At 50.0% G+C, this 68281-nt stretch overlaps 3 protein-coding genes across 3 annotated transcripts; all 3 read right to left on the bottom strand.

Moving 5' to 3' along the window:
• Positions 3289–23449, bottom strand: ACADS (acyl-CoA dehydrogenase, C-2 to C-3 short chain). Its single transcript, XM_018061122.1, has 10 exons — positions 23309–23449; positions 21887–22050; positions 6260–6409; positions 5937–6048; positions 5430–5581; positions 4985–5155; positions 4766–4903; positions 4495–4590; positions 4240–4296; positions 3289–4063 (listed from the first exon to the last, which is right to left on the bottom strand). Exons 1-10 carry the CDS (start codon positions 23352–23354, stop codon positions 3911–3913), a joined length of 1239 nt encoding a protein of 412 aa, XP_017916611.1. The 5' UTR covers positions 23355–23449; the 3' UTR covers positions 3289–3910.
• UNC119B (unc-119 lipid binding chaperone B) lies at positions 25522–36782 on the bottom strand. Its single transcript, XM_018061123.1, has 5 exons — positions 36499–36782; positions 33791–33904; positions 30834–30954; positions 30528–30700; positions 25522–28938 (listed from the first exon to the last, which is right to left on the bottom strand). Exons 1-5 carry the CDS (start codon positions 36740–36742, stop codon positions 28826–28828), a joined length of 765 nt encoding a protein of 254 aa, XP_017916612.1. The 5' UTR covers positions 36743–36782; the 3' UTR covers positions 25522–28825.
• On the bottom strand, positions 43304–58497 carry MLEC (malectin). The gene is made up of 5 exons (XM_005691571.3): positions 58123–58497; positions 51740–51918; positions 50549–50725; positions 50374–50431; positions 43304–48902 (listed from the first exon to the last, which is right to left on the bottom strand). Exons 1-5 carry the CDS (start codon positions 58328–58330, stop codon positions 48673–48675), a joined length of 852 nt encoding a protein of 283 aa, XP_005691628.1. The 5' UTR covers positions 58331–58497; the 3' UTR covers positions 43304–48672.

Below are 68281 nucleotides of genomic sequence, written 5' to 3' on the forward strand. Positions count from 1 at the left end.
GCTTTCATAATTCAAAAAGAAAATAAAAATTAACCTGTCTGTACACTTCAAAAGTGCCAATATCACAAAAAACAGATTCAGTCTGAGAAACCATCCTAGAATGAGAGGCACACAGTGACATGTTTGCAACCCATCTGTGTAGTTCAGGTTCAAGGGGACCTCAGGTGGAGTTCAACATTCAGTTCTGAGCTGGAGAAGCTTCAGCTAAGGCAGGCCTGCTCCCTGCTCAAAACTGAGGGTTCATGGTTGATTCCCCCACAAGCTGAAATCAAGATTGCTGGGAGAAATATCAATAACCTCAGATATGCAGATGACACCACCCTTACGGCAGAAAGTGAAGAACTAAAGAGCCTCTTGATGAAAGTTCTTTAAGAGGAGAGTGAAAAAGTTGGCTTAAAATTCAACATTCAGAAAACTAAGATCATAGCATCGGGTCCCATTATTTCATGGCAAATAGATGGGGAAACAATGGAAATAGTGACAGCCTTTATTTTGGGGGGGCTCCAAAATCACTGCAAATGGTGACTGCAGCCATGAAATTAAAAGACGCTTACTCCTTGGAAGGAAAGTTATGACCAACCTAGACAGCATATTAAAAAGCAGAGATGTGACTTTGTCAACAAAGGTCTGTCTAGTCAAAGCCACGGTTTTTCCAGTAGTCATGTATGGGTGTGAGAGTTGGACTATAAAGAAAGCTGAGCACTGAAGAATTGATGCTTTTGAACTGTGGTGTTGGAGAAGACTCTTGAGGGTCCCTTGGACTGCAAGGAGATCCAACCAGTCCATTCTAAAGGAGATCAGTCCTGGGTATTCATTGGAAGGACTGATGTTCAAGCTGAAACTCCAGTACTTTGGCTACCTGATGCAAAGAGCTGACTCCTTGGAAAAGACCATGATGCTGGGAAAGATTGAAGGCGGGAAGAGAAGGGGACGACAGAGGATAAGATGGTTGGATGGCATCACCGACTCATGGACATGAGTTTGAGTAAATTCTGGGAGTTGGTGACGGACAGGGAAGCCTGGAGTGCTGCGTCCATGGGGTTGCAAAGAGTCAGATACAACTGAGTGACTGAACTGACTTCTGTGCCACACCCCCTCCCGCCCGCCCCCGCAACTGGAAAGGGAGACCCAAGACCTATGAGCTTTTGGAAGTCCAGGAGTGCATATACTGGACCTTGTTTCAGAGACCCGGGTTTTTCACCAGTGAACTGGAGGATATGGTATTGTTATGCCCAAGTTGCGAAATCTCCCAATGACCACCAGGGAGCCGGTATCCGATGCAAAAGCAAGAGAGTTTTTATTACCAAGCTTGAGCTGGGGCTCCCACCATTACCAATGCAGCAGCTAAGGAGAGGAGCCCCGAGTTTTGGGTTACACTGCTTATATAGGGAATATTCATGTGAAAAGGTAACAAAGAGGGTGTTCAGGCTGAAGGACTACTGATTGGTTATCCTCTTCTATAGGGTTGTGTGTGGATTTCTGATTGTTTTTTTTTACTTCCACGGTAGATCATTACTTCCAAGGTAAATCACAAATGTCACAATTGTAAACCATTACTTCCAAGGTAAATCACAAATTATTGAACTTAAAGTCAGGAGGTTTAACCTAAGGGCTGATTGGCTCTTGCACAGTGGGGCAAATTTAGGCAATATCCAAAGTCTAAGTCTGTTTGCCTGTTACCTTTGCAAAATGGAGTTCTTTTATAAGATGGAGTAGCTCAGGCTCTTCAGTATGGCTCTATCTGGCCCTGTCGCTGAGGTTCTTCCCAGCCGTATCTGAGAAGAACACTGTCAGCTGGGGCGGCCACTGGGCAAATCAGCGTATTTCCCGTGCGGGGCTGACTCCGCTGGCCCAGCCCTGTGCCCTGAAGGAGCTCTGTGGCTCTGGCTGCCTGGCCCTTCACGGCCTGGAGCCTTTGCAGCAGGGAGGCCAGGCAGGCTTGATGCCAGGCCAGGAGGGGCCAGAGTCCGGAGCAGGAGAAGCAGGTTCCCAGCCTGGCGCCCCGCCTGGGACCGGGGCTCAGGTTGGGCCCCCTCTGTTCCCCTGTGAACCTCAAAGCCCCTTCACCCTCCACCACTGCCTGGAGGAAAGGCCCAGAGACTGCCTCAACCTCGTGCCTGTCCCCACACCCTCACCCGGGCCAGGAGCCAGGGCTGCCTTGTTGGAGGCGTTGTGGTGCCATCTGGACGCCTGTGGTGCCCCAGTCACTGAGAGAGACCGTCCTTCCCCAGCCTCCCAGGTGGCTCAACCGTGGCTGCTCCGGGGCAGGAGCCCGGAATCCCAGGCTGCTCCCCGCACCTTCAGCTTGCACCCCAAACCAGGGTCCCGCAGAGGGGTGCGCTGGCCGCTTACCTGGAGTAGGAGGAGGCGGAGCTCCGCAGACGCCGAGGCAGCAGCGAAGCGGTCCGTGCGCTCCTGGCGGCCGCGTCCGTGCGCCTGGGCATCTCGGGATCCCGGGATCCCGCACCTGTTACCAGTCACGCCTCGCCCGCCTGCGCGGTGGGGGAAACACGCCGCCTCCGCTGCGCCTCCCGGCCCCGCACGGCCAGGCTCCTCCATCCCGCGCACTTGGACCAGGTGCCCCGCCACCAGGGAACGTGTGCCCAAAGAACCGCTCTCTCCCGCGGGAGCCTCGGCTCGGGCGCTGCCGGAGGGTCAAAAGCAAGGCCGGCCCTGGGCGCCCGGGGTCCGCGGGCTGGAGGCGGCCTCCCAAACCTGCACGGAATCCGCGCGCGGCGACGGCCCGCGTGGTTGGGCGCCCACTGCATGGTGGCTCCAAATGGATCATGTCCCCGTTCCCTCTGCCCTCCAGAGACCTCAAGTCTACGTCTCAGCCCTTCCCGCTCGGCGGCGGCGGGCTGTCCCCACCTCCTCTGAAGCTCTTTGCGGGCTCTTCTCACTCCCACCCCAACCCCCTTTTCCGTCTTCTCCAGCAGCTCCACTCTCTTCTCTGCCTTGGGCCACAGCGGTGATGGTCGCGTGCTCCCCTCGATCCCCGCAGAGGCTCTTCCCTTCCAACGCCAGCCCCGCAGCACCGGGACTGAAAACCCAACTCTCCTAAAACCCGTTTCCTTGCTGAGTTTATGATTAACCCCTCTCTCCAAAACTTTGCGCTTCCCTAGTGGCTCAGATGGTAATGAATCTGCCTGCAATGCAGGAGTCCCTGGTTCTGTTCAGCCGCGCCGCCCCCCACCTCACATACACACTCACACAGGGTGGGGGTTTGTAGAGAGCAGGCTAAAGGACCATCGTTCCCTCCCCAGCAGCACTCAGGCAAGGACACAAGGGTCAGGGGACAGGTATGCTTTATTATTCGGTTCCCACATATAATTGTCCCAAAGCACAAGTCAGATCCCTCACCTGTACTCATTTATACTTTACAAAGGTTATCGATGCGCAGGAAGGCTTCCATAACGACCCAGCCCCAAGGCGGTGGTGGCCTCAGAGAACGCAACTTCTGCGTCGAGATGTGGTCGTTCGGGCCTCCACCCCACTCCTCCAGACCCTGACCTCAGAGGAAATGGCAGACGCTGGGTCTCCTGCTCAGCGCCAGGACCCACAGGACAGAACCGGGGAGTCCCCGGGGGGATCATTTCTCCCCACGGGCCAGCCCCCAGATGAAGAAAATAAGGCACGGTCAACGGTGGAGAGGGAACAAAGTCAAGAAACGGAGCTGGAGATGGGCGTCCTCAGGCCAGGTCGCAGCCCCGCCTCCGCTTCCTCCTAGGAAGCCGACTCCAGGGTGGACAGAGGTGACAGCCGGCAGCAGGCCCACCCAGGAGGCTGGGCCTGGGGTGGGAGGGGTCCTGGCAAGAGGGGGCGTGGCCCCGCCCCTCCTTCCGCCCCCTTTTCCAGGGTCCTCGGGCCAGCCCAGCTCCCCGGCCAGCACGGTCGGCCCTCCACAGAGGGCTCAGCTCCGGTAGCTCTTGAGCAGGTGCCCGGCGACCACCAGCCTCTGGATCTCACTGGTGCCCTCATAAATCTCGGTGATGCGGGCGTCGCGGTAGTGCCGCTCAGCCGGCATCTCCGTCACGTAGCCCATGCCGCCCAGGATCTGCATGGCCTGAGGGGGAACGCAAGGGCTCAGGAAAGGAAGACCAGCCCCTGCCCTCCCCAACTCGTGGGGGAGAGACAGGGCAGGACCATCCCCGTGGAAGGACCAGCGGGGAGGAAGCAGCAGCCGGCACACTGCCGCTTAACCAACCCTGGGGAGCTCACCCAGGCAGTGGGGACGCTCACCTGGTGGGTGATGGCAGTTGCGGCCTCCGATGCAGCCAGCTTGGCCATTGCCGCCTCCTAACCACAGAGGACGGTGGCGTCAGAAATTCTTAGCACCTGGCCTGTTCAACAGGGCGGGCTTGGGGAAGCCGCCCCTTGGAGCGATAAACCCACAGGCTCAAGGAACTGGGACCCCGCCCAGACGGCTCCCTCAGTGCCTCTGCCGCCACGGAAGCTCTGGCCTGGGCCCGGGGAGACCCCCTGCCCCACTGGCACCTTGGTGAAAGGCTTCTTGTTGTCCTTCAGCATGGCAGCGCGCCAGGTCAGCAGCCGGGCACTCTCCAGGGCCAGGGCCATGTCCGCCAACTTGAACTGCAACAGCCCAGACCCGCCCCACCGTCAGTGCTGGCCCGCCCTCCCCTCTTCCTGAGGGGCGGGATGGAGGAGGGCGGAGGACAGGGCCGAGGCCGAAAGCCTTCCGGGAGCCAGACAGGACAGGCCGAAACCGCGTCCCTCTGGCGTCCAGGCAAGGCTGCGCCTCCGTTACCTGGATGCTCTGCAGCTTGGTGAGGGGCGCCCCGAAAGCACTGCGGTTCTCGGCGTAGCTCACAGCACAGTCCAGCGCGGCCTGGGCGATGCCCAGGGCCTGGGAGGCGATGCCGATGCGGCCCATGTCCAGGGTTTGCTGTGAGGACCCACCTGTCAGGAGCCGGCCGTTCCCCAGGGCCTCACCCTAGGGATCCCCGCCCCCCGCTGCCAGGCTCACCATGGCGACCTTGAAGCCCAGCCCCGGCTCCCCCAGCAGGCTGTCCTTGGGGATGCGACAGTCCTCGAAGATGAGGTTGGCCGTGGACGAGGCCCGGATGCCCAGCTTGTCTTCCTTCTTCCCCAGCGTGAGCCCGGGTGTGGGCATGGGGACCAGGAAGGCACTGATGCCCTGGAGGCCGGGACACGCCCCTGACTTGCTCACCGGCCCGAGGCCACGCCCCTCAGACGAACCACCCGAGACTCCCACTCGGCCCCCCCCCCCGCAATTTCCACCTCCCTCAGAACCTCGCTGTGATGCCCTCTGCCGGCTCCTCCGGGGACAGCGCCGCCCGGGGCCGGAAAGGGTCGGCTGGCAAGAGCCCCGGAGCCCAAGCGGCTGTCAGACCAGAGACGTAGCTGGAGAAACTGAACCGCTCGCCGCCCCTCCCTTGCGGGCCCCCCACCTTGTTATACAAGGATCTGTCGGTGCTGGCGAAGACCACGACGGCTGAGGCCTCCCAGGCGTTGGTGATCCAGGCCTTGGTGCCACTCAGGACCCACGAGTCACCGTCTGCCCGCGCGGTGGTGGCCGCGGCCCCTGCATCGCTGCCGTTCCCTGCCCCACACGCAGACTCAGAGTCCACCGCCGCCAGCTTGCCCAGGACCCAAGCTCACACCTCCCACACCAAGCACCCCGCAACCCCGCCAAGCAACACCCCCATTCCACGCCCCACCCCCACCCCAACCCCCCAACCCCCACAGCTGATGGACCAGACCCAGGCGCAGGGAATCAGGGTCTGGCTCCTGAGAGAAGGGGCTGGAGGGCCACACCAGCTCCCTCTCTAGAGGTGGGGGGACGTGGCACCTGGCTGTCTCCAAGCCAAAGGGACCGCGGGGTGCAGGTCCGTCCTTCCCAGCGCAGGCAGGGCGGGGCGGGGGCGGGGCGGGTGAGCACGGTCCCAGGGTGGTACCTGGTTCACTGAGGGCGAAGCAGCCGATCTTCTCGCCACTAGTGAAGGGAGTGACCCACCGCTGCTTCTGCTCCTTGGTGCCGAACTTCAGGATGGGCCCTAAGTAGAGGGACTGGGGGGACAGTGTGGGGAGGTCGTTGCAGGCCCCAGCACACCCGCAGACCCACCCCCAGGCCTCCTCTCTCCAGAGGCCCCATGCAAAGGACCAGGCCTAGTGGCGGTCAAGGGCGGGGAGCCAAGGGAGGGCTGTGCCCGGACGTGGGGCCGTCTGGAGCCTCCCTCCCCCGCTGCCTGTGTGTCCGAGGCCCAGGCGGGAGACTCACATTGTTGACACTCATGATGACTCCCGTGGAGGCGCAGCCCCGGCTGATCTCCTCCATGGCGATGGAGTAGGCCAGGTAATCGAGGCCGGCTCCGCCGAGCTCCTCGGGCACGTCCATGGCCATGAGCCCCAGCTCGCCCATCTTCTTCACCTGGCCCCAGGGAAGGATGTCAAGGGCAGCTCCCGGGGGACGGGGGTAGGGTGGGGCCACAGGGCCCACCCTCTCCAACCCCAACCCACCTGCCCCCAGGCTGGTGCCCACAGAAACTTAGGTCATGTGACCCTAACCACCCACCCCGGAACCCCCAAGGCTGGATCTGTATGACAGCCCTGTTGTCTCAGGCAGTCCTGTCCCCATACTCTGCCCTCACTCATCTCTGTGTCTACAGCCACAACCGGTGAGCACGCAGAAGGCACAAGAAGGCTTCGGGGGCTCTGAGGTGAAGGAGCAGGGCAGCACAGTGCCACACAGACCTTTCAGCCCCTCACGCTCACCACACAGCCTGTCCTCCCCACCACAGGGCCTTTGCACATGCTGTTCCTGTCAGTGATGCCCCGTATCAACGGGTTGTTAACTCCTCCCGCCTGGGGGTCTCAGCTCAGGCATCACTTCTGCTGGGTGGCCATCTCGGACCTCACTGAGTCAAATCCTTTAATCACACACTCCCGCAGGACCTGTAACTTCACACCTTTTCATGTGCTTGTTCTGATTACGGTCTCTCTCCCTGACCACAAGGGCAGAGATGGTGCAGTTTTGCCCACTGCTGTATTCTAGTGCCAGTGAAAGACTCGATTAAAGGGAAGAGCCTGGAATGTCTGACTTGGAATCCAGGAGTGGCTGGGGTTAATGATCAAGTGCCTTTTACATGCTCAGCGCTGGAAAGCGCTTCATGTGTATTCTCGGTCGAGTCTCTCCGAAGCTTGAAGCTTTGCTGAGTCAACCTCATGTCACAGGTGAGGAAGCCGGAGCTCAGGGAGGTGGAGCGATTTGCACAGGGTGGACCTTGTAAATGGTGGGGTGAGACTGAAACCCAGCACTGACTCCAGGACCACAACCAGCTCAGTCTGCACAAGGTGAGTGATCCGTGTACGGAGTTTAAAAAAGAAAGTCTTATTGACCGCTTGCCAGGAGCCAGCACAGGAGATCCCACCCATGGCAAAGGTCATGAGGAAGAGCCCTGATGAGCAAAGGCGGATCAGGACTCAAGGGACTCCCCGACCCCACCCATGACAAGGTCATGCAGGCAAGGTGGATCAAGAACTCAAGGGGTCCCTTAGATCTGCTCGAGCATCTATCCCCAAAACCAAAATCTGTCTGTTACACTACACTCTTCTGACATTAACAGGGGCTATCCCCGACCACCTTTCTCTGGAAAATTAACTTAGAGCTTCAGTTAATAGTCTCCTGCATATAAAAGGAATGTCTCAGGTCAAACCTCTCTGCTGGCAGACTAGCTTGTGTAACAGGATTATCCACACTCTTGCTACTACGTACATGATTGTTTCAGTTCAGTTCAGTCGCTCAGTCGTGTCCAACTCTTTGCGACCCCATGAATCGCAGCACGCCAGGCCTCCCTGTCCATCACCATCTCCCGGAGTTCACTCAGACTCACGTCCATCGAGTCAGTGATGCCATCCAGCCATCTCATCCTCAGTTGTCCCCTTCTCCTCCTGCCCTCAATCCCTCCCAGCATCAGGGTCTTTTCCAATGAGTCAACTCTTCACATGAGGTGGCCAAAGTACTGGAGCTTCAACTTTAGCATCATTCCTTCCAAAGAAATCCCAGGGCTGATCTCCTTCAGAATGGACTGGTTGGATCTCCTTGCAGTCCAAGGGACTCTCAGGAATCTTCTCCGACACCACAGTTCAAAAGCATCAATTCTTCGGTGCTCAGCCTTCTTCACAGTCCAACTCTCACATCCGTACATGACCACAGGAAAAACCATAGCCTTGACTAGACGGACCTTAGTCGGCAAAGTAATGTCTCTGCTTTTGAATATGCTATCTGGGTTGGTCATAACTTTTCTTCCAAGGAGTAAGCGTCTTTTAATTTCATGGCTGTAGTCACCATCTGCAGGGATTTTGGAGGCCCCAAAAATAAAGTCTGACACTGTTTCCACTGTTTCCCCATCTATTTCTCATGAGGTGATGGGACAGGATGCCAAGATCTTCGTTTTCTGAATGTTGAGCTTTAAGCCAACTTTTTCACTCTCCTCTTTCACTTTCATCAAGAGGCTTTTTAGTTCTTCACTTTCTGCCATAAGGGTGGTGTCATCTGCATATCTGAGGTTATTGATATTTCTCCCAGCAATCTTGATTCCAGCTTGTGTTTCTTCCAGTCCAGCATTTCTCATGATGTACTCTGCATATCAGTTAAATAAGCAGGATGACAATATACAGCCTTGACGTACTCCTTTTCCTATTTGGAACCAGTCTGTTGTTTCATGTCCAGTTCTAACTGTTGCTTCCTGACCTGCATACAGATTTCTCAAGAGGCAGGTCAAGTGGCCTGGTATTCCCATCTCTTTCTGAATTTTCCACAGTTTATTGTGATCCGCACAGTCAAAGGCTTTGGCATAGTCAATAAAGCAGAAATAGATGTTTTCCTGGAACTCTCTTGCTTTTTCCATGATCCAGCAGATGTTGGCAATTTGATCTCTGGTTCCTCTGCCTTTTCTAAAACCAGCTTGAACATCAGGGAGTTCACGGTTCACGTATTGCTGAAGCCTGGCTTGGAGAATTTTGAGATTGTTTACAGCCTCTCAACCATAAACAGCACAGAGAGTTTGGAGTATTTTGAAAGTCTTAGTTAGCATAGGGTTTTTCTAAAGATAAAAATCATGTTCGTGAAGGGTTTCATTGCTGAGTTAATGATTGCCAACAGGCCTCCATATCCTTAGGCATCTGGGAGTATGTTAATCAATGTAATTGGAATGTAGAAAAAGAAATACAGTAGTTTTGATGTTAGCAATACTAGACTTTTGAGTTAGTGAATTTTCTCTTTGTTATAAATCACTGTACTCCTCTTTCTTTGTTATAAATCATTGTGTCCTTGCTATGTAAGAATGTAACTTTATCACTATCTTAAGACTAAGTAGATCTTAAGGGAAAACAAGTTTTCTGATTGACTATCCTTTATCAATCCCTGGGATTTCTTTGGAAGGAATGATGCTAAAGCTGAAACTCCAGTACTTTGGCCACCTCATGCGAAGAGTTGACTCACTGGAAAAGACTCTGATGCTGGGAGGGATTGGGGGCAGGAGGAGAAGGGGACGACTGAGGATGAGATGGCTGGATGGCATCACTGACTCAATGGACGCGAGTCTGAATGAACTCCGGGATTTGGTGATGGACAGGGAGGCCTGGCATGCTGCGATTCATGGGGTCGCAAAGAGTCGGACACGACTGAGCAACTGAACTGAACTGAACTGAACATTTATCAATAGAAAGAAAGATGGGGCCATAAAATGTTAATCGGTCCCCAAACCAGAAGATATTGTAAACAAACATAAGACCCTTGTAAGAACAAAGATACGCAAAGAACACTGTCTTTAGATAAGGGTCAGAGCAGCTGACCCTGTGTGACTCTGTTTCTTACATTTATCTCTATGTACAACTAAAAGTATAAAAGCGGACCTGGAAAATAAAGAAACGGACCAGTTTGTGGAAAGACTGGTTTCCCCCGTGTCGTCTTTTCTCGCTCTTTTCTTTTCTGGCTGAATTTCCATCTGGAGTGCGGAGGCTCACCAGGCCTACTAGTTTTGCCGGGGCTTCTTAGATCAGAACGTCTCTGCTCCTTCGGGAGACCTGGAAGACACCTGTGGCCTACGTAGGTGGTGCAAACTCCTTGTGTCAGAGTTTTATTGGTTCTCCGCGTAAACCAAGTTATTCAGCCTCTTTTCTCCACTAATTTTCCTACTACACTGTTCTTTTCTAATCTCTCTCCATATCTTTAATTAATCAATTTTCCTCTAGACGCCTACTCCGTCCCTGCTTCAAATTACCCTGGATCCACCGGGGCTGGACCCCAGCAACCGCCAGTTGATCTACAATGCTGTGTGAATTTTCTGCTGTATAGCAAAGTAACTCTGCTATACAGATTCTTTTTCATATTCTTTTCCATATGGTTTACCGCGGGATATTGAATATAGTTCCATGTGCTGTACAGAAAAGGCCTTGCTGTTTATCCATCCTGTATACAAGAGTTTGCACCTGCTAACCCCAAACTCCCAATTCGTCCCTCCCTCACCCCCGTCTCCTTGGCAACTACGTGTCTGTTCTCCCTGTCTGTGAGTCTGTTTCTGTTCCGTATTAGTAGATAGGTTCAATCTGTGATGTGTTTTAGGTAACACAGGTAAGTGATATCACATGGTATTTGTCTTTCTCTTTGACTTACTTCACTTCGTATGATAACCTCTAGGGCCACCACGGTACTGCAAGTGACATTATGTCATCCTTGCTCGTGGCTGAGCAATATTCCACCCTATGTACGAGCCACATGTTCTTTATCCGCTTATCTGCCCATGGACAGGTTGTTTGCCTGTCTTGGCTACTGTGCACAGTGCTGCTAGGAACACAGGGGTCCATGTTATCTTTTCAAATTATAGCTTTGTCTGGATATATGCCCAGTACTGGGACTGCTGGACCACATGGCGACTCTATTTTCAGTTTTCTGAGGAGCCTCCCTACTGTTATCCACTGCATCAATTTACATTCCCACCAACAGCACAGGAGGGTTCCCTTTGTTCCACACCCTCTCCAGCATTTATTATTCAGAGACTTTTGAATGATGGCCATTCCGACCGGTGTGAGGTGGTACCCCTATAGTTTCCATTTGCATTTCTCTAAGAATTAGAGTGGCATTTCTTATCATTAAGTGACTGAGACGTTCTTGACTCGACAGCAATGTCCGGGAAGAGAGGCATCGGTGAATTTGCTGAACTTTCACAATGATTTGTGTCCCTCTATGAAACTGGGTGTTTGATTCCACCTTGAGTTGTTCCCATGCGAGACAATTTGCAAGGCTCTACGCTTGGGGTGGGCCTGACCCACCTCAGGGTCTCCCCTGTAATACGGGGGAGGAGATGGCCTGTGCCTAGGAGGCAGAATGACAGCCTCACAGAGACAAGCGCGCCCTAATCCCCAGGTTCAAAGAGACTGAGTATGCTCAAAGAGACTCTGCCGAGGAGATTAAGCAAAGGACCCTGAGGTGAGGACGGGCTTCCCTGGATCATCCAGGGGATCATCCAGGACATCCTGTGTCTTCACAGGGCCCTTGTAAGGGAAAGAGGAGAAACAGGAAAAGGCCAGGCAGTGACTCTCCCTGGGGCCTGCCCAAAGGCCTGCCCAAACCTTGATCAGAGCCCAGAGAGACCAGCTCTGGATTTCTGCCCTCCAGGAATGGTCAGGTACTAAGTGTACACTGCCTTACGCCACTGCTTCTGGGGCCTGGTGCTGCAACAGCAATCGGAAGCTAGTACACAGTGACAAATAGGATTCAGAGCCACCAGGGACGTGGCATTTCCAGAGTCACTTAAAAAAAAAATTCTGTGGTCACTGCACACCTGGGGACAGCAGCAGGTGACACTGCTCAGGGAGCTGGCGGGGACCGAGGAGTGGGTGAGGGTGGGAGGATCTGAGAGTCAACTTCTAGGTAAGTTGATAGGAAGTCAGGGGTCCCCAAGGAGGAAAGAGGGGTCTGGGGCTCTCAAAGAGGAGATAGGGGTCTGGAGTTCTCAAGGAGGAGAAAGGGACAAATTTTTCCCCCCTATATTCCTTAGTTTTAGTCACATCAGATGTTTTTTTCTTTAAGCCCAGAGCTGATAAAACAACTCAGCTTCAACTCTGTACTAAGGATTTTATATATAAAACAACAATGTATCCTGCTTGAGGACATGTTTCTCTTGGCCATGATCCTGTTCTCCTGAACATGATGTTCTCAGTCCTGTCTGACTCTTTGCGAACCCACGGACTGTAACATACACTATATTATAGACTATATTACAGTCTATGGAATTCTCCAGGCCAGAATACTCGAGTGGGTAGGCTTTCCCTTCTCCAGGGGATCTTCCCAACCCAGGGATGGAACCCAGCAGATTCTTTACCAGCTGAGCCACCAGGGAAACCCAAGAATACTGGAGTGGGTAGCCTATCCCTTCTCCAGTGGATCTTCCCAATCTAGGAATTGGACCGGGGTCTCCGGCAATGCAGGTGGATTCTTTACTAACAGAGCTATGAGGGAAGCCCAAGGATTACATATATAACAACAATGTATCCTGCTTGAGGACATGTTTCTCTTTCTTGAGAACCTTCTGACTAATCCTGTTATCTTAAAATGTATATTATGGGAGGGGGGTCTAGTAAAATCTTTCTATTGTTAGTTCTAATTCTGTCATCTTAAAATGTAAATTGTGGGAGTGGGTCTAGTAAGATCTCTACAACTGTGAGACATTCTTTTGATTTATTGTAATAACCAATTAAAAATATATATAGCTCCCTTGCTAAGACTAGCATTCTCCGCCCCCTTCTGATGTCTGTGTCAGAAGCTTCCTCTGTCCCTTTTCACTGTAATAAAACTTCTGCCACAAAAGAGCCCTGAGTGGTCAAGCCTGGTCTCTGGTCCTGAAGCTGAATCTTCTTGGGAGGTCACTGAATCCGACATGGTTCACTGCAAGCTACCAGATCAAGGAGTGGGTGAGGGTGGGAAGTAGAGTGCAGCTGAGGCGCTGTCTGTCTCTGAGCACAACCTGGGGACTCAGAGCCCAGGGCCAGCACCGGGATGGCCTCAGAACAGAGCCCCTTTTGAGCCCACACTTATGGCCTCCGGCAAACCTATTCCAGAGTGAGGTAGTGGTTTACTGGGGAAGCCTGTGCTGGCTTACCAGCTAGAGCTGCATTCTACCAGGAGCTAGAAATACGCAGCGTCCCCAAGATTCATGCTCAGGCCCAGACAGGAACCCCACTGGAGGGCTTTCTCTGGCCAAACAACAAAAGAAACTGAAGTAGAAAAAAAAAAAAAGCCCCATTTGTCTCACCCTACATGCACCATCCAGCTTCTCTAGGCATTAAGACACACACCCCCCTCTTTAGTCTCTCTCTCTCTCTCTCTCTGGTCCACGACCATGGGATAAGTGACACATTAGCCCACCACACCAAGAAGACTCCATTTCACCCCAGGAGACAGAAGGGGAACCGAAATTCCCAGGTGGAGTACAGGCAGGACAAGGACAACCCCGTTTTCCTGTGATGGGTCGGGGCTCTCGCGCAGATGGTGACGGTCCCGGGACACCCAGAGTCCGATGAGAAAGCCAGGGCCCCTGGCTCTCTGCCCCTCACCCCGCCCCCTAGTGCTCTCTGTACCAGAAGAGAAAGCTGCCGGAGTCCCCAGTGACTGCACCCACGTGGCGGCCTCACCAGCATGCTATTTCCCCCCCAAGCTTTCTCATTCTCAAGTGTATCTGGAGATTTCTGGCAATACGCCATGGCCAGCTGCAGGACCATTCCAGGGAAAATGTGGAGACGGAAAGGCAGTGGAGAGAAGAGATGGCGTGATCAAGAAGAAAGCGAAGACAAAATAAAAAGCAGTACACACACACACAAAAAGACCGTGTGTCCAGCTGCAGAAACCATTTCTGATCTCGGCATGTTTGATGTTAACTGGCTAACAGCAGCCAGCCTCCCTAATATTTTTGCCAATATTTTTGCCAATTTTGAGCGATCGCAAGGAGAGCCCCTCAGAGACACTACCCACAGTGGTTACTCTCCATGCCTGTGTCTGTGAACCAGGAGTGTGGACCTGCAACCCTGACCGGGCCAAGCCTGCTGCTGCTGCTAAGTCACTTCAGTCGTGTCCGACTCTGTGCAACCCCATAGACGGCACCCCACCAGGCTCCCCTGTCCCTGGGATTCTCCAGGCAAGAATACTGGAGTGGGTTGCCATTTCCTTCTCCAAAGCATGAAAGAGAAAAGTGAAAGTGAAGTCGCTCAGTCGTGTCCGACTGTTAGTGACCCCATGGACTGCAGCCCACCAGGCTCTTCCATCCATGGGATTTTCCAGGCAAGGGTACTGGAGTAGGGTGCCACTGCCTTCCAAACCCGCAAGAGAGGGACTTCCCTGGCAGTCTAGTGGTTAAGACGCCCCATTTTCAACGCAGGGGTTGCGGATTCAATTCCTGATTGAATTATGGGTTCTTGGCACACACCAGCACAGAGTAGAAGCTGGGGAGGCGGCTCCCGTGGCCCTTTCCCATGAATAAAGCAACGGATCTTCAACAAGTAAGGAGACGTGATTCTCTAAAGGGAGTTAGTTTGGACTCTCATGAGCATAAGGGTGTCGGAATTAAGGGTGCTCATGTGCTGCGTACATTCTCAGTCACTAAGTTGTTTCCAACTCTTTTGTGACCCCATGGACTGTAGCCTACCAGGCTTCTCTGTGCATGGGATTTTCCTGGCAAGAAGACTGGAGTGGGTTGCCATTCCCTCCTCCAGGGCATCTTCCTGACCCAGGGATAGAACCCACAACTCCTGCATTGCAGGCGGATTCTTTACCACTGAGTCACCTGGGGAGGCCCCAGTTGCATGGCCAAAAGTAAATAAATAAATAAATATTTTAAATGCATGAAGTTTATTTAAAAACAAAAAAACAAAACTCCCAAGAGAACATGTGAGAAAGAGAAAGACCCCTTTCTTAGCAAAGCAAGCCTTCAGCACCTCTGCCTTCATATGTGGGACCTGTTTCAGAGGATGCTTCGTATACAAATCAGTGCTTTTAAGTCACTTCTAAAGCTCACATTTCTAAAAAGTCAAGTTTGTCCTGAGTTTGCCGATGCTCATGAGAGTCCAAACTAACTCCCTTTAGAGAATCACGTCTCCTTACTTGTTGAAGATCCGTTGCTTTATTCATGGGAAAGGGCCATGGGAGCCACCTCCCCAGCTTCTACGCTGTGCTGCTGTGTGCCGAGTGCTGGGACAGTAAGAGCATTCAGGATGACTTGACCAAAAAGTTCAAGTCCATAAATTCAGCAAACATCTGCTGAATGCCAAGCACTCACTTGGCAAGGAGGTGTTTCGCTGGGCCAGGAGGTAGGGGTTTGAACAAGCCTGGCCTTCAGGAAGGCAACCTTAGAAAATAACTGGGTTACAGGACACACACAATAGCATGATAAGCACACCCAGAGAACCAGGGATTATGAACACAGAGTGACAAATTCTTGGTAGGAGAGGTGAAAGGTGATGCTATTCAGGGGACACCACCAGGGTGGCGGTAACAAGAGTCTGTGCATGTGAATAAGAGGAAAAATGGAGTATGGTTCGAGAGGCTTCTATGTGGTACACTATCATCTGAGATTAGGGCAAGAGGAGGAAAAGCAGATTTTGCACCCAATACATTAAACTTACTCAATAAACATTCACTGAATGAAGGAAAAGAAATTGGGTTCCGTTTTCTAGATATAAGCACGCACATACAGGGACGTCCCTGGCGGTTGCGGTGGTTAGGCCGCGGTGCTTGCACTGCAGGGGACTTGGGTTCAATCCCTAATTGGGGAACTAAAATCCTGCAAGCCATACAGTGCGGCCAAAAATAAATAAATAGATAAAAATTCACATATACATTCTCAGGTTCCGGAGTCCAAAGCTGGTTTGGAAACACCATTCTATTTCTAATTTCCCTTTATTATATAATAGCATTGTATATCCATAACTGTTCCTTTTTTTTCCCCCTGGGAGTTGTGGGGGGTAGGTTTGGACACAGAAAGACCAAAGTTCAAACCTAGATTACAAAACCAGCCAAGTGAGCAGAGACTGGCGCTAGCCTTCCACCTCCTTCATGGCCTGTCCACCTCTCAATTCTTCTCCCCTTGACTCTCCCTCAGGAAACCCACTTTTCCTGGGAGAAAAAATTCATCAGGAAAAAAAATATTAGAAAACACTGACTAAGCATTTCCTGCAGGTTGGGGGGAGCACAGAATCTACATCTGGCTCCTCCGATTCCAGCCCTGTGGCTTTATTGACAGGGAAATGAAATTCCTGGCTTCTGTTTCCTCATCTGAACACTGGAGATCAGTGAAGAAACTGCCTGAGTGGTTTGTTGATGATTTAAGGGTGAGTACATGAAAATCACCAGTTTATTGGACATGAGTTTGAGCAAACTCCAGGAGGTAGTGGAGGACACAGGACCCTGGCGGGCTACAGTCTGTGGGGTCGCAAAGAGTCAGACACGACTGAGCAACTGGACAACAACCTGGAATATGGTAACCCCCAAATGAGAGTTACTCCTGTTATTATTACTATCGTCATTTTAAAACACGACTGGTATTATTTTAAATTTTGCAGCCTATCCTATTACCCCTGTGTCTACCGTTTTGATCCTTCTGCTTGTTTAAGTCCTGGATTTCCTTCTGTAACTAGAGCTGAGCACCACCCATAGTAACAGAGACAGTGAGAAAAACTGTGAGCCAATACACTTTGATCCTCAGCGAAGGGACACCCTGGGCAACCGCTGCATCCCATCAGTGACCAAAATGAGAGCGTCCAATTCATGTGAGGCAGTGGCAAGATCAGAGATCAGAAGATTTAGCACCATTCCTCCCCAAGCCCTAGAACTTCAGGCAATTCTTACAACTGTTCCTTTATCCCCTGTTGCTGTTCAGTCACTAAGCCTGCAGCACGCCAGGCTTCCCTGTCCTTCACCATCTCCCAGAGCTTGCTCAAACTCATGTCCATTCACTCGGTGATGCTATCCAAACATATCCTCTGTTGTCCCCTTCTCATCCTGCCCTCAGTCTTTCCCAGCATCAGGGTCTTTTCCTTGGAGAAGGAAATGGCAACCCACTCCAGTGTTCTTGCCTGGGGAATCCCAGGGATGGCAGAGCCAGTTGAGCTGCCGCCTAGGGGGTCGCACAGAGTCAGACATGACTGAAGTGACTTAGCAGAAGCAGCAGGGTCTTTTCCAATGAGTCAGCTCTTTGCATCGGGTGGCCAAAGCATTGGAGTTTCAGCAACATTGAATATTCAGGGTTGATTTTCTTTAGGATTGACTGGTTTGATCTCCTTGCAGTCCAAGGTACTCTCAAGAGTCTTCTCCAGCACAACACTTTGAAAGCATCAATTACTGGGCAATCAGCCTTCTTTATGGTCTAACCCTCACATCTATACATGACTACTGGAAAAACCATAGCTTATATAAGGACTATACAGACCTTTGTAGGCAAAGTGATGTCTCTGCTTTTTAATATGCTGTCTAGGTTTATCATAGCTTTTCTTCCAAGGAGCAAGTGTCTTTTAATTTCATGGCTGCAGTCACTATCCGCAGTGATTTTGGAGCACAAAACAATAAAGTCTGACACTGTTTCCACTGTTTCCCCATCTGTTTGCCACGACATGATGGAACTGGATGTCATGATCTTCATTTTCTGAATGTTGAGTTTTAAGCCAACTTTTTCACTCTCCTCTTTCACCTTCATCAAGCAGCTCTTTAGTTCCTCTTTGCCTTCTGTCATAAGGGGGTATCATCTGCATATCTGAGGTTACTGATATTTCTCCCAGCAATCTTGAATCCAGCTTGTGATTCATCCAGCCCGGTATTTCGCATGATGTACTCTGCATATAAGTTGAATAAACAGGACAACACTATACAGCCTTGACGTACTCCTTTCCCAATTCTGACACAGTCTGTTGTTCCATATCCAATTCTAACTTCGCTTCTTGACCTCTGTACAGATTTCTCAGGAGGCAGGTCAGGTGGTCTGGTATTCCATCTCTTTCAGAATTTTCCACAGTTTGTTGTGATCCACACAGTCAAAGGCTTTAGCATGGTCAATGAAGCAGAAGTAGATGTTTTTCTGGAACTCTCATGCTTTTTCGATGATCCAGGGGATGTTGGCAGTTTGATCTCTGGTTCCTCTGCCTTTTCTAAATCCAGCTTGCACATTTGGAAGTTCTCGGTTCATGAACTGTTGAAGCCTAGCTTGAAGGGTTTTGAGCATTGTCTTGCTCACAAGTGAAATGAGTGCAATTGTGTGGTAGTTTGGACATTCTTTAGTATTGCCCCTCTTTGGGGTTGGAGTGAAAACTGACCTTTTCCAGTCCTGTGGCCACTGCTGAGTTTTGCAAATTTGCTAGCATATCGAATGCAGCACTTTCACAGAATCATCTTTTAGGATCTGAAATGGCTCAGCTAGAATTCTGTCACCTCCACTAGCTTTGTTGGTAGTAATGCTTCCTAAGGCCCATTTGACTTTGCATGCCAGGACTTCTGGTTCTAGATGACTGACCATACCATAGTGGTTATCTGGGTCATTAAGACCTTTTTTGTACAGTTCTTTTTCAGGTATGACCTAAATCAAATCCTTTATGATTATACAGTGGAAATGAGAAGTAGATTTAAGGGACTAGATTTGATAGACAGAGTGCCTGATGAACTATAGACCGAGGTTCGTGACATTGTACGGGATACAGCGATCAAGACCATTCCCATAGAAAAGAAATGCAAAACAGCAAAATGGCCGTCTGGGGAGGCCTTACAAATAGCTGTGAAAAAAAGAGAAGCGAAAAGCAAAGAAGAAAAGGAAAGATATAAGCATCTGAATGCAGAGTTCCAGAGAATAGCAAGGAGAGATAAGAAAGCCTTCCTCAGTGATCAATGCAAAGAAATAGAGGAAAACAACAGAATGGGAAAGACTAGAGATCTCTTCAAGAAAATTAGAGACACCAAGGGAACAATTCATGCAAACATGGGCCCAATAAACGACAGAATGGTGTGGACCTAACAGAAGCAGAAGATATTAGGAAGCGGTGGCAAGAATATACAGAAGAACTGAACAAAAAAGATCTTCATGACCCTGATAACCACAATGGTGTGATCACTCACCTAGAGCCAGACATCCTGGAATATGAAGTTAAGTGGGCCTTAGAAAGCATCACTACAAACAAAGCTAGTGGAGGTGATGGAATTCCAGTTGAGCTATTTCAAATCCTGAAAGATGATGCTGTCAAAGTGCTGCACTCAATATGCCAGCAAATTTGGAAAACTCAGCAGTGGCCACAGGACTGGAAAAGGTCAGTTTTCATTCCAATCCCAAAGAAAGGCAATGCCAAAGAATGTTCAAACTACTGCACAACTGCACTCATCTCACACGCTAGAAAAGTAATGCTCAAAATTCTCCAAGCCAGGCTTCAGCAATACGTGAACCATGATCTTCCAGATATTCAAGGTGGTTTTAGAAAAGGCAGAGGAAACAGAGGTCAAATTGCCAACATCCGGTGGATCATGGAAAAAGCAAGAGAGCTCCAGAAAAACATCTATTTCTGCTTTATTGACTATGCCAAAGCCTTTGACTGTGTGGATCACAATAAACTGTGGAAAATTCTGAAAGAGATGGGAATACCAGACCACCTGACCTGCCTCTTGAGAAACCTATATGCAGGTCAGGAAGCAACAGTTAGAACTGGACATGGAACAACAGACTGGTTCCAAATAGGAAAAGGAGTACGTCAAGGCTGTATATTGTCATCCTGCTTATTTAACTTATATGCAGAGTACATCATGAGAAATGCTGGGCTGGAAGAAACACAAGCTGGAATCAAGATTGCTGGGAGAAATATCAATAACCTCAGATATGCAGATGACACCACCCTTATGGCAGAAAGTGAAGAGGAACTCAAGAGCCTATGGATGAAAGTGAAAGAGGAGAGTGAAAAAGTTGGCTTACAGCTCAACATTCAGAAAACAAAGATCATGTCATCTGGTCCCATCACTGCATGGGAAATAGATGGGGAAACAGTGGAAACAGTGTCAGACTTTATTTTGGGGGCTCCAAAATCCCTGCAGATGGTGATTGCAGCCATGAAATTAAAAGACGCTTACTCCTTGGAAGGAAAGTTATGACCAACCTAGATAGCATATTGAAAAGCAGAGATATTACTTTGCCAACAAAGGTCCGTCTAGCCAAGGTTATGGTTTTTCCAGTGGTCATGTATGGATGTGAGAGTTGGACTGTGAAGAAAGCTGAGTGTCAAAGAATTGATGCTTTTGAACTGTGGTGTTGGAGAAGACTCTTAAGAATCCCTTGGACTGCAAGGAGATCCAACCAGTCCATTCTAAAGGAGATCAGTCCTGGGTGTTCATTGGAAGGACTGATGCTGAAGCTGAAACTCTAATACTTTGGCCACCTCATGCGAAGAGTTGACTCATTGGAAAAGACCCTGATGCTGGGAGGGGTTGGGGGCAGGAGGAAAAGAGGATGACCGAGGATGAGATGGCTGGATGGTATCACTGACTCGATGGACATGAGTTTGGGTAAACTCTGGGAGTTGGTGATGGACAGGGAGGCCTGGCGTGCTGCAGTTCATGGGGTTGCAAAGAGTCGATTACGACTGAGTGACTGAACTGAACTGAACACTTAGAGTATGAATTCTAGCTCCACAGACTGGTAAGCCTTGGAAAATCACATTCCCTCTCTGTGCTTCAACTTTCTCAACTGTAATAAAAATAATAATAGTATTAATAGCTTCTGTTTTTCAAATGCACCATGAACTTAACATACATGATCGCCTACAATCCTCACAACCATTCCAGGAGGCCAAATGGAGATTAGACCTGCAGCTAGGGATAACTAAATGCAATGAAGACAACTTCAAGGCTTACCACATAACAGGTGCCCAATTCATTTTGGTGCTCAGAATGCCACCCACCTACTCTACTTTGAGCTCTTTGGATGTTATATCCACAGTCCAGGCACAGTGCCCGGTATACTGTGAACACACAGCACGCACTAAGATGGGAAAACTGGCCCCAAGGCTGAAGAAGCATGTTAACAGCGATCACAAGTTCTGAATTCAGGCCTGACAGAATCGCTTTATCACAAGTCATCTCAGCAATATCTACTAAGTGTTTACAATCATGTACCAGACAACTTGTTAAATCCCATGGGAGGGTACAGCAGAAGCGCTTGTCCTCGCAGGAACGATACAGTGGTATAGGAAGGACAGGACTGACTGGGATCTCAGCGGCCGGCAGAAGACAGACTTGAGTTGGAACCTTAGCTCTGTAACTCATTAGCTCCACGACCTTGGGCCACATTATTTAAGCCTCTCATCAATCCGAGTTTCATCAACTACACAACAGGATACGTAATAATGGCACCTTCATCTCATTGGACAGTTTTAAGAGACAGATAAGCTAGGCACTTCCCTAGTGGTCCAATGGTTAAGACTCCGAGCTGCCACCAAAGGGGGCGTGAGTTCGATCCCCGGTCAGGGAACTAAGATTCTGCATGATGCAGCCAAAAAAATAAAAGAAAAGAAACAGGTGTGCTAACCCATCAGCACTTAGGAGAGTGCCAAGCACATGTCAGCATTTTATGTGTTAACTATTATTATCAACACAATGCCTGGTATACAGTAAGCATAGCAATCATCCACCACAATTACTGTTATTCCAGAAGTTATTATCCTGGCTACAGGCCTCATGCTGGAGAGTGGAAACCTCCACGGCATTTTCTGGCTCCCAGGACCACACACCCTGAGGGTTCCCTGGCTGCAGTGTCACTGCCTCTGGTTGTCACTGTCACCAGTTATCCTGGAGCAGAGGGAAGATTCCATCACTGGGTGCTGAGGTTGGAACCCTCACCTGAGCTTCTGGGAAGCGATGCTCCTTGTCCACCTGGGCTGCTATGGGAAAGAGCTCCTTCTCGGCAAAGTCGCGGCACGTCTGCCGCAGCATCTGGTGAGTCTCGGGCAATTCAACAGACTGGTAGACGGTATGTAGGCGACGCCAGCCCCAAGGCCAGGGGGCTGCCAGAGAGAAAAGGAGTCAGTGGAAGGGGAATGCAAGAGGTCTCATGTAGTAATTAAAATAATAACAGTGATCCACTTACTGGGTAGGCTTCCTTGGTGGCTCAGATGGTAAAGAAACTGCCTGCAATGCAGGAGACCCAAGTTCGACCCCTGGGTCAGGAAGATCCCCTGGAGAAGGGAATGACTACCCACTCCAGTATTCTCGCCTGGAGAATTTCATGGACAGAGGAGCCTGGCGGGCTACTGTCCATGGGGTCACAGAGTTGGACACGACTGAGTGATGAACACTTTTTCACTTACTGGGTGGTTCTCCACCACAGATGACTCGTGTCCCCCAGGGGGACATCTGGCAATGTCCCGAGACATTTTTGGTTGCCTCAACCAAAGGGTGGTAGGGAGTGGGTAGAGGCCAGGAACACTGCTAAACCTTGTACAGGACAGAACCCATGATAAAGAACTAGGGGCCCAAAATGTCATTAACACTGCTGTTGAGAACAGAACGGAATGCTCGCCATGCTTGCTGAATACTTTGTACAACAGTCCTACTCAGTGGCCAGCGTAACAAGTGATAGCAGCAGCACAGCTCTGCGACCCCAGGCAAGGATCTTAACTCCACCGGCTTCTCTGAATGTGGAGGACAGTAGTGCTCTGCTCCTGGGCTAGAACCAGGAAAACTAACCGGAGCACTTAGCACGTAACCCTAACCCTGCTGAAAGTAGTGACAGCTCTCAAAGAGGGTCCCCTTTACTATTATTCGGGGTGAGTGGGTCTTGACCGGGCAAGGGAAGCCCTGGCCACAGGTGCCACTGTGGCTACAGGGTAGAGAAATCAGAAGATGGGAAAGAGGCTACTAGCGAGCTCCTGTAATCTGCCAGGCACCTGTGTTTTACTCCTTGTAACAACTCTATGAGAACAGCAGTATTACTGTGGTCGTTTCACACAAGGGCCCAAGGTCACGGTCTGGGTTCAACCCCAGACCTGGCACCCTAGGAATGGCGTACCCTGAACCTCCTCCGAAGGTGTAATAAGTGAGGGGGTGAGGGTGGGGCCGGTGGTGCAGCGTGAGAAGCGGGCTGGGACTGGGGGTCGGGGCAGGGGCCACGCAGGCGCAAGGAGTAGCCTAACTGGGGCAAAGGCCTTGCGATCCGGAGGGGGCACCGCCCGTCCGCCCGCCCTGCCGCAGGGGTGAACCCGCTGCCCGGACCCACGCCCGCCCCGCCCGCCTCCCCACCGTGCGGGGTCGGAACGCACTCACCTCCGCGGACAAGGCCACAGGCCCGGGCGAGCAGCGTGGCAGCCATGGAGGACAGACAAGGCGAGCTGGTACTGGGCTTCTTCCCGGCGACCTCCGGGCTGTAGCACGGTTCCGGGCCGCGCGGGGCGGGACCTGCGCCTGTCAGGAGCCCCGCCCCTCGGGTCTCGGGGGCGGGGCCGGCCGCGGGTGCCCCGCCTCAGCCCGCCACCCCCACCGCGGAGATAATACAACTCTAGGCAAAGTCTCCGAAGCTGGTTGTGTTGCTCAGCCCGCTAAGTTGTATCCCACTCTGCGACCCCATGAACTGAAGCCTGCCAGGCTTCCTTGTCCTTCACCATCTCCCGGAGTTTGCTCAAATTTATGTCCACTGAGTGAGTGGTGCTGTCCAACCATCTCATCCTCTGTCGTCCCCTTCTCTTTCTGCCTTCAATCACCTTCACGCTTTCCCGGCATCGCTTTTCCAATGAGTCGGCTCTTCTCATCAGGTGGCCAAAGTATTGGAGCTTCAGCTTCAGTCCTTCCGATGAATATTCAGGGTTGATTTCCTGGTTCTAGGCTAACTTTAAAACTCTTCAGGGGGTGGGCCTGCTGCTGCTGCTAAGTCACTTAAAATCCAGTTCCGTGATCTAAAAACTCCACTTGGCCTTCCCCGGCCCCAAACCCACCGCGCCCTTGCTGTCCCTGCTGAAGCCTCACAGTGCAGCTTTCTCCAGGATCTCTAGCTGTTTCCTGCCTCAGGACCTTTGCAGTCACCATTCCCTGCGCTGGAAGACTCCTTCCCATCAACACCTCCGAGGAGGCCGGTGCTTCCCTTCGCAAACTCTCCATCCCATTGTTTTATTTCTGGCAGGTAGCACCTGAAATCTTATCAAGTCCCCTACTAGCCTGTGAGTGCCCAGGGGGTCAAGGGTCTTACTGTTGCTCATTTCTTGGCATAAGGAGTTGGGGTGCTAGGAGGTTGGGAACGTGGGGTGACACTGCTGCCTCCCTGTCCCTCTGTGGTCCGGCATCTCCCAGTTGTGGAGCGGAGAACCCCACCTACCGCTCCAACGGGAGCCTTCAATGCTGTGCCCTAATGTCCTGCATTTTGTCCTTACTCAGGACCCCTTCACCCTGCGCCCCAAAATTACAGCGATTTCTCTTGCCTGACAAGCCTCTTCCACGGGCCCAGGTGTGAGTCAGACTTTCACAGGCTCCAGGCACCACCCACCTGCACCCAGGAACCCAGTCCCTCCAGCTGCCATTCTTCCCCCATTAACTCAGCTAGGCGTCTGTCTCCAGCACAGACTGAAATCAGAACTTGCTCTGACTTCTGAAGATCTATTAGAAGATGGCACAGTCTTTCACGTGTTTTTTTCCTTAAGTCACTAAGTCATGTCCAATTCTTTGCAACCCCATGGACTGTGCCCACAGGCTCCTCTGTCCTCCACTATTTTCAAGTTTGCTCCAATTCATGTCCACATCGTTGGTGCTTCTATATTACCTTGCATTTAGAAGAAATGCATTCAAAAGAAAGCCTCTAAACCGACAGTACATTTACTGTCCTTGGCAAATGAGGCTTCCATACCTTTTACCACTGCACCTGGGCACCAGCCCTGGGTAGAAGAAAAGGGGGAAGAGGAGGGGAAAATCAATGAGTGTTTCTAGGCAGAGGCCAACAGACCTTCAGGTGCCACAAACTGTCTAAACCAGAGTTATTTTTAACTTGCATTGTGACCTTAAACATGGATATGTTTTATATTAAAAATATGCATGTTTTCCAAAAAAGATAGGAATCAGAAGTTGGTTGCAAGGGGTGGGGTGGAGGGAGGGAACTGGCTGCAGACACCAGGAACCTGAGGAAACTTTCCAAGGTGATGGAAACGTCCTTTATCATGACTGCGATCAGGCATCCATTTATCAAACTCATCAAACCATACTCTTAAATGGGTTGAACTGACTCTTAAATGAGGTATGGTTAAAACACACCTCAATAAACCTAACTTTAAAATATATATGCATTTTAAATTCTCAAACCATTTCATTAAAATGTAAAGCAGAGACATATGAAACCTAAAGCACAATACTGTGTCCTAATCACTCTAGAAACCAGCGCTACCCATTAAACCAGTATTTACAGAAAGGCCACGTAAAGAAACTCAGAGCCCACTCCCACTCCATACCTACTCTCCCTGCCAACCAAGAGGCCCAGTCAGGACACTAGAGGGCACACATACTGTGAAAATCTTTCTTTTATTACTGTCTCTTGTGGCAAAATAACATTTTATACAAATAAGTCACCTAGTTTACTTTGGACACAAAGACAATACAAAGTGGAATGAGGATCTTAGGTAAAGGGGAAAGGGAGCAAGAACAGATTTGGTAATTGACGTTTCTTACATTCTGTGAAAAATAGATTTACGGGGGAAAAAAATAGACTTTCACAAGTTCGACGACTTTACGTGATCCTTTGTATACAACAAGGAGTAAATCCACCTCCATCAGATCCTTCTTGTGCCTAAGACGTTCCGTGACATGGAATGTGAGAAACAGGATCGACGCTTGGGTTCCTTCACCGGGTAGGCTGGCACCCTCTGCATCAGGGGTCCTCACCCACAGACACCGAGTCTGTGCTGTAATTCTGAGAATGTCCCCATTCCCCAAGCTGACATAGTGGCCACGGCCACCAGGAAGTGACAACAGCCACCAGGAAGAAAGTGACTTCACAGCAAAAAACTAAGAGCACACTGGGGGCACTAAACTGAGAGTATCAAGGGTGGCGAGACAGCCAATCGGCACACCGGACACAGCCTATGAAGGCCGTTCCAGAAATGAGTCCCACTTCGACTAAAAAAACAAGTTGAAGATCCCCCAGCTACTGCCACATCAAGACTCTTCAGTCTAAGGAGAGCTCCAAGACCCCCAAATCACTGCCCGTATTTGAGAATCGGGTGGTCCAGACTGTGAGTGCCTTCAGGAAGTCCTGCAAAGCCCTGAATACTTGCATTCCCTGTGAGACAGCTACGAGCTGATATATGAGGAGAGGATGACCTACTTTATCCCAGAACTACTTTTACTTATTTCCTGTTAACTCTTTAAAACATAGAATAAAATAAACCATGGTCTTCTCTGCAGAAGCTAAAAGGGCATCTCAGCCCAAAGGCGCCACAGGAAAAGAAAGGTGCTCTCCCAGGAGCCCCAGGGCAGGACAGGAGGGGTGCAGGCGGCAGGCCCTCTGGCCACAGCTGGGTGAGCTGGTCTGCTGGGATGTGTTCCCTCCAGGAGCTGCCTCGCCAGGGCCAGGTCTGAACAAAGGGAGGGCGTGTCTCCCCGGCAGGCAGTTTCTGTCCAACTGCCCCAGTGCCCACAGGTATCTGCTGCCCACAGTCCAGACTTCTCAATGCCACGGCCTCCTGATTCAGCTTCTGATGAGTTCAGCTACTTTCAGAGAAAGTATAATTTCCAATTCTCTCCCCAGTTCAGGTACAGAAGGGTGAATTTCAGACTTATCCTAGTTAACACCCCAGAGGCTTCTCAAGGTTTCCTGAGTAGCTGGACACAAGAACTGGAGTCCCAGGTACAGACAGCAGATCTTCAAGTGCAGAACAGGGGTCTCCAGTGAGACTAAGGCAAGTTCCCAGGAACAGGGTGCAGCACTCTTCAAGCCAGAACACTGGCCTCCTCCTGCCCTCCTCCCAGCAACCACTAACACTGCAGGTGAGGGACCCCACGAGCCCACAGACGGGGTCTGCCTGGGACACACTCTCCTGAGCAGAGCTCTGGGCAGCTCCAAACCATTTCCTAGATAATAATTAAACATCAAATAGTGGAAACGCTCCCGAGTGGGCTTGTCGCAGAGAAGGAGTTGCTCCAAAGCCCAATGAACACAGACCTGTTGAAGGTGCCCCGGTGAGAGAGAAGGTGAAGAGGCAGTGCCGAGGTCCGTCCGCTGGGGACGGGAAGGAGCCACGCCTAAGGCACCTGGTTTGCAGCCAACTCCAGTTCTGGGGCTCATTAGGTCTGGGGTGAGCAGCCTGCCCTGCAGGGAGCCCGGTTTCTTCCTCCCTCGGGGGCTGGGTGCAGGGCCGGCACCCCGGATGAACCAGGGTGCTCTCAGTGAGCAAGCTGCAGGCCTCTGGCACAGCCCAGACTGGCACAAAGCGCTGGACCAAAGTTCAAGGCCACTCACACTCTAGAAACCAAACAGGGTGCAACATGGGGCAGCAAAAGGCCGGCTCCACCTGCGGCACAGCGCTGGCCCTCCTCTCCCGGCCACGCCCAGCCTTTCTCCCCAACACCAGAGATGGCGCTCCTGCCAGAGGTACCACGTGCCTGGGCGCTTCCTACTGCGACCTTCCTATGAACGCTGAGCCCTGGCCACAGCAACAGTCTCACCAGAAGGGCAGGAGTTAGGCCTGAGCACCTAAATCCACCCACACATATAGCGGTAGGGAGCTGAGGCGGGGAGAGTCCGTCCAGTGAGGGCCTGAGGGAAGTGCAGAGACACACGTTTTGGAGAACACATGTCTCTGCCAGGCTACCTCAGCCCATTTCCCCCTTTCCCAACACCGAGACCATTCCGCCTAGCGGTCCACAGGACCAGAATCCGCCTTACTTAGGTGGGACCGGCCAGGATGGTTCCAGAGCAGCTTCAGTACAAAAGCAGAGGGGACAAGAGCCAGAGGAGCCTGATCGGTACTCGGGGGAGTCTAGCCACACATCACGTACGCCAGGAACACCCCTGACATTTTATAAAACCTCCCCACAAGAAGCCTAGAAATAAAAAACCAAAACACGAGGCCAGTGCTGGCCTCGAGCGACACTACAGTTCCCAGAGAGAAAACGGACACATTCGATTTCAGGAGAAACTCAAAAGGCAGGAGCTAGGAAAAGCAGAACAAGCTCATTTTCCGTCTGGAAGGAGAACGGGAAGGCACAGCCAGGCTGAAACCTCGGGGGTACCCCAGGAGGAGCAGCCAAGATCCCGGAAGTCAGACAGGAAAGCGGCTCCCTAGGTTCGGCAGTCTTGCCCACCCCCGCGCCCCAACTCCTGGCTCCATCCTCTGCTCCACTCCGTTCAAGGTCCTCTCCAGCAGGTTAAGGATGATGCTCAGGCTGAGGTCTGAGTGTGCTGATGGCGGCCCTGCAGGTGAGGGAGGAGTCTCAGCTTTGCAGAGGGCCCCTGAACCTACAGAAGAGCCTTCTCTCCCTGGTACAGCTGTGCCTGCAGAGACCCAGGCTCGTCAGGACATCCTGAAGGAGCTGGGAAAATAAACTTTCTATCTGGATTCCAGGAGTCTTCTAAGTTTTACTACCTCTGCGACCTAAGGGGCAGGGGGAAAAGGGAGGAAAAAATACGGGAGGAAAGAGACACAGCACTGCTTGGCACCTCTCTTGGAACACAGGAAACTGCCACCCCAGCCTCGGCTTCCGGAGGCCATGTTCCAGATACGTGTCGACAGATAGCAGCTTCAACCACCTCCATGCGCCAGGACCTCGGGCCATAGCGAAGCACCTCCCCGTCTGCTCCGGCCGCTGCTACTGGCCCCCATTATAGGCATAGTCGGCCTTGTTGTGCATTATCAGCTTGTTGTCGACGAAGTAAAAGCTGTCAGAACGGGTCTCATAGGGATTTTCAATCATCAGACGAACTACAAGTTAGAAGGGAAAAAATGCAAAGAGTTATGTGTGAGTCTGCCCTGGAGCCAGGTGGGAAAAAACTCAGCATCCCCTCTAAATTCCCAGGTGGCTCAGTGGTAAAGAACCCGCGTGCCAATGCAGGAGACACAAGAGACGCAGGTCCGATCCCTGGGTCGGGAAGATTCCCTGGCGGAGGAAATGGCAACCCACTCCAGTGTTCTTGCCTAGGGAATCCCAAGGACAGAGGTGCCGGTGGGGCTACAGTCCACAGGGTGGCACAGAGTTGGGCATGACTGAGCACCCACACACAAAAACGCATAAACCAGCCCTTCCTGAAAGTGTGAGCATGTGCTATCAGAATAACGAGGTCAGAACAGAGGGAGCCAGGCCTGGAGAGTTGGGGAGACCTGGGACCACAGAGGCCCCCAAACTGTGCGTGCCATCCACTCCCACAGCAGGAGGCCACCAGTCTCCGACATTATTTAGCTCACATCCAGAGGACTGACCCCCATCCTCTTTTAGCTTATCTGGTTTCAAGAAGAGAAAATTAGATGGCTGGCCTTTGATAAAAAACTTGAAATGCTGTACTTAATCTTCTCTTGCAAGTATCAACATGCTCCAGCCCAGCTTGGGGAGCAGGCTTTAAAAACGGGATGATGATGCTAGTGGATGTAGGTGACATCCTGCCCACTCCTCATCTGTCCTCACTTGACTTGTGAACAGCACCGCTGTACAAGCACAGAACACTTGTCAGAAAACAACACTTCCAAGGATCTGGGACTCTGAGAAAACTGGTCAGTATATGTAGACCCTTGCCCACAATTCAACTAAACTCCACCACTACTCACCGGATCCCATCGTATCCTTGTTGCTCCGGAACAACTTGCCCTCACAACTCACAGGCCATGCTAATGTGAGAGAGCCAGAAGGAAGCCACAGGACTACACAGCCTGTTTGTCCTCTGTGATCAAGTCCATCTCCTCCCTGGCCTGGCCTTCCCTGCTTGGTGCCTCCCCCAGGTCTTCCTCCCCATATCTCTTCCTAAGACCTTGTTTCCATTCTGTCACTCCTGCTCCCAGACCTCGACCAGCTCGCTATTTCCTGCCTGATCTATTCTGACAGTTTATCTCATGACCCTTCTACTGGCCGAGAATGAGAAAGAGGCGGTCCTCAGATCGAGAATCCCACTCAGCTCAGTTTCACACATAACTCTGATTAAGGAGGAAGCAAAGGCCCAGTGCAGTGCTGAGCAGGAACTGGGATCCAGAACAGTGAAACCGGGACTGGCTGTGTATGGAATGGGCACCCCGGGGAGGGTTGGGGTCTCCTCTCATCTCCCTCCATCATACCCTTCCCCGCACAGGCTTCTTAAAGGATGGCCTGTATTAACACCTTCAGAGTCCCACTGCCAGCAGAGCCAGAGTGTGAAATACGAGACAGGAGGGAGAGGAAATGAGAAGCTTGAGGTCAAGTGACTCGAGACCCATCACATCCCTGTTTCTCTGCCAAGGAGACCGCCAGACCGGATGGATTTCACTTCAAGGTCCACTCCTGCTAAGCTGAAAGATCCAGAACGTTGCACAAGTCGGGGGATACGTACTGACATCCTCAGAAAGTTGGGGAAACTCATAGATGTGCTCGCAAGTGTTCCTGCTGCTGGGGATACAGAAGCCGAAATCAAAGTCAAAATTTTTCAGCAGGCGTTCCCGGAAGTAGTGCCGCTCGATCATCCGGAAGTTTGACACAGGTTTGTCTCCCACGGTGAACTCCACCCTGCGAAACACAATTTCCATGAGCCCGGCTTTGTTGCCTCCTCCATCCGCTAGAGCCAATCCCAACCCAACAGAGGACATTCTTCTCTGTTAACCAGAAGAAGGTGCTCCCCTCAGGAGATGCCGGGACTCACGTGGCGCCCACGGTGCGGAGGCGGAGAAACGCCGGTGTGAACTGGTAGCGGACGAAGCGGCCTGCGCTGACGTCCACATCTCCACCTGCCTCCCCTTCCTCGTCCTCTTCTTCCTCCTGGTCTGAAAGGGGACACGAAACGCCGGCTCAGCAAAGAGCATGACCAATCGGGGATACGGACACCCGCAGCAGGACGGCCGTGCTCACTGAGCACCTGCTGAGACTCCTGGCTCCATCTTGCATACCTCACAGGGTCCTAACAACCCTGGAGGTGTTGTCTTCATTTTTATCTCCACTTTACAGACCCAGAAAGGTGAGCTCACAGGTCCAAACTCCCCCAGTCTTCAATCAAAACCCCAGAATTGAATCCCTGGTCAGGGAACTAGATCCCACATGCGACAACTAAGACTCAGAGCAGCCAAAGAAGTAAATTGAATAAATGTAAATATATACACATTTTTAATGAAAATGAAAATAATGCTGCCAGGAATTCCCTGGGGGTCCAGTGGTTAGGACTCTGGGGTTCCACTGCAGGGGCATGGGTTGGATCCCTGGTCAGGGAACTAAGATCCTGCAAAGCCATGAGACATAGCAAAATATAAATAATGCTGCTACATACAATATCCTGTAATAAACCATAATGGGAAAGAAAATGAAAAGATATATATGTATAACTATACACCAGAAACTAACATAACACTGTCAATCAACTATACAATAATTAAAAAAAATTTTTTTAATGTTGAAAAAATGGAGCCAACAGACTTACTCAATACAAAGCTGCCATGAACTTTCAATTTATAAAAAAACACACTATCTGTGAAGTTCAATAAAGCAAAGTGAGCCTATAGTAAATTAAGGGAGCAGGGATGTGGATCCAGGCCCATCAGACTCTAGGCCTATTCTTAAACACGAGGCTATTTGCCTTTTATATAACCTGAGGCCTTGCGCCATGTCCTAACGCTGAAGCCTGGAACACCAGCTGGGTACCAGGCCCCTGAGGTGGTCTGTGCTTTACAGACCAGGTTGGCTGTTGACCAAGTTAATGTGCTTGCTGCTAAGCAAAATAAGGAGGCTGCAAAAGTTGAAACTATCGAGACGGCACCTTCAAAGAATGCAGAAATTTCTGACACAGCAAAAACAAATCCCTAGAAATAATTCTGCTATTTAAATGAAAGACAGTGACCTTCAGCCTTGGGGAACTGCACCTCCTTAGATTGCTGCCTATTCCAGGCCATACCAGGCCCAACGCTCTGACCATCTGGGAAAGGGTGAAGCATGAAGCAGATGGGCCATGAACCAACATGTGGGACCCAAGAAAGAAGACGGTCCACACCAGCAATGATGGGCTCTGGTCTAGCCCATTCCTGAACCCAAAAGGAACTGGCAAACATTCTAATGTGAACCAGGAGTTAGCACCCTCTCTAGTAGCCACCCAGTGTCCCCCAAGAGCATTTTTTTCCAGGTCTAGGCTGAACAATACAAGAAAAGAGAAGTCTTTTTTAGTATCAAATATACCGAAAGCAGTGAACAACCAGGCTGAGTGGGAGTTCAAAGGTAAAGACTCCAGAGGCCCGGCTCCAACTATGGGATTCAGAAAGAAACAGAGCAGATCTTCTTGGGGATTTGAGCTCATCAGAAAAGTGCTGCAGGAGGGCTCTGGTTTGGCATGCACCTTAGTGAATCAAGATCCTTAAAGACTGGACAGGCTGAAAATCAAGGCATTTTTACAGTGTCTGATGCTGACCTTCTTGTGACAGTTCAGTTTTGTACTGAAATGACTACTCTCAGTCTTGTCTCATCCAAATCCATACACCGGAAGTAGCCCTGGTGTTCCCTGGGTCCTGGGAACATCTTAATACCTAAAGGACAGGAAGCTTAGAGATGCGAATGGTACAGACCCAGGAAACTAGGTGGCTCTGACTCTTCCAATACAAGATAAGTACCTACCAGCTCGAGCCTTTAGTGCCCTGGTCAGTCCGGGATTACGGCAGCAATCTCAAGTGCGGTCAATCAGCAAGGAATCTCAAGTGGGGTTAGGAGACGGATGCCTTAGTCTTGGCTGAGACTTTTTCATGAAAGCCTTTGACTTACTTGGTTACTAACAGCTCTCTTACCAAACTTATATAGGCTCCTCCTGAATAGCAAATAGATGCGAAAAGCTTGGCAAAAAGAGTCATTAACAACAGACTGTGGCTCCAACTCTGGACTATCTGGGCTGGTGTTCTAAAAACAAACTCCAGGGGGCGCTCAATCTCCAGTGACAGGCTCCCCAGACCTACACGTGGTCCCCTAGTCAGAAATGAAGTGCCCTGGAACCACATCACAAGCACAAGCAGTATTCATTCAAGGCTAACTGAAGGGGTCCCAAGCAACTGAGTTCACAGGCCTGGGCTTTCTGGTCATCCAGAAAATGCTGGAGATTAAAATCCAAACCGGGACTAACTAGGAAATCTGAGACACTATTCAATGGAAAGGGCGTGAGAAGAGAAAGAAACTGCCTCATGATGTGGACTGGAAGCCTCCCTATCGCCCTTCCAGAGTGTCCCCATGACTCAAGGCTCGGGCAGGCTTTCCTCATTATACTTTCATTTCAAGGATTCCTTCCTAAGTGGAGGTGACACGGTCAGATCAAAGAGCCTGGGACCTTAGGAAAGTCACTTGGAAATTCTGGGCCTCAGTTTCCTTATCTGGAAGATAAGGATGATAACCCCTCATGGAGGTGTGAGGATTCCATGAGCTGATATAAACAGAAAGCTGTGGAACCCAAAACCAGTGCAAAGTAAATACCCAACAAGCACAGCTTCAAGCCCGCAGGCCAGGCTTTGGGAGGCGGCTCAGAGGCAGGCCTTGCTGGCGTCCACGACACAGGATGCGATGGCACACAAAAACTCAAGCCTCAAAGACTCTTTGCTCCAACGGTCAACTGACTACTGTTGATACGATACTGAGACCTACCTGAAACACAAGGTTTGGCAATTTCAAAAAGCACTGTCCCTGTCTCCAAATCTCGAATTTTGAAGCGGGTAAAATCAATACTGTAGATGTTGTCTTCAGGTTTACATAAATAATCTGAAAATGAGAGAGAGAGACCACTGCTGTTAAATAATCCTCCAAAACTACCTTTTCTTTCTCAAGTTGTGAAGCAAACTCGGGTTGTTTTTTCTCTGACATAAAATATACCCCAAAACTTCAAATATACCCCAAAACTTCCTCTTATGTTATAGGCAAAAGTTGCGTGCAGAGAATTATGGGATCCAAGAAAGGAGAAAAGTGCATGGACTTCGTTTAGATGGAAGATTATGGTAACATTTAGAAACAGGGAGGGCAGAAGGGAATTTCTCTGGAAACAGTTCAAAAATGACCTACAAACCTTTCATCAGAAGTCACAACACAACAGAACTTTTTTATAAATCCATTTAAAAACATGCTGACCTAAAAATCAGACGCGACTGAGCGAGCACACACGCACGCAGTGGTGAACATGGTGCATGCTTGCTGACCATATCACAAAGCAGAGATCAGCCAACTTTCTCTGTAAAGGGTCAGAAAATGAGTAATTTAGTTTTTGAGGCCACACAGTCACTATCACAACTACTCAACTCTGTCACTGTAGCACAAATGCAGTCACACAACTATTTACAGACAAAAAAATACAAATTTTATATAACCGTGAATCCCAAGAGATTTTTTCCCCCAACCATTTGAAAAGGTAAAAATCATTCTTGGATTGTGGGCTGCACAAAACCAGGCGGTGGGCCATACCCACCCAGGTGGCAGGACAGATTTGCTGGAGAGGGCATGAGGCCAAAGGGAGATGGAGCTGCCAATAGCTTCATCTGTTAATCAAGACAGTGCTGACCAAAGATGATTTCATTTCCATCTTTCCACCATGACTCCTGAGAGCATCATCTTCACAGTTCCCTTTGGTACTGTATCTTATGCTGCCTGCTGTGTTTGCTGTTTCACGTTTTACAAGCTGACTCCCCGATAAGATGGCAAAATTGACAGCTACTGATTATTCCATAACTTCCCAAGGCACTGATATTGGTTCTGCACCTTTACAGGGGCCTCAATAAATACCCTGCTGAACAGAACAGACTTTTAAGAAATGTAACAAAATCCAGAGGTCACCAAGCTGACTTATGACTTTCTCCAAGAAGCTGCAGTTCTGAAGCAAGTTCTTACACAGGGCCTGAGTGCCCTCTGAGCATGCCACTTAGCATCAACCACTAGCGGCTGGATTCACCCTTGCTATCAGGAGAAAGCAGGAGGTGAGAAAAGGTGAGGTGGTGAGCATTTCCGTACTTTCAGAACCCCTGGTGATAACTGGGTCGGAACAAAAGCAGCTTTTTCACAATGTTTCTATGAAACAGAATAGCAAGACCTTCTAAAGACACACTCAGGTGTGCAAAGGATAGTCCCAAGGCAAATAGTGATTGAAAACAAACACGTGACAATACTCAGAATCAAATTAAAACGGTCTTAGAAGACGGGAATTCTATTTCACAGAGGTTGAACCAAGGCCTCAAACTGCCATCCTCAAATCACTGGGATGGCCTCCAGCTTCCTGAGGGCCACCTGAGCTTCGGACCAAAGCAAGTCAACAGATAAAAGGAGAGCAGCCTTAATTCATCAAGCTGGTGCTGGGGCTTCAAAGTTAGAAGTCCAGAGGATGGGGCAGGTGGGTGGGCTGGGCAAGCAGGATCTAACCTATGGACTGGAAACTCGGGGAAACAGCAGTAAGAGAAAGGGCAGCAAGTCAGAGCATGAGAACAAGAGGGAGGAGAGCCAGGACAGGGGGCGGGCTATGTACTACTTCTATCAATAGACGGTGTGAAACCGTTGCATCCTATGCAAGAAATGCATCTCTGATACTCTGACATTCGTCAATCACTAGACCAGGTGTCAAAAGCAGAATTCACATTTCGGTTTTATACGTCGAACTGAAACTTTATTAATATATACATTATATACACATAAATGCAGCCGGAAACGCCGCGGCAATGTACGTAAGGAAAGAAAAGGCCACCTGCACACAAAGAGGGCAACGCTTGGGACCCAAAAGAGGCAGGGGGCCGAGGCAGGCTGGAACGACGAGGGGCTGTCCGTGGGGCCGGAGTGGAGGGAAACGCGGAGAAAGCAGGTAGGGGTCTGGGCTGGCAGAGGGCAGCAGAAGCTGGCTCAGGTCGAGGGGGCCAAGCTGAGCAGGAACTTCACTGACAGCAGCGAGCTGGGGGCTGAGGGAGTGGGGGAGAGGCAGCGGCCCACTTGCCAGGGTCAGGAGGAGCTAGTTAAGAAGCCAAGACGGGGTCTGTCCCCACCCAAAGAGATCCAGCTGAGGAGGAGAACGGTCGGCCGGGCCTGAGGGCCCAACCGGGACGGGCCACAGGGAAGCCTGACGTGGCCGGAGTCAGGGGAGGGCAGCCGAGCTCAAGGGGACCCATCCCAACCAGGTGTAGGTGAGGGTGGAGAGCGCCGACTCGGCCGGGCGGAGCAGTGGGCAGCGAGGCCTGGCCAGTCGGGGGCGCCTGGGTGGACCCCCTGGGCCCGCCGAGCGGCGAGCGGCCGGCTCCGCGGAAAGCGACACGGGGCCCGGGGGCCCGACTGCCCCGCGGCCCGGGGGCCCGGCGCCGAGGGGAGGACGCGGCCGGCCCCGCACTCACTCTCGGTGACCCGGCTGAGGCGCAGGACGTGCTCGGGCCGGATGGTGTCCAGAGCCAGCAGCTCCTGCTCCGTGACCGCTGCCCCGATGCCGTCGTCTGCCGCGTGGTGGGGCGCCTGCCGCCGCGCCTTGAGCCTGTTCAGGACGCCGCCGCCCGCCTTCTTCTTCTCTTCCTTGCCAGTTACTAGCCCCCCGGGCCCAACGGCCGACCCCAAGGCCGCAGCCTTCGAATTCGACCCGCTCATCGCTCCACCGCCAAGATGGCCGCCGCCTCCGCAGCGCCGTAACTATGGAGAGGGGGGGCGGGGCCGGGCCGGGACCTGGAGGCGGGGCCGAGGTGGGCGGAGCCTGCGAGTCGCGTCGCTGGCGCTCCCCGCCCCTACCCTACCCGCCAAGCCCGGACTCCAGCGCTGGTCCAGCCAGGTGGGCCGCCAAGTTAGTACCCTGGATTCTCCCACTTGGCCCCCGAAGTCACCGCAAACATCTAACATATATATTTCGTACGGTCAAATGACTTTCTAGCACATAAAATGTAAACAAGGCATCTTGAGAAAATGTGTTTTCATCTGCAGTCTAGAAGGTAAGACTGTTTGCTGTGCAAAAGCAGCTTTCAGATTAGATTGCCATTCTTAAACCCTACTGCGTCAGGCTTTGGGCTAGACATTGAACTAGGCTACAAAGAATATAAGAATATGAAAGGGGTCAGGGATTGAGTCTGCTGTATTCACCACTGTATCTCGGCAGCCAATAAAGAAAGTTGAGCACCAAAGAATTGATGCTTTTGAACTGTGGTATTGGAGAAGACTCTTGAGAGTCCCTTGGACTGCAAGGAGATTCAACCAGTCCATCCTAAAGGAAATCAGTCCTGAATATACACTGGAAAAACTGATGTTGAAGCTGAAACTCCAATACTTTGGCCACCTGACTTGAAGAACTGACCCATTTGAAAAGACCCTGATGCTGGGAAAGATTGAAGGCAGGAGGAGAAGGGATCGCCAGAGGATGAGATGGTTGGACGGCATTGCCAACTCAATGGACATAAGTTTGAGTAAACTCCAAGAATTGGTGATGGACAGGGAGGCCTGGCGGCTGAGATCCATGGTGTCGCAGAGTTGGACGTGACTGAGCGACTGAACTGAACTGAACTAATGCCTGTTGTTCAGTGGCTAAGTCATGTCTCTCTGAGACTCCATGGACTGCAGCACTCCAGGCTTTCCTGTCCTTCACTGCCTCCTGGAGTTAGCTCAAACTCATATCCATTGAGTTGTTGCTATCCAACCATCTCATCCTCTGTGCCCCGCTTCCCCTGCCCTCAATCTTTCCCAGCCTCAGGGTCTTTTCCAATGAGTTGACTCTTCACATCAGGTGGCCAAAGTATTCAAGCTTCAGTTTTTCCAACAAATATTCAAGATTGATTTCCTTTAGGATTGGCTGGTTTCATCTCCTTGCTAAGGGAGTCTCAAGAGTCTTCTCCAGCAGCACAATTTGAAAGCACCAGGTGCTCAATAATGACTGACTGACAATGAATGAATGAGTGAAGGAAGGCTTGCACAGCACGGTGCCGTGGACGAGCTCCCACTTTGTTGGGGAAGACTGTGAGGTACATAATTCACTACGCAGCCCTTCCTCTTGACCAGCCTAGTGTGAATGAACTAGAAGACAAACCAGACTGCGTGCTACTGGAGTACACAGGAGAGGTCTGGGGGGTGGGAGAGAGGCTTCAGGGGTAACGTCTGCACTGAAAACTGGAAGTTCACCGTTATGTCAACTGGAGGTGAGTGGGAGGGGGAAAGACACTGCCCTCTTACACCCCGAGTGGCTCCTTTGCTCGAGTCAGGATCTGCTCTCTTCGGTGTTGGGAGGCCCCCACCCTAAGTGCTGAAAATGTGTCTGCAAGGCTGATGTCACCTGTTAGGCTCAGGCCAAAGTGAAACTCTACCCATCTCTCTATGGTTAGCCTCAAAAGACTGGATTTATGCAGGACTTGCTGGGTCCTCTCACCTGATATGAGGGGTTTGGGAGCAGCTGATAAGCCTCATCTGGTTTCTGGATAAAATCCAAACCTGACTCCACCTCAGTGGCCCAGCAGGGTGAAACAGTATGTGGTCAAGTTCCTGTCAAAACACTGTCCTGTCCTGGAGAGATTACCCACCCCCACCTCTTCCCCCCACCCTGGGTGGGACGTCTCAAACTGTTCAGGGAATTTTAAGATGTGTACAGAGAATTAAGCTCTTTCCCTTTGCAAATAATTCTTTTCAAACTACTCAGCCGTAAGTACCTACTAGAGAATTTCCTGAAATGTTAATGTGCTACCTGGTCGTGAATCAGTAAGATGGTGATGGGTGGGGCGGGGGTGAGCACACAGCCACTTCCCACAATCACTTGCTCCATGACTCTTTGTTCTCGGAGGACCAGAACTCGAGTTACCTGGATCCCGGCTTTTCTCCTTTTAGGGATGATGACAAGCGTGTTGACCACTTTATTTGCAATTCCACATCCAGGAATTTAGCTGATATGTATTCACAAAGATGAGGGACCATTCTAATACTGAGAAGTTACAGTAAGTTACAGTTGCATCTATTCATGTCCTGCAGCTGTTAAAAAGAATGAGATCCGTTTCCATGTACTAGCATGGAGAGCCCTCAAAGATAGTTTGTGGGGGGAGGTGGACAAAGCATGTAATCCCATTCACTTAAAATTTAAAAGTACATGAGTATTTGTATGTGACTGCAATGGAAGGGGTTTGGATATAATGTATTAAGTGAGGTTCCCATTGGGGAGCAGAGTATTAGAAGGGACTGAAGGGGGATATATTCTCTTTCAACACTCTTGAGCTGCTTCTATGCTATTTTATCAACAAGCACAGGATCATGGGCTGCTTATTTACTTTGAAATAAATAAATAACTTTGGATCTGTGTCTGGAAGGTAGATTCTAAGTCAGAGTAGCCTTATTATCTCTTGAAAACTTGAAAGCTACCTCAGACTGGATCACTTTTTTCTGTTCAAAAAGAAATTTAAATAAATACTGCCATATATGGGAGCTGAGGCCTGTACTCTTTCTGATCACTATCTGTAAACTGTGGTTAAAAAGATTTTGTCTTTAGGAGAATAGCAAGCACCCCAAAAAGAAAGAAAAGATATCTGTAATTATTCCTTTTTAAAAAGGAGTTGGAAAAATCAGGGCTGTAAACTCCAATCAGCCTCTCCTCACCAAATCTTCCTAAGGTATGTCAAAAGGCTCTTAAATAAAAAGTGTTTTTTGAAAAGTACGTCTTCTCATTCCGTTTGGTGGAAAAAGGAAAATAGAGATTTATTGCATTAAACAACAGCCCCCGTGTCTGCCAGGGCCAGAACGTGGGAAGACAGGAGTAGAGAGGCTGACCTCCCTTTCGTCCCGACTCAGTCCTCTTCAGGTCCCTCTCCTTCAGCGGGTTAGTTTCTTCCCTGTGAGAGGTATGCCAGTGGCTGTTTTCCAGGACAGTCTCAGAGTTACCAGGCAGTCAGCCTCAAATCAGGCCAGGCAGGTGGGGCCCAGAGCTGGTGCAGCCAAGGTAAGCAGGACATCACAGGGCTTTTTTCTGCTGAGACAGTGAAGTCCAGTCCTCCTTCCTGCTGCCTCCCTGAGGTGGCATCCATTGAATCCGCAGGTCGTGGCTGGGACTGCAGGCGGGCCTTGTGGTCTGGGAAACTGAGAACTAGTAATTTCTCTAGTACCCAAGTCACTTCTCTCCCTGGCCAAGGGCTCTTTAAGTATTCATTTATTACTTTTATCCCACCTGCTTCCAAAAATGATTCATGGCATATTCCAAAGTCATACAGCATTAGACTGGTGGGCAGACATTTGTGTAGTCTTCTTGAGGGCAGAAATTTCAACATTTTAAGTGCATATATTGATTTTGGTTTTTGTTTTGGCTGTACCACATGGCACACAGGATCTTAGTTTCCCAACCAGGGATCAAACCTGCAGTCCCTGCAGTGGAACTAAGGAGTCTTAACCATATACTATTTGCATATACTGTTTTCAGTAATTCCTTAATGGAATTCTAAAGGCACATTTGCACATGTGCAAAATAAATACATATGTAAGTATGTGTATGCATGCGTGTTCAGTCACCTCAGTCGTGTCCGACTTTTTGTGACTCCATGGACTGTATATGTACATATAAATATATATAAATACATATAAAATGGAAGATCCAAACCAAATATAAACATGTGTATTATCCTCTAGGGATTAAACAGGTAGGGCTAAGACAGATGAATCTTTTTTACATCCTGGACCACATATAAAATTTTTAAATGTGCTTTTGCACTTTGTATCACTAAGCCTTAAAAGGTTACGTTTCTTTTTCAGAGAAAGAATAATATAATAAACCTCTGTGTAACCAACCCCGAGCTTTCTCAGTTATCTACCCTCAAAAGGTTCCTTCTTAAAAATAGTACATCATGTTTTATGTCCCTGGATGTGTTCCAGTGTATCCTGGTTTACAGTCTATGGGAACTTGAATACTGTATAAAATCTCAATTATGTGGAACTGGTTCACAGTGCTCTCCAGGTCTACTATATCCTTCTACTTCTCTGTATATTCATTCGATTAATTTCTGAGTTTGATATTGAAACACCAACTAAAAATCTTAAATTTATCTACTTAAAAAGATAATTGTAATATATAGAACGATATGTAATCTTGTTCTGTATTTTCCAAGTTTCCTATAAATGTTTTCATACTTTCATAATTTAAAAAATAAAAAAAAATTTTAACAATAAACTCCATCTCAAAAAAAAAAAAAGTAATACATCATGATGTTAAAAGAACACAGGGTAGGTCACATATGCCCTTTGAGCCTTTGTTTTCTTATTTACACGTCAGGCCAGTGACTGGTCTTTCCTGGGGTTGAGAGGAGATGAAAACAGCAACGAAAAGCGCTGTGCTGGCGCCAGGGAGAGTGTCTCATGAACAGTCGCTATGGCAATACATTTAAGCGCCCACTTTCTCCACAACCCCTCTGCTGAAGGCAGGCACCCTGGGCAGGGAGAAGCCATGGAGCTGGGTGGGCGAGCGCAGTGCAATGACTGAGAGAACAGTCAAGTCAGCACAGAAAGGAGGCGCGTCGGGGACCAAGGCTTACGGAAGCAACAGATGGGAGGTCAAGCAGAAGCCATGAGAAAACCCAGGAGAGGGGCTTCCCTGGAGATCCAGTGGTTAAGACTCGGCACTTCCAAGGCAAGGGGCTCAGGCTCAAACCCTGGTCAGGGAACTAAGATCCCACATACCTCATGGCCAAAAAATAAAAGAAAACCCAGGAGGAGGAGTCTTAAGGCCCAAGCCAAAAAACAAGTGGGATTGTTTTTCACTAATGTTAAGTGGTTAACAACAAACAAAACTAAGACTCTCGGGTCAAATAAATGCGGTGAGGTGCCTACCATTTCCGGTTGCTAGAGAGCAGAGGCCGCCTGCTCCAGACCTCCGTGCTTCGCCTCTGTTCTGCCTTGACCTCTCACCATTGCTATGGCAACAGGCATGCCAGTAAATGTTGGAAAAACTCTTTCTTTCTTCCTCTATGGGGGCGGTGGAGGGGCGTGGGGTACTAAGTATGGAGAAAGGTCCGACACATCGGCTCCAGCCAACCGGGAGCCTGATTTCCTTAGCAAGATTAAGATCTGGACCCAAGAGTGGTTTAACCCAACCCCCGGCACTTGGCCCAAGACCTTCTGTCAGACAATTTCCCTCTCTGAGAGTCCCTAGAGTAGGGCTTCTTCAGGTCTCTTCCCCATTTGGCAGCTCACGCGAAGCTACTTGAAATAGTAACAGCCAAGTCTAAATTAGTCAAGAACTCTAGTTATGGGTGGGCTCAAGCTAAGAATGAGGCTCTGTGGGCCTCCTGGCTTATTTGAGCCCCGAGAACAGACTCCATCAACAGAGGTTTCATTCTTGGAGCCGAGCGCTGAATTCTGCCCTTCAAAGGATAACTGAGGAGAAGCAGGCAACGCTCTCCCTCCCTCTCCCCGTACCAGCAGCCTCGGTTCCTGCTTGGAGAATCACAGAACATGGCGTCAGGGGTGGGCGGGGGCGAGGGGTGTTATGGAAAGCCGGAGAGTCATGGTCAAGAGCGAGAGTCTTGGTGTAAAACCTCAGCCCTGCCTTTTGCTGGCTTTGTGACCTTCGGCAAGTCACTTCACCTCTTAAAGGTGAATACCAACTCGTTTGTTAAAGATTAAACAGATTAACATCTGTGGAAGTGCTGGGCCTTCTGCCAGGCCCATTTCAAAGGCTCAGTCAAAGGTATCTGTAACTATTACTCCTATAGCCTTAGCAAGATCATGGGCTTTGCAGCCAGACAGACTGGGTTTGAATCCTGGCTTGACCATTTACTGGCTAGTCTGGGGTAAATTTCTGAAGTTTTTCTGAGCTTGTCGACACTGACAGCACACCAGAAGAGGAGAGAGCAGAGAAAACTGTCTCACGGCTGAGTCTGTCCACGGGGTACTGTGGAAGCTGAGGGGAAAACTGGAGGGGAGGAAGCAACGGGCTCAGTGTGTCTTGGAAGTGAGAGTCCCAGCCTGGTGTTCCAGTGAAAGTGGAAACAAAACAAAATAATTGTTTATTCTTCCTTGAGAGAGCTGCTGCCAGTTGAAAAGGCCCAGCGGCATTTTACAAAACTTCGTTCCCTTAGCCAAACATCCTGGTGAAGAGAAAAGAAAGCTCCCTGACACATCACAGGAGAACTCTTTGCAGCCAAAAGAACCCCTGGGTCTCCACCTCACTTCTTTGCGATCAAGTTCAAACTCAATCCCAACACAGAGTGTCACTGCAAATTGTTTATTAAAACACAAAGCAATGGACAGTGAAAAACATCCTGATTTTTTTTTTTCCACTTTTTGGTGGGAGTTGGGTTGGGGCATGGGAGGGGTAGGGGCAGATGGAGACACCCCAAGACAGCTCTGTGCACCCCGGCAGCTTTCCCGGGCCAGCCAGGTTCAAAGCTCCTCAGTCACACCCCGCTGTGTCGCTATAAATGTGTGTTGTGGCTACAGACAGAGCAGGTTTGGCCTCCGCAGGGAGAGGATGGGCATTTAGAATAGGAGCTACAAGGGCTACCATGAACCAGACACTGGCTCCAGCACTTAGTACAGAATCGACCGACCAAGAAGGGCAGGCTGGTGTCCTGACAAGCCCAGCTTAGGCCAATGACGGTTGAAGAGGCTGCCCTGAGCTCTGAAGGGACAGCTGGTCCAAGCGTGGGAGAGCTTGGGGGAAGGAAAATCCTCGGAGGGGACTGATCCAGGGTCCAATTTCTTTTCATTCCCTGGATCACGACGCACCAGGGAAGAGAGGAGTCAAGGGTGTCTCACTCCCGGATCTGTCCTCCCGCCTGGCCCTGCCAACTCCCCTCTCCCACCTGGCAACTCAGCCCTCTTTTCGTGACAGTTGTCCTTTGAAAGGACGGAAAGCGCACTTCAGATTGTTGTTGTTTTTCCTCGTACTGAAATAAAGGCCTGAAGCTCAAAATAGAGGTGAGAATGGAGTCCTGCTTTTCCTGGTGCTGCGTTCCCTCGTCTCACAAGACTGCCTGGATGCAAGAGGTGCCAAGGGCCTCTCTGCCAACTCCAACAGGCACTACTGTTTCCCTGGCTGCCAGCACCATCCTGGCTCCTTGTTTTTATACTCCTAGGGGGCGGGGGCAGGAGCGGGGAACCCGTCCTAAGAGATCTATCTTGTTCTTTCCCTGCCAACCCGGCCAGGCCCCAAATTGCCTGCCCTTATCCAAATGGTCTGGCAGCTGAAAGCCATCTAGCTAAAGGCTGCTAGGCAAGGACACACCAGATCAGCAGTGAGCCACCCACGTTAACAGAAGAAACCACCCGCTCTGGGCAGTGGACCCACTGGTGCCAACCTAGTCTTGTAACAGATCGAGGAAATCTAGCCCTCTTGCCCCAGGAGAGGTCTAAATACAGAAGGAGCCCTAGCTCGGACTGAAAGGGAGAAACAACTCTGATCTCCCTGAAGCTTGAACGTTAAGGCTTCTTTGCAATTTTCTTAGAGCTCTTTCATCCCTACTCATCTCTTCCCACAGAAGAGCACATTCCTTCTCTGGTTTCTGAATGGATCCCGGGTGTCTCTGGTTCTACTTCTGCACCATCCCTTAGGCTCCTTTCCCAGGGTCACAGCAGAAGGAGGCCCTAAGCTTTCCCTCCCTCCCACCTTGTTTTTGTGACACAGAAGTATCTCTTATTAGTCTCTCATTCTGGAAAGCTCATCTGCTCTTCTAAGTCTTTCTGGAGAGGCGTGGAGCACAGCATTATATGTTGCCACTTGATGCCATTAAGGCTCCCCGAGGCAAGAAGACACCTGGACTAGGTCAGAGCCGGCCAGCAAAGGGGAAGGGAGGGAAGGGACGGGGAGGCAGCCCCACAGCAGGAACAGTGGGACCTCCTGCCCAGACCTGAATCTCGTGGGAACACCCATCCTGGCTCAGAGCAGGAGAGGAAAAGGCACTGTGCTGACCAGGTGGGTCCTTCCCCAACCCCCAGGGAGGATGGAGAACTGCTGATTCTCCCCCTGGGCTTCCCAAGGTGAGCCCATTTCTAGGGAGTGGAGCGTAAGTGCTAGGAAAGGGAAAATACTGCTGATGCTTTCCGAAGTTCAACTCAGATCCTAAAAGCCACGGCCAGGCCTTCCCAGGAGAGGGCAGAAGCAGGATGTGAAGGGTGAGAAATTCCTTAAAAACAGAAGCTTCTCCAAAAAGAAAAGAAGTCACAATGCGATTCTAAAACTGGATTAAACAGTCCCCAGGAACAGAAAGGGGGCAGTTAACGTAACTCAAACACTTTACCCCATCTCTTCAAAGCCTAAGTGACTTCTAATATGATCCTCCAATTTCAGGCCAGTATCTCTTAGGCAAATGGTGGGAATGGGAAAACAAGATCACACTCTCCAAGCGACGACAGGTGGGCCTGCAGGCCCTGTGGTCCTCCTGCGAGTCTAATACCACCGAAACAAAGAGAACCATCTTTCAAGTCACCGAAACGCAAGGTAAACATTGAGCAGCTTCTTCTCGGTCATACAGGTTTTTTCTTTTTCTTCCCCCCAGAACAACATATTTGGTTTAGGGTACATGGGTCCCACAGATTGTTTCCTGGCATGATGTTCCCATCAGCGTTGAGTGAAGCCCCCTAAAAGTCTGATTGGAGGCCAGCTGGTCCCTGACCCCAATCAGGGCGACACTGCAGGCTCAGCCCACCTCCCACGGACATCTGTGCCCTGTCCAACTGGAAACTGGACCTGAGCCACACTTCGGGCACCAGGAGTTTCATCTCAGTTAGCGTTTGCTCTTGGCTCTGGCCAGCTGGGCTGAGGAGGATCTCAGAAGCTCGGACAGAGGGTGGATCTCCTAGAGAAAAGTCGAGGCCTTTCCTTTCCCACCTCTAATGGGCCTGACTTCTCACCTCCCCAGCCCTAGCCAGCAACTCCCCTACCGCCGCAGACTCTCAGCCCTAGCACCAGCTCAAGACACAGACGCGGGGACAAACAGTGCAAAGAGCAAAGGATAAACAACAGAGTAATTCTTGACACGCACTAAACAAAAAATAAAAATAAACAGTACCCCATTCCCACCCCTTTAACCTAAACTTCATGTACCTATAACATCTTGAAGGAGCAAAACAAACAAACAAACAAACCAAAAAGCTTTCAAGTTCAGCATCCCAAGCCAACCGTGACCAGCCCTGGGCGGCTCTGAGAGCTGGGTGGGCTTGGCTACAGGGGACTTGACCCCCGCCCCCGCCATACTTCTTCCTGTTTCCTCACTTCCCCTTTAGCTTTTATGAGCCACAGAAAGCTGTTCCTTCCTTTCAGACACAACCAAAGAGGAAAGCGCCCATCCCTGTCCTTGAGCTCAGGGAAAGGGTGGGCTGGGAAACAGAGGCAGAAGCGAGGCTGCTTGGCTTACAGTACCGTGAGGAAATGGCCCCAGGAGTCAGGGTTTCCTTCTGAGACTCTGAGTCACTGGAGGGAAGGGTTGAGGTGAGGAGGCGGGGAGCCTCCTTCCTCGGAGAGGCCCAGCAAACGAATGGACAAGGCAAGATGGCGGCCGCAAGCCCTCCCGCATCCTGTTTACCCCGTGGGCAGTGGCCTCAGGAGAGCGGGGTTGGGACGGGAATCCAAGCCACCGTCAGGACGCCCACTGCCCCAGGCAGGCGGTCCCCAGGACAGAGGCTTCAGGACGTCCCCCCGAAACGCAGGAGGCTTTGTGACGCACTCCAAGTGCGCCTCTAGTCATAGCTTCAGGCCGCAGCGACCCAGCTGCCTGACTCTTGCCTGAGCACGGACGTCTAAGTCGCAGCTGAAATGAAGGGCTTTGACTCTCTCGAAGGACTAAAAGGAGGACCTGGAGTAATTTCGGTCAGAACCCAAACCCAGGACGGGAGCCCAGGGGCTACTTCTTTTGTCCCAAAACTAGCAGTTCAAATACGCAGAGCTCTTGGAAACCAGACAAACTCAAAATTCAACAGGTTCTAAAGATGGGCCTGGCCTGAGAGTCTGTGCTGTTCCAGCCCCAGCAGCAGTTCATCCTGCGGCTCTCCAGCCACAAAACTCCTTGTAGCTTGGCTGGGTCCCAGCTCACTGCTCCCCTAATGGGGAAAAGGATGACTGGGATCAGAAAGGAGGGCAACAGGGAGCCTCACTTCCCGCAGAAAATTTTCACAGGGAATTCAAGACAGACATATCCGGGGCTGCCAGGACTAGGGCTGCCTGGTAGCCTTCCTGCCCCATCACACCAAGAACTTGGCAGCGACCTGGACAGGGAAATGAAAGGTCATAAGGGCGCACTCGTAAGGTCAGTGAGAGGCGTCACTGGGCCAGATACAATCAGTCTAGCTCCTTGGGCAGCTCTAGCCTTAAACCAAAACTGGCTGAACCGTGACGTAGGATGAGGAGGGAATCAATGAACGTCGGATACTAGATACTCTCAACAGTGGTCAGTCACTTAGTAGGGCTCAGGTCTCTGAGGTTGCTCTTAAGTTATGCTAACGTAAGCCTTTTCCAATCCAAAGACTAGAAGAGACTTTTAAGGTCAAGTGTTCTGTATCTGCAGGCTGGAAAGCCTCTGTGTCCCCTGGCAGCGAGCCCCTACAAAGGGGCCAGTAACAGAGCTGCTCGGTCAGGTCCTCCTGGCTGCTGGCTCAGAGATCCAGGGAGGGAGGTACCAGTAAGGTGAGGTGGTGGAGGAGAAGACATTCAAGCAGAGGGAACTCCAGATCCCCAATGTCTCCTTCCCTTCTTGGCAATAACTTAGCAGGATGGTTGAGAGAGAGCGAGAAGAGATTTCCAAATGAGCAAGATTCAGAAAAATAAGAGAGAGAGAGGAAACCAAGTCCCCAACAGGCACTGAAATCAAAATGATCTGCTGTGGTAAGAAGTCATAGGCAACTCGAGGACCTGATAGAAACGAATCGTCTTGGATACCAGACAGTCCTCTAACTGGCGCGTGTCAGGGAGACAAGCGATGACAAAGCTCAAACACTTAAGGTGGAACCGTCACTGGGCTAAAACCAGACAGGCTTCCGTGTAAGGAAGTATCAACTTTTCTTCTTTTGAATCCCCCTTCCGTTTTTGTCTTATCATACAAATTATACACCTTCACACACACACACACACACACACACACACACACACACAGACCGCACACCCACTTGGAATCCCAGGTCTGAAAACTTCTCTGGACGTCACTTCAGAACATACCCAACTCCCAGCGCTGGTCTTCTGGAGTAAGAAGATTGTATTTCCCTGCTGTTAATTTCTAACCTAAAAAAAAGGAACCAGGTCGGCTCTGAGTTCAGAGTCCCTTCCACTGGACGAAGACCCTTGGCCAGGTGGGATCCAGTTTACCCTACACACCCTAGGGAGGAAAGAGATAGCTGGGGGCTGCCCCAGGGAGAGGACGAGGACTAGAGCAGGTCTGGGACCAGGTGGTGGACGAGGGCTGCTCTCTAGTCACTCTGCCTCTTTTCATCTCCTTTAATTGTGTGTGTGTGTGTGTGTGTGTGTGTGTGTGTGTGTGTGTGTTTTCTCATTTGCTTTTGTTAATCACTATAAAAAATACAGAAACCCAAACCAACACGTTCGGTTTCTTTCCCACACTCCTCCACCTGTTCAGGATGGTGATTGGTTCTCACAACCGGCAGAGGCAGAAGAGGGTTGGAATGAAGACTCCGAAGGCCACCAGGATGGGAAACATGAGGCTGCTGTTGTCCGAGGCGTAGGGGTTGGGCGTGCGGGGGCCCGACTGCACTCGGTTCTTATTGGTCTGTCTCTTGAGATTAGACCCTTCATCGTATTCTTCTTCCTCCTCCTCCTCTTCTTTCTTTTCCAGTCCTGGATGAGGCTGCAGCTTTGGTACATCTGACACGAGAACAAGAACACCTTTTAAGTAAGACTCACAGCATTTAAATGAGGCCCTTAAGGGAAGTAAATGAGCCACAAGAGACCCTATGACCTAAAGCAGGATCCACAGGAAGGAGCAGCCCCAGCTTCAGCCTGGAGAAGAGCAGATCGCTGCAAACATGGGTCTTTCTGAGATTTAACTAAAACGGAGTAGAAGTCTTGCACCCTGAGAGGCTTCCTGTCTCCCTTCCCTGTCCTACTTCTTTAAAGCCTGGAGAGAACCAGACTGGATGAGGACATTGACCCAACACCCCAAGCTTAACCTTTTCAAATCTTTGCTCCCTCCTCCAACCCCACATTCCCTTCTGATGCACACAGCAACCGAGGAAAAGCTGATCATCCATGGAGTTCTGGGTTCTCTGCACACCCTCCCGCTCTGGTCACTGTCCCCTCCCAAGGGATTCTGTTTTACCCATCAGTCTGGGAGTAAGACATCCTCTGGGATGTGCCTCCAGAAGAGGTGGGGAAAGGTGTGGAGGTGGGATGGGGGAGCAAAGTCACTGAGACAGACGCCTTCTCGGCAAAAACCAGCCTGGGAAAGCTGGCAGCCAGGACCTTCAACACCAAGAAAGAGATGCACTTTTCAGCTGGATCCCAGGAACAAGGAGACATTAAGTGAACTTCTGCTCAGTGCAGCCCAGAGACACTGTGCTCTTAGAGCACACCAAACACTCAGGGCCCTTCCTCTGCCTTTTTCTTCTTTCTACCTACCTGCCCTGCACCTCATTCATAGATGTCAAAGAAACAGAATAAGGGTGAGGTTTAGGCAATTCCAAATGACTACAAGGGTCAGGGCACACCCGTAGTCCCAATTTACAGAGCAGTTAAAAGGACTTTTGTCTAAAACTAATTCACTGATTAAATGGTGACAGGAAGATTTGAACACAGACCCTGCTGCAAAGCTTAGGGCTAGCACTATGCTTGCTACACTTCAGCCCAGGCTACCTGACTCTGGGTTCCTCATATTAAGGCTTTAAGTGTTAGTGTTTTCCAAACAGTGATCAGCTAAACCACGTATAGTGGTTCCCTCAATCATATCCTTCAGCACATGTCAAAAAGCAGATCAGAGGAGCTTCCCAGGTGGCTCAGTGTAGAGAAATCTACCTGCCAATGCAGGAGACATGGGTTTGATCCCTGGTCCAGGAAGATCCCACGTGCTGGGGAACAACTAAGCCCCTGCGCCATGGCTACTGAGCCTGCGCCCAAGAGCCCAGGAGCCACGGCTACTGAGCCCACCTGGGCTGCAACTGCTGAAGCCTGAGTACCTGAGACTGTGCTCCATAAAAGAGAAGCCAGCACAATGAGGAGCCTCACCACAATAGAGGAGCCTCTGCTTGCCGCAACTAGAGAAAACCCCGCACCGCAATGAAGAGCCGACACAGCCAAAAATAAATAATTTTTTAAAAAGCAGACCAGAAATACAACTTACCATCCACTGTCCCAGCCATGATGTAGAGTGCACAGACTTTGGGGTTGTCATAGTATCCCTAAAATAAGGGAAACAGCGGTCACCCCCACACAGCAGCAAACAGCTTCCCCCTGCCCCTGGCACCCATCCTTTTGAGCTCGTCCTCGGCTGCAAGGAGGCAGAGGGGGAGCATTACCTTGACAAACTCGATGTAGAGTTTGCCTGTGAAGGTGGACACCTCGCCCTGGACGCTCAGCTTCCCCTTCCGGATGCTCATCGGGATGATCTCATCGTGGGCAGTACTGTGCCCTACGCGATCAAAGATATCCAGGTCCTTCACCACCACGTGGCCGTTCAACCGCACGTCAAATACCTGCCAAGATGAGACAAGGAGACAGCGTCAAAACCACCTGCTTCAGACTTCCCTGGGGGTCCAGTGGTTAATGCTCTGCGCTTCTAACCTACAGGTTGTAGGTTCGATCCCTGGTAGGGCACATTCTCTGTGCCACTCGAGACAGCCAAAACAAACAAACAAAAAACCATCTGCTTCACACGCCTTCAGCAGCTGGACATTAGGCACCCGCCTGGGCTTCAGGTTCAAAAGTAATTCAAGAAATGACAGGCAGGGCTGGATAGACTTCAGGGTGGCGAGAGACCTCTACCTGAGCCGAACCAAAGGCACACTCCTTCACTGTCAAGGTTGCTAACTGGGAACAAAGAGTGCAAACAGAAAGCTCAAGGTGGAAAGAAGGCAAGTCAGAAGAAGGAACAGGAAAATACCACGGCGAAAAATAAGAAGGTGCAGACAACCAAGAAGGGAGAGGTTATAACCAGGAGGACCTTAGGAAGATTAGTTAATTGCTAATATCTAGGATTCTGGCATTGCTTTCTGTCAGTTCAGTTCAGTCGCTCACTCGTGTCTGACTCTTTGCAACCCCATGGACTGCAGCACGCCAGGCTTCCCTGTCTATCACCAACTCCCGGAGTTTGCTCAAATTCATGTCCATCACATTGGTGATGCCATCCAACCATCTTATCCTCTGTCGTCCCCTTCTCCTCCTGCCTTCAATTTTTCCCAGCATCAGGGTCTTTCTGTCACCCCAAGGCAAATGCAGCCTCATAGTTACGGGATACAGCTGGGCAAGAAGAACCCAGCTTTGGGAGTTTCCTGGTGGCCTCGTGGTTAGGATTCTGGGCTTTCACTGGGGTTCAGTCCTTGGTTAGGGAACTGAGATCCCACAAGCTGTGTGGCGTGACCTTAAAAAAGAAAACCCAGCTTTTCCTCAAACTTCAGTTATTCCCCCCTCCTAAGCACCCACATTCTCTGGGAGCTTTCTCCCAGAATGGCAAGGTCCCACGGGTCAAGTGGGGGCCTGAGCCGCCTCACCTTCTGCTGGGACTGTGCAAAGTAGACCTCGGCAAACTTCAGCACCAGCACGTAGTCCCCCTCCTCCTTGATGGGCACTTCGTAGCCAAAGGTCTCCTCATTGTACCTCTCCGTCTGATACAGGATCTGGTCCTCTGGGTTGGAACGCAGGATTGGCAGCTTCATGCCATAGTCAGAGGCTGGTGACAAAAGACACAAGAGAAACCACATCAGAGGCCAAACAAACACAAAAGCAGAGTGGAGACCCCAAAATGGCCAGGGGCGTTTCCCTGGGCAAAGCTAATAACCCTCCCCTACTGCACCTGGCTCCAAAGAGACCAGCCACAAAGGCAGGAGTCAGGTAGCTGTTACCAAGGAAGAGTAAAATGAAAGAAACCAACACAGAAATCACCCCCAACAAGCTCCCATCACCCTCACAGCAAAACTTTCAAACATTCGTGAAATTTACTTTTCCCCAGCTATATCCAGAGTGGTGGGAATGGAACAAGTCTAACTCATTATTACAACAAAGCACTGCCCCACAGCTGCTGGGCTTCAGAGAAACCTCGTAAAAGCAGGGGGATGGCCAGGAACACTGCAAGATGATTAAATTCAAAGAATTTTTTTCCCCTCATTTGGAAGAGCTCAGTCTAAGTAAAAAAACAGGATATCTGTTAGCAAAGTCATTCTTCATTGTCTTTACTGCAAATAAGAAACAAGCTTTCGTTGCTTTTTACAACGTTTTCATTCAAAAAGTTCCAGGGCTGGTCAAAAGCAACAAGGTCGTTAAAAAGAGGATGTGATGCTCTCTAATTTCCTCTGGGTCTAACACCTTACTTTCCACAGACTCACAGAACTCAACCTCACCCGTGGTCTCCAACATTCCCCCAGACAAACTGAAAGAAGAAACAAGATTCCCGCTGTATCCCCAGCACCTAACATTGTCCTGGGCACGTTCATCAGCGCGCTCAGTGTGATCCACTGAACAAAGAAATGGCAACAAAGGAGATGGCTGCAGCACAGTCAAGTCACACACCCCTCTCCACAGGGCCAGAGCCGTCCTAGCAGGGAAGGAAAATGGTCCATGGTCCCGTCGCACCTCTGGCCTCAGATTCCCAGGCCCAGAAGGAGCCATTTTCCCCATTTCAGACATGAGGAACGCATGCGTGTGCTCAGACACTCAGTCGTGTCTGACTCTTTGCAACCCCACGGACTCTAGCCCGCCAGGCTCCTCTCTGTCCAGGTAAGAATACTGGAGTGGGTTGCCATTTCCTCCTCCAGAGGCTCTTCCCAACCCAGGGATTGAACCTGCTTCTCCACTGGTGGGCTGATTTTTTACCACTGAGCCACCTTTCCCATTTTAAACAGATGAGGAAGAGGGCAGAGTAAAAATAAAGGTTTTACTTGTGGGTGGGTATCAGAAGAGCCAAAATCCTCTACTGCCCTCAGCCTGCTCCCAGTCTTACAAGATGACTCTGTGTATGTTTTTCTTTCTCCCACACAACAAACGAAAGCCGGGTCCTTCCTCAAAGATGATTCCACACTCAGGGCCCAGAGGTGAACAGCTATGCCTTCCAGAGTGCTATCCATCTACTTTCCAAACCACAGACTTGGCAGTGATTTTGGTTCACGGGCCTAGTCTCTCCTCCACCTGGGAGGAGGAGTCTTGGAGCTAAGATGTCAAGACCACCTTCCAATTTCACACGGTGGCTCTGAAGACATCTGGCACCTGGATCCCCAGGGTGATGTTTGAGAGCTGTCACCCTGGCAGCTTTATCTTCCGAGACTCCAAGAGACAGGATCTTTTATCTCCACAGGAGGTAAAAGAGTAACTAGAAGATCCAGTGGCTGAGGTCAAGCCTTCCAGAAAAATAAACAGAACTGTTAACAGTTCCTGTAAGTGAATAGCAGCCAGATCAGATGGACTGATGAGACAATGAACAGGAAACTCATTGCACTTTTGTCTCCAGACATTTTTTCTTCCTATTTCTCCTTGAAAATCAAAGGGGCGGGGGGGGGGGGGGGGGGGCGGGGGGCGTGCTGAGTAGCTCTACAAAGGATGCGCTGCCAACTGCCCCAGATCCATCCCCCAGGCTCAGACCACAAACCTATAAAGATGTAAAGATTGCCAATCCTCTTCCAACTGAGTTCTAAGAATCTCCCTCTTTCACAAGGACCGTGATCCTTACAAATCTGGAATGGTCACTCAATTTGCTTTTCAGAGACACAGAAAATCTTATGCATGTGTGGAGAATCTATTCTCCCCCCTTCCAGCATGGAAAAAGTGAGACACTGACGGTAACATAATCTGTGGCAGTCTCACAGCTAAGAAAACTCAGCCGTGTGAGCAAAAAACTACTCAACAACCTTGGAATTACCTTTAAAAGCTTTTCCAAGTGGCTTACCCACGAAATTTGCCACATGCAAAGCTGAATTTGCCCAAGTCTCAAGAGAGACAATAGCAACTTCCCCTCTGAGCCTTTATGCCTTCATGGCTACCGTAACAGTGAAGTGAACATGGGGAGCACACAACGGCAGCTGGAATTAAAATTTCGAGTTAGCCCGACAGAGGTGGGACAGTTAACCAAAGATGGAAGGGGACCAGAGGGTCCACACTCTGCCCATAGCTTCTTAGCTCTAGACGATGGAGTCACCAGGCTACCCAAAAAATTCAGTCCAGGTTTGCAGGGAAGATGGGCCTGGATCTGAATTCTGGCTCTGCTACCTACTGTGTGATGTAGAACATGCTGTTGTCTCTAGGTGTTTTTTCATCTGGAAAACAGGCTATCATCTACCTAAATTCTCTGCCAGTGAACTGCTCCTAGGAGGGCCTGCAAATGAAATTGGCCTCTTATGTAGCAGTATATGAAAGTGTTAGTCATTCAGTCATGTCTGACTCTTTGTGACCCCAGACTGTAGCCCGCCACGTTCCTCTGTCCATGGGATTCTCCAGGCAAGAATACTGGAGTGGGTTGCATTCCCTTCTCCAGGGGATCTTCCCAACCCAGGGATCGAACCCAAGTCTCTCCACTGCAGGCAGATTCTTAACCGTCTGAGCCACCAAGGAAGCAGTTTAGGAAGAAAATTTTAAACAAATCCCTTGGCCTTAAGCAAATCAGAAGTAGCAGTGTCTCTCTCACATTATCTTTCAAGCTCTTATTTCCCCAAAGCCAAATCCTTCCCCAGCCAAAAGGGAAGAGTCTTCTTTGTTGTTCTTTAATTGCTCAGTCCTGTCTGGATCTTTTGCAACCTCATGGACTGTAGCCCACCAGGTTCCTCTGTCCATGGAATTTCCCAGGCAAGAATATTGGAATGGGTTGCCATTTCCTTCTCCAGGGGATCTTCCTGATCCAGTAATCGAACCTCCATCTCCTGCATTAGCAGGCAGATTCCTTACCACTGCCACCAGGGAAGCCCCTGCAGGGTCTTCCTTAGGTCTAGAGAATTAGTAATCCAATGGGCTCAGAGCCCTGGCCAGCTTTTTCCCCTCCAGAGCCATGTTCTGCTCCACTTGTAATTCCTTGTAAAAGATCTTCAAGCAAAGAAAAAGACAGACACTTGAACCTACTGCACAGGAGAATTTTCAGACTCATGTCACTGATTCCTAAAGCATGACAAGTTTTATGAAGAAGGAAAACAAGGTTCAGAGAGGGAACGCAAATTCATCAAGGCCATACAATTAATTAGCGGGCATCTTTCTATGAAGAAGAAATAGCCTTTTTCCTAAAAGCGAGCCAACCTCTATGCCCTCAGGCCAAATAACCAAGTCTTTTCCATCAGAGTCAAGAAGAACCCACAGAGAGCAAGTTACGAAGAACCTAGGATGCAGAGCATGCCAGAATCCCACACAGAGCGCTTCTGAATCACTCTTCATAGTGGTACCTCTGTCTGCTGAAGCACACAGGTTGAAAAAAGCCTTTCCCAGGCTGTCAGCATCTTCTACGAGCACTAGCAATCCTCAAGGCAGAAATGAAATTCAATACACAATGTGAAGTGCCTTTGAAAGCAAAACCCACTAGGTGCCTTGGGCCACTCACAGTTTCCGAGAACGCCAAACTACAAAGACACTATAGAGAGACAGCAAGTTCAAAAGCAGGCCAAACTCTTATCTGGATTAACTTGGCAACAAACACCTGAATTCATTAAACACGAAAATGGACTTTCCTCAGGTGCTGGAAACATCACAGGCATGTGGAAAAGAAATAAAGTTGGTCAGCTCCAACAGAAATTATTGTAAATAGCAGCTAGCAGCGGTGGGGGGCGGCGAGGGTCTCCAAATACTTGGCACACCCTTATCCAAACAGAAGGAGCAGCTGCACTTCCCTTCATGGTACTGACTCCCCTGCACAGAAAGAATCTAAAGAGCTGCTTTCTGAGAGAGAAAGACTAATCACTTCTCAGCCCGACCTACAGCCAGCAAAATGCTGCTCTCAGGAGCCCTCCAAGTGCAACGTTGCAACTGGCTGGCTCAAGCTACAACCTAAAGGCTGACAACCACCCTCCACCCTCATTCAACCATTAACACTGCTGCAATTCATACCCAAGTGGACTACCAGCGTGGAGAAGGGAACCTCCATTTAGAGTGCCAGGGTTCCAGCCAGGATTCCAGAACTGAGGGCTTTGGTAATATGGTAAGTCACACACGTTTACCTGCTACAATAAATTCTTCCAAAGGCACTGCAACTATGACCCAGTAACCCAAGGACAGAGAGCCTGGCTGACTACTGATAAGACTCAAAAAAAAAAACCCACCAAATCCACTGGTACCAGCAAATGAAAACCAGGATTTCTGAATTAGGGAAGTAGCGTAGCTGGGGACTATACCTGTGTGGTCTCAGCTCCCTCCTCTGCACTAGGGACCAAAGAGAATAAGGTCACCTATGAAAAGCCTGGTATTTGTTAATTGAAAAGGAACCATCTGTACATGGCCTCACCACAGCTATCTCTAGAGGCGAAGTCCACAAACGGTCTCTAATTTCCTCAAGGGCTTCTTCCGCCCTGCCCACACCCATGAAGAAAGAGGAAGGGTCCAGGCTGAAGATAACAACCACCTCCTGCTATTAAGCAGCCTTTGGCTGCTGTGACGGCTGCTGAAGACCAGGGCCCTGACTCAGCTGAACCCAGGCTACTGAGACCTACATGCCAGGGCTAAATAAATTCCAGAGCTAAACTGAAGACAAACGTGGAGCTTTAGAAAACTGCTCTGTGTCCCAACACCCCCACGTCTATGGAAGCAATAAACTCCCCCCAATACAACAAATTCCAGGCAGGCCAGGGCAATTAATTTGGTTGGAAGAACCAAGTTAAAACTTTTAGGAAAGGCAAGAGTCAAATCTTGGCATCGTGGAAAAAAGTGAGAAAGTCTGTTTCCTACTTTTCTGGAGATGGCCTGTTGCCAAGCTGGCAGCCTCTGAACCCAGCCGACAGCAAAAATCTCCTTCCAACACATGAAGCAGGGAACTTCCTTCTTAAACCTGTTTTCCAATCCTAGGAACAGAAGAAACAAAGTCTAGATTTTCCCAAAGAGTGGTGTGCAGATGGCCTACATCAGAAGCCCCAGGGGGTGCAGAAACCTGGGTTTAATCCACAGGTCTAGAATTTGTATTTTTAACTAGCTCCGCCAGCAATTCTTACGCTGAGAACTGTGCCGCTCTTGCAAAACTACTGTTGCTCAATCAGTTAAGCCAAAAGCAATTTTCCCATAACCTGGAATCACACCTCTCAGGACCACTGAGGGGTAGGCTCTCCGCACAGACAGGCAGAATATTCTTACGCTACTGACACACCACCAGCCCCATGTGCAGTAGGGCTGGCGACATAACCACCCTCTGGGAAGGGCCTTAAAGCTTCTACTTTTAAGCACACATATGCCCCGCTCCAAAAGGGGGTAGGGCGGGGGAGGAGGCTACCATCAAACTTTCCTGGCCCATCCTCTTCGAAGATTCCTTTCCATTCTGGCTAAGAATCAAGCCCCGCTCCTGCAGAGAGGGTAAAAAGAGCGGCCGATTTCTGGGTCGGCAGAAATCTACCAGAAACTGACTGGAGAGCAGAACCATCAGGCCAGGAACAGCGAAAACCGAAAAACCCTAGAGGCCTCGAGGTGGCAACAGGCCGCCCCCGACTTTACTTTCCCAGCGCGGTTGGAGGTGAGGGGTTAAGAAAATACAAGATGCGAGGTCCAAATATAACTTCTCGCCAACTCTCTGCCTCGATGGCTCTTGGTTGCTTCGAGCCAGTGCCAGTCTCTAGGCTCTGATCGGGTCCCCGAGGAAACTGTAAAGAGAAACTTCGCTCCAGAGACGTGGCCCCGGGGTCGAGGAAGGGGTTCGGGGCCCGCAGCCCTCGGCGCGCTGCGCCCGGCACGGCAGGCCCGGGATCCCGCGGCTCGGCCGAGGGGCTCTCACCTCGGCCCACCCGGCCTTCCAAAGGGTCCTTGCGGAAGTGGATCCCGTGCACGTCCACATGCGCCTCCCCGCCCGCGTTGACGGCCCAAATCACGCTCTCGGGCAGCCCGGCCCCCGCCAAGCGGACCACGCCGAGCGCCGGCAGCAGCAGAAGCAGCAGTCGCAGGAGCGCCACGGCGGCTCCCTCAACCGCCCGAACGCCTAGCATGGCGGCCTTCACAGCGGGGGCAGCCTCCGCCGAGTCTTGTCCTCAGCCGGCCGCCAGGCCGCCCCGGACTCAGAAAAACAGCGCCACGGGCCGCTGTGCCTCAGCCGCCGGGGACATGTCGCTCTCAGGCCTCCTTCTCAGCCACGGGTGCCGCCTCCCACCTTAGGAACAACCTACCCCACCGCCCAGCCCCCGGCCACGACCCTGTAACCAATCAGCGCCCGGTCCTCATTAATTACCCACCACCCCGCCGGGAGGCTCCCGCCCATTGGCTGCCAGGAGCGGGAGAGGGCGTGGCTACTCTCAGACGCCGGCCCAACCATCAGGCATGAGAGGGAGCGCGCGCAGAGGCTGGGAGTTCGGTTGAAGCGGCGGTTCAATGCGGAAGTGGCGGGGTGCAGCGCCCAGGCGGCCCCGGAATCCCGCAGCTGAATAGGAAAGGTGGCCTAGGGGGGAAGGTTTAGGATAGGGCGCACTGACACGTCGCCAGCACTTCCGGTGCTCCTGATTTTGGGGGCCGAATAGGCTCTCGAGGGGGGCGTTACCGGCTTTTCCGATCCCCGCTTTCTCAGGGAGAGGCATGAACATTAGCTCTAATAGGAGAAGCAATGATCACGCTTCCGACCTGATACCCAACCTTTGTCCCCACGCGAGGCAGAGAACCCATCCTCCCCTAGAAAGGCCACATGCACAGGTTTTCGGGGCAAGGGTCCCACGAGGACAAGATCCCTCCCCCACCCCTTAGCGAGCTCTGGGCTGGTGGTAGCGTCCAGATGGCCGTCCAATCAGGAGGCTCCAACGCAGCGGAAACGCGTGGCCTGGCGGGGAGGGGCTCCAGGCTACCGTATCTCCATGGCGACAGCCTCAGGCTGGCCCCAGCCTTGGAGGGGCGGGACTGGGGCTTCCCCGGCCCCGGCCACGGCAGAAGGACTTGAGACCGGTACCCAGTCTGGAGGTCCAGACTGTCCCACACAGAGATGACGCTAGCTTCCTCCTTTTCTTTGGCAGTTCACACCACGCTCTCCTGCCTTGGCGATCCCTGCGCTTTGGTCGCTGCCCGAACTCCCACCTGTCAGAGAAACAGGCCCAGAGAGGGACCAAGCGTTGCTCAAATGGTCAAACCACAAGTTTAGGGCGGAGCCAAGGCAAAACCTCCTTTATCCATTTGTTCCACAAATATTTATCGAGACCCTACTCCTAGGGTTGTCAGATTTAGCAGATAAAATACAGGAAGCACAGTTAAATTTGAATTTCAAATAAATGGAGCATACACTAAAAATAATTTATTACTTGTCTAAAACTGAAATTTAACTGGGCTTTTTGGATTTTTTTCTGACAATGCTGCTTACTACCTGCCAGGCAATGAGTTTTTGGCAGCAGTGAACAAAACTACACTCAGGATCTCACGTGAGAATCACAGTCCTTAGTTATTTGGTTAGAACAATGATGAGTACTCTAAAGGAACAAAGTGAGGTACCAAAGTAAAGTATAGTTGGGGAAATTTTTCTTTTTTGGCCCGGCAGGTGGAGTGCCTGCCGGGAAACACGGCAGGTTCTTAGTTCCCTGACCAGGGATGGAACCTGTGGCCCCTGCAATGGGAGCACAGAGTCTTAAACACTGGACTGCCAGAGAAGTGCTAGAAATTTTAAATGTACCTGAATTGCTTCCCTAGCCCCTAGGAGCAGATTCCCACAGAGATCATTTTTGAAGTATCCTCTTCTTAGTCCTATTTCCCCCCCTCCTTCTTTTGCAAGAACATGAACTTGTTTCCTTCCAGGGACCTGTTTCACCTCCCAAGCCATCTGGGGTCCTGCTCTGGAGTTTCTAATCCTACTTTCCTCTAAAAACTGTCATCTTTGGAGGAACCTGACGAATCAGAGCTACAGAGCCCACAGAGCAGGGTGTGGTGCAAGTGAGGGAACACAGACACAGAGAGGTGATGGGGACTTCTTCCCTCCTGGGCAGTTGACCTGTAAAGCCCATGTGCCGGCCATTTACTACGCTGCTTCCAGACACTCGTGTTTATTTCACCCTCAAGGCAGTCTAGTCTAGAAGAAACTATCACAAAAACCATTAAACTTTTTATTTTTTTATTTTTTAGAAACCGTTAAACTTTTGAAGAGGACCCAGGTGGCACAGTGGTGAAGAAGACTGAGGGTCGATGCCTAGGTCAGGAAGATCCCGTGGGGCAGAAAATAGTAACCCACTCCACTCCATAGAAGCATTATTTGTTCTTCCCATTCTTGCCTGGGAAATCTCAGACAGAGGAGCCTGGTGGGCTACAGTCAATGGGGTTATGAAGAGTCGGACATGACTGACCACACACACACACACACACACACACACACACAAAGAAAGCCTAAACTTAAGCCTTCTCTCAGTACCTTAGATCCTTGATCACCCCAGGTGATGAACGAGATACCTGATTTCTCTCCACCCCAAACCCCTCCCCAAACTACCCTCTTCAGAGTTCATTCCTGGCTGGGCTATCATAGTACGCCGAGGCCTGGCCCCATTTTTGAGACTCAGATGCTTGTAGTTGAGGCTACCTCTTAGGTAAAACAGAAGTTCTAAGACCCTGAAGGTGGGACGAGAAGCATGGGATCTGAGTTCGACTGCCTGAGTTCCAAGTCCTGCTCCACCATTCACTCACCATGTGGTCTTAGGCAACCTCTCTGAGTTTCAAGTTTCCTCAGTTGTGACTCAGAGATAGTTTTGACTTCAAAGGGTAGATGTAGAATTAGAGAAGGTAATGCAGTCATTTGACTCAGCAATTTCACTCCATTTCACCCAAAAGAAATGAAAACACATGTTCACACTAACAGTTGTACATGAGTGTTCATAGCAGCATTACTCATAATGGCCCAAAACTGGAAGCAACCCAGATGCCCATCAACTAATGAATGGGTTTTAAATGTGGTGTATCTGTACAATAGACTGTTCGGCCAGTAAAAGTAACAAAGTACTGGTACAGGCTACAACATGGATGACCCTTGAAAACACTGTACTGAGAGAAAGAAGCCAGAAGAAAGAAAGGCTATAAAATCTAATACTGCATTTATATAAAATGTCCAGAATAGGCAAATCTGTAGTGACAGAAAGTAGATTAGTGGTTGCCTGGGGCTGGGGAAGTAGGGAGATTGGGGTGTGATAACTAAAGGGTACGGGGTGTCCTTTTGGGTAACAAAAATATCTAAAATGGATTGTGGTATGGTTGCACAAATTCTGTGAATGTACTAAACCACTGATTTGTACATGTTAAACAGATGAATTGCCTGGTATGTGAATTATATTTAAATAAAACTGATACCGAAAAGAAGATGAAGGAGGGAGAGGAGGGGGCAGAGGAGCAAGAGGAGACGGTGATGTACTTTAGAGCAGAGATTAGAGTAGTGCCTGCCACAAGTCCAGCACTCAGCCAATTGTTATCCTGGAATGAAAGGGTCCCTGAGTTCTTGCTTTCTGCAATTTGTACCCGCACCTTTCCTGTGAAAGGTTGCCAGAGTCAAGCTTTTTTTAGGAATGCCAGGAGTGGTAAGTATAATCACTGAGGCTGCAGACTCCTCAAATTCCTTTCTGCTGAAAGACCCTATGCCCCTTGAGGGTGACCATGTCTTCTGTAGGTGACACCCCATAACCAATTTTGGTGAAATTGGTGGCACTGTTTAACAGGGGATTTCCTAACAGAAGTATTGGGCCCCTCGACTCACCAAGCTCTTTCTCTTTTATCTCATGAGATTCTGGTGGTTGTTTAGTCATTAAGTCATGTCTGACTCTTTTGCAACCCTATGCACTGTAGATTGCCAGGCTCCTCTGTCCATGGGATTCTCCAGGCAAGAATACTGGAATGAGTTGCCATGTCCTCTTCCACGGGATCTTCCTGACACAGGGATCAAAACTGAGTCTCCTGCATTGGCAGGCTGATTCTTTACCACTGGGCCACCAGGGAAGCCCTGTGAGATTCTTACAGCATTTGAAAGCCCCATACCTACTCTCCTCATATAACGGAGGAAGCAAGCCTGCAGGGATGGGAGCCAGCAGATTTCAAATGGCAGACATTGCTTCTGCAAGAAGAAGCTGGCACCTGTACAGTGGGTCTCATCTGACATAGTGTGATTCAGGGGCAGTTTTATGGGAGCAAGTGGTGATAGAGGTTGGAGGAGTTAAGATTCCAGCAGCTGAAGAGTTATCATGAGCGGGACTCAGGGCTGGGATGCGAGTGGCATTGAAGGACTGCATTAGTGGCTCAGTTGTGTCCGACTCTTTGCAGCCCCATGTGCTGTAGCCTGCCCTGCCCTTCCGTCCGTGGGAGTCTCCAGACGAGAATACTGGAGTGGGTTGCCACTCCAGGAGATCTTTCCAACCCAGGGATCAAACCCAGGTCTCCTGCATTGCAGGCAGATTCTTTACCATCTAAGCCACAGGGAAGCCCCCTGGGATGGGGGTAGGTGGGGGAGACAAAAGTGTTAGGGTCCCAGCTGCCAAGCCAGACTGGAGGGCCTGACTCCAAGGCAGGATTACATACAAAGTCTCTGACCTAGGAGTCCCCAAATAGCCCTGGACCTCCTCTCAAGGCTGGCTGTCCACACGGCAGGGAGTGTGAGCTCTAGGAAAGCAGAGAAGGGTGTCAGTTCCCTGGTGGCACCAGGCCCAGGCATTTCTCTCCAGCTTCCAATGTCTCCTGCCTGCTGGGGAAGGTCAGCCCCATCTCAGAGCACAAGGACTCTCAGAGTGGCTACATCCCCTCCCCCTTCAGCTGGGGCTGGTTTTCTCCAAAAACTACTTCAGCTCTTCAGAGGAGGAGAAGTGCTCATTCACTGCTGGTGAGAATGGTAAGCTGCTTTGGAAAACAGTTTGGCAGCTTCTTACTACTCAGCATGCTCTTACTGTGAGATTCAGTAATCAAACTCCTGGGTATTTATCCAAAGGAGGTGAACACCAACATCCACACAGATGTTGACAGCAGCTTTGTTTATAACTGACAAAACATGGAGGCAACCAAGATGTCCTTCAGTAGGTGAATGGATAAATAAACTATGGTAAAACAATGCAATATTCTAATATTATTCTGTGCTAAGAAAGAAATGAGCTATCAAGCCATAAAAAGATGTGGAAGAACCTTAAATGCATAGTACTAAGTGAAAGAAGCCAATCTGAAAAGGCTACATACTGTATGATGCCAAAACTATGGAGACACTAAGATCCGTGGTTGCCGGGGGTTATTGTGGGGAATGGGGAAATGACTAAGCAAAGGACAGAGAATTTTTGCATGCATGCTTGCATGCTCAGTTGCTTCAGTCGTGTCACAGCAGCTAAACTACTCCGTATAATATTGCAATGGGGGACACATGTCATTATGTGTGTGTGTGTGTTTGCTAAGTCGCTTCAGTCCTGTCCAACTCTTTGCGACCCTATGGACCATGGTGCTCCAGACTCTTCTGTCCATGGGATTCTCCAGACAAGAATACTGGAGTGGGTTGCCTTGCCCCCCTCCAGGCACATGCCATTATACTTTTGTTTAAAGCCATAGAATATACAGCACTAAAGAGTGAACCTCAGTATAAACTGGACTTTGGGTGATAATGACATGGCAGTGTAGGTTCATCAGTTGTAACAAATGGACCACTCTGGTGAGAGATGTTGACGGCAGGACAACTGTGTATGGAGTGAGGATGGGGAGTAAGACGGGAACTCTAAGTGCTTTCCATTCAGCTTTGCTGTGAACCTAAAACTGCTCTACAATATAAAGTCTATCCAAAAAAAAAAAAAAACCACTACTCCAAACCCTCCAGAACCTTCTCAGAATGGAGAATTTGCCCTCCACGAAGTGATGTGCATGGAGATTTGACAGTCAGACAGAACTGGGTTCACTTCCTGTCTCAGCAGCTTCCCAGCTGTTACTCCTTTTCTTCCTAATCACTTCTTGTCTAAAATGCAAAAAAGATCATCCATCTCACAGCGGTTGTAAGGATTGAGTGAGACGGTTTAAAAAAGGACACAGATTATTTTTCTCTGTTCGTGAAAGAGAGATACACATTTTGTTGGAAAACTCAGAAGAGAATTTCACAAAGACAAAATCTACCACAATTCTATCCAAAACTGGGATAAACTCAGGCCCTGAGGGAACAGTTCTCAAGAACCACTGTTTCCCAGCCATTTGATTCTCACAACCACCTCAAGAAGTTAGGAAAACAAAATGTCCCCATTTCACAGATAAGAAATGAAGTTCAAAAGGCTTAAGTGGATTGCCCACACAATGAGGTGCCAAAATCTGTGGGAGTTTTTGGCTTCTAATCTACTACTTTTCCAAACTACCTATCAGACACAGCTCGGTGCAAATCACAGCTCCACTGTTGATTGCTGTATGACTTTGGGTAAATGAATTCACCTCTCTGAGCCAAAGTTTCCTCATCTGTGAAATGGTGAGAATAATTATACATGCCTTCTAGGACTGTAAGAAGTAAAAAGAGATGTTTTAAACAAGGAAAGTAAAAAGGACATGTTTTAGACCCTTGAGCCCAGGGCTAAGCAGTCGGTAAAATATTAGTCATGGGTGTGTGGAGGCATGGAGCCCAGATTCAAAGCCAAGCTCCACATCTTGGAGTTGTGCAGCCTTGGGAAAGTCGTTTTTCCTCTTTGGGCCTGTTTCCTCATCTGTAAAATGGAAATAAGACCTACCATGTAAGAGTATTAGGAGCCGTTAACAGAGTAGGTCTTCAATGCATAGTAGCTATTAATCACATGAGAAGAAATAATTATAACATGTAAGACTAGTGATATGGTAAATAGAAAAGGCCTTGGTGAAATCCTTAGGCTAAAGAGTTGGGAAAAACCTTTCCACCCCAAGGAGGGAGAAGCCAAAGGGTCTCGGAGTTCAACAGTAGAAAATGGAGCAGCTGTTTGGAAGCCCCGAGGGGTAATTTCACCTTGACCCACAAAACCGAAAAGGGGTGTATCTTCCTGTACGGATAAGGATCAGAAGAACAAAGCATGCTATTAATTAAGTCTTGCCTATTTTAAGTTTATGGAATATTTTTCCACTTTAAAGATAAGCTCACAATAAAAGTTCAAAAGGTAAACACAGAGAGGGGGCGGGGGCCAGCCCTGCCTTCTGCTCAGCCCGCCCTGCGAGCCCTTGGTCTTGGAGGTGGGTGGTCTGGTCCCAAAGCCAAATTTCCATGCCCAGGGCCTCCAGCAGTTAGACAGCAGGGAGACCAGAGCCACCCGGAGAGGTGGGGAACCAGCCATGGTGTCTCCTGGTCCTGTCCCAAATAGGCAGCTTGGACCAAGATAAACCTGGCTGGGTCTCCAGCTTCACGGGAGGGAGTATGGACTTGGCTTTTCTTGGCTTCCCCCAGGAGGATATGAGTCACGGGGAAGTTGCCTGGGACAAGGTCAGAGACAACAAGCGTCTTCCCATCTGGTAGCCATGGGCAAGTCACTTCCTCTCTGTGCTTTTGGCTTCCTCACCTGTAAATGAGGTGGTGAGAACGCTCAGCCGCCCAGGGTTGGGATGAGATTTATATAAAGCGAATTTCCAAGAGAGCCTCACGCAGCCATCATCAGCACTTCCTACGTATTACCTGTTCTTACTATCTCCCAGACTCTTCCTGTGTTAAGGACACAATTTTTTGGAGTTGGGAACACCAGGGACAGTCTTGACAAGTCATAACCTCTCTTTGAACCCCAGTTTCCTCGTCTGTAAAATAGAGTGGTTGTATAGATGGAGTGAAATGAGGAATGAAAAGGACTTAACATACCCAACAACACTGTAAAGCAGCTGCTGTATCCTTTCCACTCCTTCCCCGTGAGATGGGCAAACTAGGGAAGCAAGAAGAAATGTCATAACCAGCACTTGCACGCCAGTTTACTTGTCAGCTGTCCTTTTAGACTTGAACTTCCCACCATGATGGAAACGTACCATATCTGCACCATCTAACACGGCGACCCCCTGCCGCACGTGGCTGTTGAACACATGAGATGTGGCTAGTACAACTAGGGAAGTAAATTTTTACTAAGTTTTCCTTCACTTAAATAGCCACACCATATTGGACAATGTTATAGACGAGAAAACTGAAGCTTCAGCAACTGATTCAAAGTCCCAGAGACTGTTAGTGACTGATCATCAGAGACTAGCGTCTAGGTCTGCCCAACTCCCAATCCTCTGTCTGTTTTCCCCATATAGGGCACTGCCTATCACTTTGAGGGCCCCGCAGCACAAAGAAATGGTCCACAAAAATCCATTGTTGGAACAGAGTGAGACCTGAGTCAAGAAGCCACCAGGAGCAGGGCCTGGAGTGCCTCCTGCATAAGGTGCACTTATGCACTTATGCACTTATGCACTTATGCACTTATGCTGACTGCCACCCTCTGCACCGCCGGCTCGTGTCCACCTGACAAGTGTTTACAGATCATGCAGTGCACACTGACCAGTGCGAGGGGGCTCAGGAGACACAGCCAAGAACAGTCTGACAAGACCCTGTGCTTATGTCCCTCGCAAACCAGTCAGAAAAGACAGACTACAGAGGAGCGAATAATGCATATTTATAGATTTGTGGATTTTTTTCATTTTTTTTCAGTAAATAATTGCCAGGTACCTACTAGACACTGGAGATATTGCAGTGAACAAGGTAGAGGTGGTCCCTGCCAACGTGGAGATTCTCAATTCTAGTGAGGGGCAGGGGGTGTCAAAGAATGAAAAGAAGAATATACTGTAATCTAATAAAGTACATCAGGCCAGAAATGTCATATATGCTCTAAAGAATATAAACGAGATGTGGCAGTGGCTTCCTTTCTTCCTTTAGAAGGGAAGCCAAGGAACTATTTAAGCCCAACCCCAAGAAATGAGAAAGATCCAGGCTTTCAGTGAACGTAGGGAAAAGCATCCTAGGCAAAGGGAACAGCATATGTGGCGGCCCTGAGCCAGGCCCTCTATTAAGCATTACGCATGGGGTATTTCTCCAAACCAGCCCCCCACCCAGGTACATGCACTTATTATCATAACTACTGGATAACAAGGCTCAAAGAGGAAGAGGGACTCCCTTAACACCTATATCCCTTAACTAAGTGGCAGAGATGGGCTAGAAAGCAAGCTCATATTATCATCAAAGTCCATGCCTTGATCATGAATCTCAGCCCCTTTGTCCTTCTTCTAGGAAAGACAGACATCAGCAAGATCATGGGAGCAGGTGGCAGGTACCTCCAGATGGGTGAAGGGATATCCTGGCCCCACCGCCTAAGCCGCAAGCACAGCCAACCTCATCAGGACTGCTTCGCAGGTCCACACCATGCAGACTGTCACTGCCTGGTCATAGAGCCAGATCCCGGACTTAAGCTGTGATTATCTTGTCACTGTCAACGAGAGGTTCAGCCACAGCCATTAAGGAATGCCCAGGCTAGTTCTGCATTCCCCTTTCCTTGAGAGGGAATCACGGAGGCACGAAGACACATGGGAGAGAGGGATAGGGGAAAAAGGAATAACAACACAATAGTAACAAAAATAGCAAAAACTTGTACAGACTTCCTGTGTGCCAGGCACTGTTCCAAGCGCTTCAAGTACACTAGAGTGTTTTATCTTCAGAACAACGCTGTAACATCATCCCCATTTTGCAGATGAGGAAACTGTGGCCTAGGGTGTTTTTTTTTTTCCAGCCACATCTTGAGGCCTGTGGGATCTTAGTTCCCTCATTGGGGATGGAACCCACGCCCCCTACAGTGGAAGTGCAAATTTATTCTTTTTTAAAAAAATTTATTCAGATTCATTATTAACCACTGGACCACCAGGGAAATCCCCAGAGGATCTTATAACTTACCCAAAAAGATACAGCTTGTAAGTGGCAGAGCTGAGATTTGAAAACTGGTGGCTGACTCCTGAGCTCATACTTAAAAAAAACACACCAAAACTTCTATCATAAAATAAGAAAAACTGAAAAATACCCTGGCATAAATGTA

The sequence above is a fragment of the Capra hircus genome, chromosome 17 (genome assembly GCF_001704415.2).
Source record: "Capra hircus breed San Clemente chromosome 17, ASM170441v1, whole genome shotgun sequence".
Classification (NCBI taxonomy): Eukaryota; Metazoa; Chordata; class Mammalia; order Artiodactyla; family Bovidae; genus Capra; species Capra hircus.

Excerpts from the sequence above, each read along its gene's own strand:
- ACADS (XM_018061122.1), bottom strand. The coding sequence starts at position 23,354 with ATGGCTGCCACGCTGCTCGCCCGGGCCTGTGGCCTTGTCCGCGGAG. Across the intron at positions 4,904-4,984 it reads TGGGCTTCAAGGTCGCCATG|CAAACCCTGGACATGGGCCG; the intron begins GTGAGCCTGGCA and ends GGGTCCTCACAG. Across the intron at positions 4,297-4,494 it reads ACAAGAAGCCTTTCACCAAG|GAGGCGGCAATGGCCAAGCT; the intron begins GTGCCAGTGGGG and ends CTCTGTGGTTAG.
- MLEC (XM_005691571.3), bottom strand. The coding sequence starts at position 58,330 with ATGCTAGGCGTTCGGGCGGTTGAGGGAGCCGCCGTGGCGCTCCTGCGA. Across the intron at positions 51,919-58,122 it reads GGAAGGCCGGGTGGGCCGAG|CCTCTGACTATGGCATGAAG; the intron begins GTGAGAGCCCCT and ends TTTTGTCACCAG. Across the intron at positions 50,432-50,548 it reads TCTACATCGAGTTTGTCAAG|GGATACTATGACAACCCCAA; the intron begins GTAATGCTCCCC and ends CCCTTATTTTAG.
- UNC119B (XM_018061123.1), bottom strand. The coding sequence starts at position 36,742 with ATGAGCGGGTCGAATTCGAAGGCTGCGGCCTTGGGGTCGGCCGTTGGG. Across the intron at positions 33,905-36,498 it reads CCTCAGCCGGGTCACCGAGA|ATTATTTATGTAAACCTGAA; the intron begins GTGAGTGCGGGG and ends TCTCATTTTCAG. Across the intron at positions 30,701-30,833 it reads CTCCGCACCGTGGGCGCCAC|GGTGGAGTTCACCGTGGGAG; the intron begins GTGAGTCCCGGC and ends TGTGTTTCGCAG.